This window comes from Rhea americana, unplaced genomic scaffold (genome assembly GCF_003343005.1).
Source record: "Rhea americana isolate MKP2758 unplaced genomic scaffold, rheAme1 scaffold_23, whole genome shotgun sequence".
NCBI classification, from domain to species: Eukaryota; Metazoa; Chordata; class Aves; order Rheiformes; family Rheidae; genus Rhea; species Rhea americana.
The window spans coordinates 5,319,243-5,391,331 of NW_028186346.1; the positions used below are offsets into that span (position 1 = coordinate 5,319,243).

Sequence of the window (72,089 nt, forward strand, 5' to 3'; positions counted from 1 at the left end):
AYAGGGAGAAATTAAATACATTATCATTCTTCAGGTTAGAAAAGAGACTTTTCATGAGGGGAATTGAGTTCTGTAGCGTCATGAGTAGCCTGAAATTGGACTAGGGAACAACTGTGCACTTTTTCTCATGACCAGAGCCATCAGTCAGAAGTTTTAAGATAGAGAAAAGCAAGTAACAATACAAATACAGTGGAATTCACTGTCAAAAGTGGAAAGGAGGCCAAAAATAAAAATAGTTTCATAAGAAATTAAACAAATTTTCAGTTAGACAAAAAAGAATTGTTCCTACAACAACAACATTAGCAATAACTTGCTTCTGGCTTCTCCATATCAGTCCCTATTTCTTACTAAAACAAATTAAATAAAGTATTAACTTTGCCTACTAAATAAATTTGCCTAATAGTAGAGAAAAATAAACAGGAAAACTCTAGAAAGCCCACTATGGAGTACAGAAAAGAAAAAGAGAAAGAAGCTGTATGCTTATCTTACAGTATCTGAACAGCCAAATTGTTAAAGAAACTACCATACAGCCAGATGGGCCCCTTCCCTTCTCATGTAAGTTTAATAACAACATCAGCAGCAGAATTTCTCTGAATAAAAAGAAAATAAGCTCCCAGAATCTGATCTTTTGACTTGGTTGCGAACAGGATCAGACCCTTATGTTATTGAAATGATAGAATAGTTATAGCTGAATTGGCACATTACCATTTAGGGGGTACTCTTTAAATAAAAAGTACTTATTTGGAAGCTAAAGTTTTGTTTTTCTGCAAGTCAGAGACAAAACTGTTCAGCCATTTCTGAGTTAGAACATCAGTATAGATGTTGTGTGTCAGACATTGAAGATTTTTATTCAGATTCTTACTTGCACTTGGTTAAATAGGACATGATTTGGTGATAAAGTATTGGTAGGGACCACCTCACAGCAAGGCTGGATATAAGGTCTGCTAGTGAGCTACACAGAAGTGGAAACTGTGGTTGGTTTGTGTTTCATCCTTGTCTTTAGTTCTTGCTGTAGAGTGCGTTTTCTTTGGCCTAGAAGGATAGTTAATCATAACTGAAAGATGCTCCAWTACAGTGTATACAGTTATAATAAAGGTCAAATTAAGACTTAAATAATTTGTATTCATTTGTATTCCAAGTTCTCGTCTTCTCACCTCCAAAATGTTTATCAAAATAGAAAGAGAAATTACTAATCCTTCCCCATAAATAAAGATAAGAGAGCCTTGGAGAATATTACAAATGACCAAAAAATGCAAAAACTCTAAAACACTGAAATCCTCTGTACTGAGCACCAACATGGTTGCAGACTATCCTTTAGTAACTCCCCACCCTCAGTAGTTACTAGCAGGACTGTATTGGATCTCTTTTCCTTTTGATTTTTTTGGTTGTTAAGATAACACAGATGATGTAGAAACACAACAGTCAGCCAGCTAGAAACGTTTTTGGCAGGGGTAGCTCCATGGGGTGAACATACCAGCTCTGTGCTGAGACGTCTGCAGACTTCCCACTGCCTCGAGCCTGGACTGCCTGGGCTCGAGGCCAGCTTGGCCACAGCCACCAGGCCAGGGTGGGCTGAGAAGGACTGCGAGGAGGCACGTGGGGACCACCCTGCCTTGGCTCAGGAGCTGCTGTTTGGGCGTCACCCATGGTCCTGGCCGGAGCTGCCTGCTGTCATACTAGAGCCTGGTGACAGAAAGACACCTGGAAGACACATGGTCCTGGGGAACCACTTTGTGCACCAACTGCATCCGGAGGCTGGATAGYGCCAGGCAGCCTCGAGCCTCTTGGGAGACAGGCTACATAACGGAGTCTCCRTATCAGGCTCCTCCTCATCCTCTGCCATGGCTCAGCAACATGTAGAGCAGAGGCTTAAGTCCCAGAGTCTGCCCCCAGTGTCGTCTTCTTTTACTTCATATATGGAACACTGGCTATCCAGCTGTCCCCATTAAGCCATCTCCATTAAAATCCAGATTTAAAACTTTACAGCTTGAGACTGCTTATGAGATCCTGAACTAAAATTGCCTGTGAGAGACAGGAATTTGTCCCCTCAAGCAATATTCTGGGAAAGCCTTTTAGCACTAAATATATTTACAAAAAAATGAATGACGTGCTATCCTTGTCCAGTTCCTTGGCATGCCCCTGGAAGAATAAGTCCCTGTTTGTGCAGACCTCTCAGAAAGGAGAGCAGAAGGGGCTGGGCATCGTTCTGAACTGAGAACTCAGTCAGGATGACTCAGTGCACAGAAACGACCCAATTTTATCCACTGATTATGCTTTTTTATTCTTAATAAAGTGTGCCCAGAAAGCCTCATTTTGTAAACACTTCTTGAGGATATTTACAACATCTCTTTTCTGACATTTTTCTACTGTTTGAAAGCAAATTGCATGTTTCCCAGTTAACAATAAAAAACATCCCTGTGTTGTCCAGGGCTGACACAGTCTCTGCTTTTAGTTGTGTTAGTCCTACGAGATCAATTTCTAGGGAGTTTTCACTGAGATCATTCCCCTACAAAATATTGGGTGAGTTTTTCTGCATTTCAATTCTCCATTTTCGGTGAAAAGAGGATCCCTTCCATGAAGCTCGCATTGGAACCTTTCCTCCTCTCTGACTAGATGCCACTGGTAACTAYGTAGCCATATTTTTATGCAAAGGTGTCCATAACAGGGGAAGCTTACACAGCTTCAAAAACACACAGATTGCCTTGTACAGCTATATCTTCAGTTTAGGTTTTGATATAATAATCTTTCTTCTCAGAAAAAGACTTTGTCTATTACAGAAGCACAGTTTGCAGTTAAAAGAATGGCATTCTTCTTTAAGTCTCATGAGTGCTGACTGAAAAAAATTGGTTATTTCATTTTTCTCATAAAAGTGCAAATATTTTGATTTGTTTGTATAGAACATGCTATTCTACATCTATTTCACTCCCTACAGTGGTGTACTTGCATACAAAATTGCAGATTTTTGAGATTCTTATTAATGGGCAAAAACTCACTTTCTCATAGTTTTAGAATCATAATAAGCAGGGATGAAACAGTAAATGGAAGGAACAACTTGTTTTTTGTATACCCTTCATTAATAATGAGCAGAATGTAAGTGCCTGAAAGTATTTTCGTATTCCAGGCAGATAACTGAAATTAGATGGGGACCTAGAGCTCATTAAGAAATATGAGATTGATTATACTGTATGGTGCCTCTTCTCCCAAAGAGCGTTATTTCATTAAAACTTGTTTCCTGCAAACCCTTTTTGTGCCCTCTTGTCACACAAACAACACATAYACAAGCAGAAGAAAATATACCTTCTGTATCTTCTCACATTTCACATTTTATAATGAAGACATCAGTTCTTATCTCAGATTARTATCTATGTACACAACAGACTACCAAAATCTTGAGACTAAATGGATCCATTAAAAGTGACCTTGTAATCATGATGAGATGCTCTAACCTGTAACTATGTCCCTAGACAACACATTTCATTGCAGATCTAAAATGTTTGCTTGCAGGCTACCCTTATCCCTGAAGAACAAGTTGCACTATCTCTCATTGGTAACTGGAAGCTAATTTTAACTGCACTATTTTCATTCAAGAATTGTCACATTTAGCCCTTTCTTATTATTGTGATACACAAGAAGTTATATGTAAAATGTTGTATCAACAGATGTTTATTAAGTTCATCCATTGCACATGGAAATGCATGGATGCCTACAAGTTGCAATTATTAGTTTAGAGTGTTGGTAATAAATGAAAGTCATWACAATGTGCTGGTCTTTTTAGGGTATAGGTTCATGTTATGCTTACCTCCAATTYAACTGCCAATGTGCTGACCCTGCTCTCCCTTTTTCCCTACCCCAGTTCCATTAGAACTCACCTGCCAGTCTGGTGATTTGGACCAGTTCACGGATCCTCCAGGAAATGCATCCACCCTTAGGACTGGCCTCCTGTACCAACACCAAGGTGGCATAAGGTTCTGGGCCATCAAGTAGCCTCTAAACTGCAACAACAGGACCAGGGGCAACTGGCACAGCCCATCGCCACAACCCACAGTTAACTGGTGACCCCAGAGATGGGGTGTAAAGCATAGCTCCATTCGTATGTGCTGAGTGAAGAAAGCTGGTGACTCCATCTCTTTGATGCCGCAAAATCCATCTGCTCAGCTCCCATCAATGAATGATCTTATTGGTGGTTTAAACCAAGAGGTATGTATCCAAAGCCATCGGTCTTTGCAAAAGTGTGGTACAAAAGCAGACAGYGAAGGGATCTGTCAGAGCCAATACTAAACTTCCTTATTAGATGACCTGAGACCCTTGGTGTTTAGGAACAGCAGCCTTCCCAGCCCCAGGAGTTTAAAACCCAGGCATGAAAACTCAGAAATCACCCCCAAACTGAGAGCTTGTTGTTTCAAGAGAGTTTCTTTTGAGGAAAAAAAAATGCAGTTTTTAAGCTGTTTCCCAATATCAGAACTTACCACTCTCCTTGCAGAATACATGCGTGGGACAGCTACCAGCTGTAATAACTGTCCTCACACAAAAATGCAGGTACTGTGCATGTGCCCCGAGCCCCCACTGTTGTTCCTGTTCCACTGCCTTCTAAAAGTGCTCTGTCATGCTTCAGCAATCTTCTACCTCTTCTTGCTGACCTCTTTTTGGTCACAAACATCTGCTACAACCTCCCACTTGCCCTGGACCTTTGGCAAGGTCCCAAAACCATGTTTTGCTCCTTTACCTTCTGCAGTTTCCAACTTTGCTCCCCCCAGCGTCTTTCAGGATAGCCAGCTTCSCAGGGACTTTGGACTTGACTCTTTTTCCTGCACCCATAATGGATACCTAACTGAATAACTTGAAGTGGGTTCTTAATGTGTGAAGAAGTGAAAATTTTGCTGTATCATGTGAGCACTAGTGTTTTTCCCAGCTCAAAAGTAAATTTTCAGGGGAGAGGCAAGGGCTGCTTGCCCATATTAATGCTGCCTGGTCATGCAATGGAGGTGCAAATCYGCGCAGACTTCCCATCCCCCTGGTACCAGTGGGATTTGCCTCAACACTGTAACTCTTGTAGGAGTGGCCAGAGGGAGGGCCCAAACAAAAATCTAAGCAGGCTTACATTTATTTTCTGATGAGACTTACATGAGAAATACAGAGATTAGGTTCATAATCTGCCACCAAGAATTATCTATCCTGACTCTATGTCTTCTGAAGACATCAAGAAATAYAGAGATGACCCTGCTAAATGATTCATATACAGACTGACTAGGGCTAAATGCAAATTTCTACTGCACGAGTATGCAGTACTCACCTAGATGGTCTGTTCTTCCTGGATCAGGTTCCAGTTTCTTATCTTAATACTGTGATTGTGTTACTCATCTCCTTTCAGTCCTGTACATTCCTCTTCTTGCATCTAGCATGTGTTTTAACCCCAATGATACCCTCCTCCTGAACTCCCTTGGTCCAAATCACGGCTTTCCCTTCACTTCTCTTGAGAAGTCATCTAGTACTTGAAGTTCCACCTGCCTGGACTGGTCATTGAAAAGCTGTTGGCATTATGTGCACTCAGGGGCTCAGGCAAAGTACACTGATATCAGCAGAAAGATTCTCATCAACTTTACTAAATTTCTGATCTGAACTTTGTGTCTAATTTCTGCTGCTTCTAGATAGCAGGTAGTTGTCTTTTCTCACTTACTTCGAGGCAGACAGTATAGCTAATAACTGTTAAGTATAGTAATTATAGTATATAAATACTATCACAGAATCACAGAATGGGTAAGGCTGGAAGGGACCTCTGGAGATCATCTAGTCCAACCCCCTATTATTTTTCCCTRGGTGCAGGACCCTGCACTTGCCCTTGTTGAACCTCAGGAGGTTCCTCTCCACCCAGCTCTCCAGCCTGTCCAGGGCTCTCTCAATGGCAGCACAGCCCTCTGGTGTGTCAGCCACTCCTCCCAGCTTGCTATCATCTGCAGACTTGCTGAGGAGGCACTCTGTCCCCTCATCCAGGTCATTGATGAAGACGCTGAACAAGATGGGACCCAGTACTGACCCTGGGGGACTCCTCTAGACACAGGCCTCCAACTAGACTCTGTGCCACTGATGACGACCCTCTGAGCTCTGCCTTTCAGCCACTTCTCAATCCACCTCACTGTCCACTCGTCTAACMCACACTTCMTGAGCTTCTCTAGGAGGATGTGATGGGAGACAGGTCAAAAGCCTTGCTGAAGTCAAGGTACACRACATCCACTGCTCTCCCCTCATCTACCCWGYCACTSATKCCATCASAGAAGGCTATCATGTTGGTTAAGCAGGATTTCCCCTTGGTGAATCCATGCTGGCTACTCCYGATCACCTTCTTTTCCTCCTTATGTCTGCAGATGACATCCAGAATGAGCTGTCCCATCACTTTTCCAGGGATGGAGGTGAGGCTGACCGGCCTACAGCTGCATGGGTCCTCCTTCTTGCCCTTTTTTGAAGGCTGGAGTGACACTGGTTTTCTTCCAGTCCTCAGGCACCTCTCCAGTTCTCCAGGACCTTTCAAAGATGATGGAGAGCAGCTTGGCAACATCTGCCAGCTCCCTCAGTACCCATGGGTGCATCCCATCTGGGCCCATGGATCTGTGGACGTCAAGCATGCCCAGAAGGTCTCTAATCCTATCCTCCTCAGCCAAAAGAAAGTCTTCCCTTCTCTGGACTTTCTCCCTTAGGTCCACGCTTTGGGATTCATGAGGGCTGCCGTTAGCAGTGAAGACTGAAGCAAAGAAGGCATTCAGTAATTCTGCCTTCTCTGTATCCCTCTGTCACCAGGGCCCCCAGCCCATTAAGTAGTGGGCCCACATTTTCTCTAGTCCTCCTCTTGCTACTGATGTATTTGAACAAGAATCCCTTCTTGATGTCCTTAACATCCTTAACATTATCAACATAATCTTGAATTCCAACTAGATCTTAGCCTGCCTCACTGCATCTCTACGTACTCTGACTGCATTCCTCTAATCCTCCCAAGTAGYCTGTCCCTTCTTCCACATTCTGTGTACTTTCTTCTTCTGTTGGAGTTTTGCCAGGAAAATACATATAGTAACTATATATATATAGTTATATGTTACTATATATAGTAACAGTTAGTAACTGTTGGTATAGTTAGTTCCATGAGCAATCTTCTCAAAGAGCAAGCTTAGCGTGCAGTGTAATGCAGCTTGAGTTTGTTTATATTTATGAAGGTAAAACAAAAATTTCTAATCTGTTCCTTACTAGAGCTCAAGGTTTTACCATTTTTTTATATCATTCTTTCAGAAGAAACACAGAACCATATATTCATGTTCTGGCTGTTAAATAAAGCATGAGGTGCTTTCGAAATATGCGTAGCTGTGATTTTTATACAYGTGTTTGCATTTAATAATTTTGGGTATTTAAGCAACTTCTGCTTTAAAGCATTTCAATTCACCTTTAAAATTAAATTCCAAGCTTGCAAGAGGTCCACACAAGGATGCGGGCACAGGGTCGTTATGGACTTTGAGCCTGCAAAGACAGCCCTCTTAGTGGCCATCTCCCTTTCTTCATCAGTGCTRTCATTTTACATAAACTTATTCTGAGCTGGAAACAACACTTTCAGCCTACAGAAAGCCTTACCTGAAGTTTCCTCTACTTTCCGTATGGTAGACACAATGGTGGAGAGAGCAAGGAAGAGCAGCTTTGGGAAGATGGATTGGCCGCAGCAGCCCTTGCCTCCTTGGTCTCAGGCAAAAGATCTGGTTGGAAGTGCCTCAGGAGTTGCTCTCCAATGACTCCCCAACTCTCCCCACCCCACAGCTTTWGCACTCTTAAGCCTTGGCACTCTGGCATCCCAAAGTCCCCCACATCAGCCCTTCCCAAATATTTAGCCCCTTGTGCTACAGGTATCAAAATCTCTCCTCCTGGTGGTCCTGCCTTCCWAAGCTCTAATATCCAGGTCACTAGCTCCTTGCAAATCTCCTCTGCTTGGAGGACCTCCAGAAATGGCCAGTTGCCTCAAGACCCATACAGATCCTGCTGTCAATCCTCCTGGCCCTGGCAGCACCATCAGAGCCCTATGAAGCTACCAGCTACCTCCCAAAGGCTGTCAGCCAAACTTTCCCTGCTACTGCTTCTGTGAGGGATTTAAATGTCTGGGCAGCTGGCAGTTTGCAAACCCAGCTTTGGTTTTGCAAACCAAAGGTTTGCTTGGCTGACAGTTGACAGTGGAAAAGATGGTCACGGYAAGTGGCCCTCAAAGTCTTTTCCTGAGCAGCCCCAGGTTTGACCCTGAAGTTTGCTAGCTAGCTTAGGATCTGCTTCTGTACAGGCTTGAGGTGAGCTCAGTGTGAAAAGATCAGTGTTTAGGAGAGGACTAAAACTAGTGTCACTCAGGAACAAGGTGCTCTTCCAGCAAACTCCCTTCATGGGTTGTATGTAGCCAGCATGGTCAGCCAGACCATGGCCAGCCACCATCTAACAGTGTTGAGTCCCTACAAAACAAAATGTAGCAATGGTGGCTTTCTTAAAAAAAAAGGAAGAAAGAAAAAAACAGATGGGGCTGGGTTGGATGCCAGTGGTTGTACAAGAGATTAACAGTTTCAGAAGTCATCCAGGAAGAAGGAATCAGAAATCAGTGCATCCTTAGTCTGTCAGGACTATGTGTGGACTGAAACTGAACATCATTTTTATAYCCATTTAAAACAATATTTTGTTGGAGAATCTACACACATCTGTATTTGTCACATTTTTTCTACAGGTGATTCTACTGCGTCCACAAGAGCAAACTGTTCAATGTYTGACTGATATTTTGTTCAGCTGGAAAAACACCCCACTGCACACCCCCCAAGCCTTGCTTGTGGCTTTGCTTCTTAGGGGAGGGTTTCATGTCCAACGGTTTATCATCTTTCTAAATAGGGGTGTTGGGTGTTGCAGCATGGTCAGCTTTATGCTTTGTTCCTTACCATCCTTCAGCATCAAAGTCTCTTTACATAATACCACATAGGATTTTGGCTGTTTTAAAAATCGAAAGAAGTTTTAACGAACTGAAGAGATGGCTTCCAACAGTGCTGTCAGAGACCATCCATTGACTGAATCAGTCAGCATATTTTTATTTTCCTAGACATAGAGCTACCCTATAGTCTTCAAAAGCAATAGTGATTTATGCATTAGCTAGTTTTCAAGAATAACCTAGAGCTTGTGATAATTATGAGCAAAAAATCATTATGAAACGATCTAAGTGGGTTTTCTTTGCAGAATCAGACCCAGCGATACCTCATCCTTTTCATCATCTCTTGAGTATTTTTCTGCCATCTGGTGGTTAAAAAAGATACTGAACTGCATGTCAGAAGAGATCTGATCTGGAACGTAAGACATCTTGCAGGCTGATGTACAGTGCTAGTGCTTGGTTTCACGGGCAAAAAAAAACTTAGGAAAGCTTTTCTTGGGCAAAGATGCTGAAGTTTGGGAAAATGTTACATAAAGTTCAGTAAATGTCATATATTTTATTCCTGTTGGTATCGCCTAGACTCTGTAGTGACGAACTGGAGCTGCATTGTACAAGCACAGAGCAACAAGCCCAGCCTGGACAAACCAAATCTCTAYTCCAAGAGCTGCACCTAGGCAGGTGAGAGATGGCTCCGGGCTCATCTAACTTCTGCTAGTTGGGTTTTCTAGTTCCTTTGAGCTAGAAATAGTCAGCCCAGAGACAACCTTGGGGCTGTCTCCCACATATGAGTTAGGATATAGAGCAAATTCATCAGCCTTGTACTGTGCATAGAGTCATGCGGTGGTGGGACAGCCATCTGCTCTGAATCTGTTTAGTGAAGAAATGGTGAATCACACTTACAATGAACTCATGCAAAAAAAAAAAAAAAAAAAAAAAAAAAAAAAAAAAAAAAAAAAAAAAAAGGAAAGAAAAAGGCAGCCTGGGCTCCTGTAGCTCAAGTAATAATGTCATCGCAAGCACCTGCAGTTGGTCCCAAATAGGGGGAGGAGGTGGTCTGCCTCAGTAACTTCTGGCCTGCTGCAGGGTAGAAGAGTGTAATCATTAATCTCGTATTCCTACTCCCTCTATCACAGCAGATGTGCAAGATGCCAATGTACGATGCGTTATTCTCTCTCTCCCCCCCTCATTTCCATGCTCTGTCTCTCAAGTGTCCCTCCCTTCTCCAGCCAGCGCTCATCCGGACCTTGCCAACATGGGATGTTGACAGCTCTAATCTTGGAAGACACGTGCAGCAGTGCCRTCCCCTGCCTTTCCATGTTTGGGAACAAACACATTTCAGACCAAATATACTCAATATCATCAGTTCAGTTCTGCGGATCTAAGGCACCCTGTTGAAGTAAAGTACCAGCCTGAAGGAGCTGAACCAATTTAATTAACCTTTATTTGAAACATCTTTGTAAGATAAGACCTTTAGGAAATAGGACTCCCATCAAAGTAGAAGACTTTGCCAATTTTTACTACCAAGGAAACATAACAGGGCTCCTGGAGCACTGATTTAAAAACTGTAAGTTTATCAGAACTGAATTCATTCCTGTAAGGAATGAATATTCAATTCAGWGTTAAAAAGCCCTGTATGGGCTATGATGGAAAGAAATGCTGGCAGGAACATAAATTGCAGTCAGTTGAATCCAGCAGGATGAGGACAAACACAGATTTTACATGAGCAGACGGCTGAGATTTTATTTTAATCCTATGAGGGTTTTATTTGTCACTAAGAGCAGAAGCAGATCAAACGAGCGGTTGCAACAGCGTACAGACAGTGAGTGCTGTAAATGTACTGCCCTGCTCTATTTCTCTCCTACTTCCTGTATCAATTTCATTCTTTTTTTTATTTATCTATGCAGCTTCCTCAGCTTCAAAAATACAGTAAGGTTGCTACCCAAAACAGAGCCATTTTCACCACAGAAGTCTCCTTACGACTGCTCTAGAAGCTCTTAGGGCCATTTCAGCATTTCACTACATGCCAGCTTTTTCTTTCCAGTGTTTCTTCTGTAAACAGCAAGCTTGTTTGGTTAGGTTCTGCACTAATCAGAATTCTTTGGAGAGGTATCCAGTGGCAGCTGCAGCACTGCGTAAGGAAGTCAAATTGACGTTTGWTATGTCAGTACAAAGAGAATAGTAACAGCTAGTTTCTACAGGCTGTGCAAGATGCCGAAAAGCTTTTGCTTCTGCAGCTCATTGAAAAATGACCCTTTACCGAGGGTCACCAGTGGCTTGGCCATGCCTAGTTGAGCTGCTACCCAAGACAGCAGGTGTGAAGGTCACCAAAGCAAGAGCAGCACCAGCTTGTGCAGTAGCTTTGCCCAGCAGCAGTGCTCTGCCCATGACCCACCTCTCCTCCCAGMACGCTGAGGCCCTCCCACCCATCCTCCCAGCCCTTCCCTGAGCTCCCTAAACTCGTGAAGCTCATCCCCMTCCCTGGCAGGAAGCCAAGGCATTTCCCATACCTTGTCCATTTTCTTCCCCCAAAACCTTCCCTCCAAGGAGTCACAATATAACGGCAATAATCGTGAGTCCCTTTAGCTGTGGGCTTTTGCATTGCCTTTCTGCTGTGCCGGGCTTGACCAAACCCAGTCCTGCAGTGGTGTCTCCTGGGAGCAACCGCAGAGCAGCTGAGCAACGGCGATGACTGAATTAGACTGGAAACGGGGCATCCCTGACTGTCCCGAACCACCTTGTTGAGGAGGATGGTTTCAGAAGTTGTTGCCTTTGACAGTTTGTCTCTTTTTTTACCCTTTAAAGCTGAGATTCAGTTTTTTATTTTATTATCGGTATTCTAACCTCTGCAGGATGGTCAGTGATATTATACCAAAGTAGTGAATCAAGGTATGAATGAAAAATATCAAATAGATTTGTAGAGTTGCAGTATTTAGCAGTGACCTGCAATTACTTCCAGGACATTAATAACAAAAATTAAAATTTTTTAAAAAAGCTTTGTGTAGAGATTAGGCCTACTTTTTCCAAAACTGTAAGGAAGGCTACAGTTGAATTCTTTGAAAGCATTACACTGCTTTTAGACACATTTTCAAGAATACCAAGTAGCACRGACTTGATTCGTGTAGATCATAGAATCTGACAGTGAACAGTTTTAAGTGCCCTGGTCATGTGTCATTAGACTGAGCTCCCAAATATTAGGAAAATTCATGGAAACTGTACAGTATATTTGTAATACTAGCAAGCATACAGATATATGCATTCATCTATCTACCCGGTCAGTCATGACTGCAAATTTGACATGATGTACATGTGCCTTCATGGAGGTCTAAGTGACAGCCACTGGAGTGGGATCCAAAAGTTAGAGRACCCCATAAGCACTCACAGCTGGAGAGGCTGGAACACCCCAGAGTGGTCCACAGCACTAAAGAACTGTAAACATCAAAACTTAGTCTTCCCTATTGAAAAATTTGATGGGCACAGCAGGTACATTAGCATACTGAAAAGTGACATTGGTTATTTAATTCCGAATTTTGTGGCCACTCATCTGCCATGTATGGAGAATGTAGACAAGAGATATCAGAAGTCCCCCCGAAGGCCAGAAGTTAACAACAAGCTTATTGTTAACACACAACAGTATGTCATGCTCTTTCTTCTCGTAAAGAAAACCCTCTGCTTCCTGTATTTTGTTACAGTGAATTTTATTGCTGTTGCTATTGCACTTATTCATATTAATGGGCACATAAAATATTACATTATACTCTGCATGTCTTGATTACTGCCATGTGGAACACAGACAACATTTTAGTCTGAGAAATCCAGGAGCTTTGCTCCCATTATTCAGAAGGAAGTACAAATTTTCRAAGCCTGTGACCTGCGCCTTTCAAGTAACAGTGGGATTACAGGGGTCATGTAGACAGCTTGGCTGTAATAGCAATTACTATTTCCTGGCAATATCTGCTTCTTTCATGATAAAAAAAATGAAATACAGTATAAAAATAGATCTTTTCACAGGGTCTCTAACAGTGCTGAGTGCAATTTCAGTATTTTAATGCTTTGGTATTTGAGCTTGAGGTCCATTTTAAGAGTGCAAATTCTGCTGAAGTTTCTTCAGGGTACCAAGTTCTGTACGAGACAGACTAATCTTTCCCTTTTGCTTCCCAAGAGAGGCTGCATTTTAAGTTAGAAAGTCAGAACAGTTTCTCTTAATCTCTCCCATGAGAGAGATTATCCAGAGATCATTGCCGATACCCCGCTTCCTCTTACTGCAAAGCCAGTTTCTGGGATACTGTAGTTTACAATGCTCCTTCAGTACACCTTTTACATCTGAGAGACAGCTTCAGCTTCCTTTTCAAGAAGGTCTTTATCCCTTTTGGCTTGTTTCTTCTCATCCTCATCAAGCTGGGCTTCAATCTCATTTGGATCAACATAGGTATAAAAATAAGCCATGACAGCAAAAATAATGCAAACCACCAACAGCAAGGCAGCAAATAGCAGATATTCTGCCCACTAAAGAGAAAATAAAAAAAAGAAAAAAGAGCATAGTTTAGCGATCAATAGCATTTCCTCTAAGGAGTTGCATCATTTCACTGTTCACAAGAAGTTGAGTTAATTAAAATGTGGAACTGCGAGCACATACAAATACTGTACAGTTTAAAAGGGGACTAAGTATGAGGCTGAAAAGCAAGAAAAGTCCTGTGAATGCTGAAGAGTTCTACAGTTCTCTTCCTGGAAGTGTAGGAGTGGTACTGAAAGACTGAAGAGGAAACTCAACTCCTCCTAGAGCAAGATAATCTCATTTTAAAAGAAGCAAGCAGTGATCTCACTTCCASTAATGTAGTGGTAAAGGCTTTTACTGATAGCAAATCTGGGCAGAGAGTAAGACTAGAAACTGTAGTTTCAAACTGCTCTGTCCATCTGAAAAGTTTTAACTGCTATTTTTTATGCTCTTGTTGATTAATCTAGCAGATATCAGGAGTATCAGACCTATTTCAAAGATGGGTTCTCTTGTCTCTCAAGTATCATCCCTTTTGATTCATTGGTGAGTGTAACAAATAGTCTGAGGAAATCTTGTCCAAGTCATCTTGACTGTCTTCATACACTGAGGTGTGAGGTTTGAAATCAGTGGAGACAGCAGAAAGAAGGGACTGGCAAGGCTGAGGAACAGAGATGAAGGTTCATTGGTGGGAAACGCTTTAGCAAATTTTAATCCCACTTGTCCAGGCTCAAGTTCTGAACTCTGCACCTTTCCGCACCACAGGAAGCAATTTATTGTAGAGACACCAGAAACTACTACTTGCAAGAGAAGGCACCAGACCAAGCAAGAGTTAGGAATGACAAGCAATAGATAAACTCTTCAACTCTTGTTGAAGAAGTATTTGTTAATGTTGTTTAAAGGGTTTTTTTGGAGGGCAGAGGGAGAAACACAGGGAAGAAGTCCAGCAGACTCTTTAGAAGAGGCTCCAAATGGCAAGTTCCCACTCTGTCACAACCTTCGGCACTGATTTTCATCCAAATAGATTATTCAGTTTCATGACCAAGTTATTTTCATGCTCCAATGGACTTGTTCAGTAAAACACTAATTCTACATCTGACCGGTACCCTGTTCTAGYCAACACTTTAATCTCATGATGCCAACTATAAGCACAAATCCCACTTCAGTAGCAGATGGACAAAAGTTATGATTTTTGAGGTCTATCCGTGACGACTCTCCTCTGTACCAGAGCTGCTTTCTCATTATGCAAAACAGCAGCGTGCTGGTGGCCTGGGCACTTACCTGCTCACTGAGTTTGGACGCTCCGGCCACGATTAGGACAATAATGTTACCGACAGCCACCGTGAGCAGCCATCCTGCCTGCAGCACTGCCTTCATATTAGACGGGGCCTATGGAAATAAGGGACTTAGCGTTAGTCAAACACTGTATTCAAAAGAAATAACTAACTCAGGCTTTATCATTTATTCTGAGGTTTACAACATTTTTAATAGTGTAACAAACATTATGAGGCAGGGCAGATTTTTAAAAAATTGTTAGAGACCTATACAGGCCAAGGCTTTGAAGAGCAAGAGATTTCCGGCGCGGGCTATAACACTGTTTACATTGTGCATGCTGACTTGCACAAGGAACTAACATGCACGTTTTACACCTGACTCTGGCTCATGGTRCACACTAAATGAAGAAACCTGAGTGCACCATAGTTGTGCAAGCTACATCTTACAATGTTCSAACCTCTCTAGTATATAGACTCAGGAGTTAAAGGAAGAGACATGCACCGCTAATACGACAAACTGAAAAATCAGAAGAAAAAGGTATTAAAAGTGTACGATTAAACTTCTGCGAAAGGCAATATGGGAAGAAAACTGAGTTAAACTGATGCGATCTTGATGTGGAGATAAAATGAACAAGTACTAGCACATTACATATGTTGGCGCTCCAATTTGATCATACAGCAGAAGTACAGTTCCACYTATTTCCAGTGGAAAATCATTTGTGTGAGCAGGTGACTTGAGGGCTAGAGGCCATGTCTTCAAATGATTCGGTGTAATTTAGCATTGCTCCATGGAAGACACAATAAATGCCAGTGAAACTAGCCAATTCGTACCAGCCTATGTTCCTGCCAAGGGGCTATAAGAGCACCACGGTTCAAAGCAGCAACATGGAATTACCATGTAAGGAATAACAAATCACAGAGGATAGTTTCCTTTGTACAGGATTAACTCAGGACTCTTAACGCAATGAGACCTTTGAAGAGCAAAACCTACCTGTGAGTATGAAAACTCCAGTCCAGTGACAGAGAAAACTACTTCACCACATGTAATAAGGAAATACTGAGGGATTTGCCAAGCCATGTGGATTGTATTCGGTGGGATATCTTCAACATATATTGCCGTTAATGAGCTTCCAGAACACTGTAACAGTGGTCATTAAAATGGCACATTAGAAAGTGAAAAAAAATCTGTACTCTAAGAGTATTCTAAACAGTTTTATATCATTTATATAATCATATGTACACATACAACATTTCTAGAAAAGTAAAAAATGATCAATATTGCATACGAACATGACAAACTGAGTTTAAAAGTACCGATGACTTGGTAGCAGAATTCATGTAAATCCTTAGTGTCAAGAAAGGCTAAAGATTTAAAGCAATTAGTCATGAAGTCTTACATTATATCACTATCACATCTATCATTATTTGTATAGTTAATGAAGTTTTCATCTTCAGACAGTTTGTACATGTGACAGAATTTTCATGTATCTTATTAAGGACAAGAGCGATAGTTGTGCAATATTCTTTTTTTAAAACTCAAAGAAAACGTTAACATGAAAGTAGTTCTGTACTGACCAATAGCACTGGCACTCACCTCATTAATTATAATTGTATAGGCACTGCCAAATCCAAATGTCTTTGAGGCGATTTCACAAGAAGATGAACCCGTATGCCCAGTAATAACTTTACTGAAGAGAAGAAAGTTCAGTCCACAAATATAGAACATGTGTGTATATTATATAAAACTAAAAGTGCAGTGTCCTTTTCCCAAGGACAAATATGTCTATTTCTTTAAGGGTGTAGGTTAAAGTAAGGAAGTGCTCACCTTCCTCTGGTGAAGGCTTCATAATTACTGGCAGAAAGAGGTTCCAGGGGTCCAAAGTGAGTGCTATCCATAGTGATGTTGACTGTCTGAGTCATATTGTTTATAAATCTTCAAAATGTAACAACAGTCATACATATTTTATTTAGTATTTCATAAAACATTAGAAGTAAAAGCTATATTCTTTATCTTACATACTGGCAGCCCAACAGGTATTAAATCTTTCCCATTCATTTTTATCAACTGATATTTTTGAAAGATCTCTAATTCCATTAAAGCATATGCATGGAGTTTTGATTTTTGCATTAGCCACATCATCCCACTACTTGCTCAGGATCATGTCAGAAATAAGCCATTATTTCAGCAGTAACAAACATCTGCAAGTGGAAGATGCACAACTTCCCCCAAGAAAAGAAGTAGAAAACCTCTTACCTCATGTTTCATTTTGGGTATAGATATATATATCTGTGTTTGTTGTCTACAAATAAAGAGTGTAGACAAYGCAACAAAATATGCATTTTTCAAGGTTTAGCTAATTTATACCAAGGGTAGATACACTAGATAGGCCAGATGAATCATGGCCTGGAAGTTCCTACTTCCCTACATATCTGAATGATGTGTCCAGCAACTGGACATTCCCTGCTGAAGAAAATGAGGTTAAACAAGAAGAGTCCATCAAAGAGGGAGACTGAAGAGACAGTCATACCACTGTAAGATTTAGGAGGGGGCAAAGGGAAAAAAACCCAGAAAACAAAAACCAAAAGTTTCTACCTGATGAGATTATTTCCTTCTTCTGGTTTTGATGTGATATTGTCAAGCAGCTGATGGAAGAGACAAGTATACAGATATTTTGTTGGCGCCAGTGAACAGCCTAAGCGTACAATATTATATATACAATGAGAAAAACAGAGAACAAGACTCCAGACCTCATTTTAGATTCTCACTAAGACACGTTTGCCAAAAAAAATGCTGTAATAAGACCACAGTGACTCTTTCTCCAAGGTTTAAGTTAAATACTAAGTTGAACAGTTTTTCCACCCCATCCTGTCTTGTTCTCTAAAGTCTCCAGTTTCACCAGCGTGGTTTTCCTCAGGTAGTGGGAAAAAAACAGAAAACAAAGCAAAAGAAAATCTACCCAGAGCTACTCCTCAGCTTCACACAGTCTATGTTTGGGCAAGATGGTTGATAAGAGATTGACATGTTCCTAGGATTTAAACAGACTTACCAGTTTAGCTTCAATGGTCATTCCAACATTTTTAACTGCAAGAGTATGACGGTTTCTCTCTAGTGAGCTGACCACATGATTTACAGTTTGATTTCCAAAGGTTACAGTATATAAATTTAGCTTAGAAGACTCAAATGTCATGTAGCCTGTCTACAAAGAAAAAAAAAAAACAGAATTGCTGTGAATTTCCATCCAGCTATAGGCTTGCCTATACCTTTGAGGGAACTTTACAGACTCAGTGGCTCAGAAGTTTCCTAGAATCTTATTTCTGAGGTGCCAGAGATCACATGCATCTCAGTTTCCGTTTTTGCTATTTTTTATATCAATATTCAATTATTTTCTTCCTTTACACAAACTTCAAAATAGCATGAGCTTCCTACAAGCGTTATGGGAAGAGCTGTTACTTTTTCCTGTGTGCATGTGAATTGGCCAGACAAGTGAGACTTATCACCACTGCAGAGTAAAATTCTGTTTAACTACAGAGACAGTACAAGCCCAGATTAGGAGGCAGCATTTCACAAACAGCAACACCTCCCAAGAGAGCTGCAAATCCAAACTGCAGCTTTGTGGCTTCAGCAGAATAGAAGTGACTGTTACTGGGATGTCTTAAATATTGTAAATACATTTTATTAGTAAAAAGTACTTAAAACATTAATAAGTATGTTAATGTAGTATTTAAGAATATTTTTATGATGTATAGATGGACAGAAAATTCAAAATATCTGGATCGTAAGATGTCTGTAACAGGCAGCAGAGCATTTTACATGCTTCATTTTTGGATGTGCACCATGGTTATATTCACATCAGGATATACGTTGGGCACTCTTATCTTTTCCCCACACCTTAGTTTCTATGTGAGGAAAATCTTGGAAATGGGCTAGAAGAGGGTCTCTCTCCACATACGGAGCGACAAGGTTAGGACTGACGGCTGCCAGACAACACACCTCCGTTGCTGGGCTCCCTTGYGCTCATTTTTAATACTGAGCATCAGCTCCACTGCATTTTGCTGCCATTAGGGCTAGCAATCAAGACTGTGGCGTAATAGAGCCTGCGCCRCTTCTTCGATGGCAAAACCTGAAACTTGATACACTACATAACCACAGAAAAACCTTCCTGTTCAAATATGTGATTACTTACAATAACAACAGTAACTGACTAGAACTCAATARCAACAGTGATTTACTAGAGCTGAAGGTGATGTTCTTTGCATTAAAGGGTGTTCTTGCTGTTAAAAAATAGCATCTTTCTTGCAAAAGTGAAGGGTTTTTATTTAGTTGAAAATCATTTAAGTTTTTTAAAAAGCTTCTTTGAAAAGACACACTTCTGCCCTAAGACATATTAGTATTATTTAGAATTTTGAAATAGTTTCTATTTCTTCAGCCACTGTGTATTTTTTGTAATAACTCAGGGAGGGGAGGGGAACTAGGAAGGGATCAATTCTGAACTATTAGTCAAGAACGGCTTTGACGTGCTCCACCGAAATTTTTTGTCTGACTTTTCTCCCGCTCCGTCACTTACCGCCATCTGAGGTGCTACAGGCACACTCTGAAGCCCAGGTTCAAACTTTACTGTTGCATCAACAGAACCCAGATTTACTACTTTGATTTGGGTTTGCCCAGCTGCAGGGAAAACAGGAAGAGTTTTCTGTTGGATAGAAAAGGTGAAATCAGTGCTCTATTCCAGGTCACGTGGAAAAGGAAGATCACCGCTTGCCTGATGATCTGCGATGATCAGCCACAGGGGTGCGAAGGGTTTAGTCACTAGTACCACAAGGTGCCTTACTGCTTTCTGCATGGAAGGAAACCCCTTATCTCCAACACCACATCCATGGCCAGGTTTGATTCCTATCTGCTCACCTCTTGTGGCACGCTGTGAAGATCATGGCCCCTCTGGAACTCAGTCCATGGGCTTTCCCCACARCCTACAGCAGTCTGGGCTTCTAAATTTTTTTTTACCGTGTTTTGACTCCCATTTTCCTAGTACTGGTGTTGCTGAATGGGACACAAGCACATAGGGGCACCACCCAGTGCAAAAAGGAACTCTGTATCAGTCAAGGCAAAACTGAATTTAACCTGGAGACTCCACTTTCTACCTAATCTAGCAATAAATAGCGCCTGCTCTTGCTGCAAGAGTSATATGTATTTTAATTCTGCCTCAGCTTTCTTACATCCGGTGCTTTTGTCCTTTTCAATCACTTAAGGTATATCACATCAGAAACACAGATCCATTTTTCTCTTTCTGCAGAAGATACCTGCACAACTATCTAGGGATTCACCAGGTTGAGAGAGGCTTGTGCCCGGTGCCAGTATGTCTACGCACAGCTTTCACCTGATTTCACCTGATTCCTAACCCAAGCTATTTAAGGGTTGAGCATCTTGAGACAGGCACCTCTGGATGACAATTCAGATCTTGGGATGTGACGGAGGTGCCTCTGACTCCCCAACTATCTGAGAAACCTAGATCTAGTTCAGGCATTATACTTCCCTTTGAGGCAAGAAGAGTTAYGTGTAATGAATCCTGCCTTAAACAGGTATGTTTCTTTGCTTGTCATGTGTGACAACTTCCTGAYCGTGGCCTGACACACTCCATCTTCAGTCTAAACATTAGGAAAGATCAGAGATGCAAAGCTGGCAGATCAACCAGGTCTCTGATTTTCAGCTTTAAACCTCAGTTAAAAACCCAAGGTTGCTTTTAGACATGTAAGTTATACTAATGACACATAAGATGTTTAGCAGGATTGTGTTCATAGCTGATAATTTTCATATGCTGATCACACTGTATTGCAATATGCTTTAATATTCTCCCTCCCTCTACCTCTCTGCATTCACATGCTTGGTTTATGATTCACAAGTCTTTTATAAACGTTATTTGGCTCATTTCCACATTAAACAATCTGCTATTTATTAACAACTAAACTTTAATGCCCCTATTTAGTTGCATGTGGCTGAACTTACATCTATTTGCACTTGCACAAGGGTAGCAGCGACAAAAGCCAAAGATGCAAGGAACATGCCAACAGTGATCTTCCTCAGTGGCCTAGGAGAGCAACAAAACACAAATGAGTTTTAGGAGAAATATCAATTCAGAGCTTCAGCTGTTAGTTTCTCCTTCCATTGTAAGGAACATTAACATGACCACAGCTAATGCTTTATCACCATCTGAAAGTCTGATGTTGTTACAGAAAGTATTCTGCAAGGCAAGGTTGCTCTCAGTGTTAATTCATAGTTACACTCTTGGAAAATCTAAAGTGCCTGCAACATTTTAACCTGWTACTAGCATTTGCAGGGCTCTTTCCTAAGGTTAACCACTGTATAAATAAAATTGTTATTGGGTGTGTATATTTGCAAACAATCCAGTATGGTTTTTAGCTTCAAAACAATAAAGAGACAAAAACTTATGCACTGTACAAAAGGATAACAAATTTTTATGTCTATACAGGTATGTTTAAATCAAAATAATGCTGAACTGAAAAAAGAGTCAGGGAAATAGATTGAGTTGAGACACTACCTCACTCATGTAAAGAGAGGTAAACTTAAGGCAAGTATTTTATTTATGGCATCAACTGACAGATGCAGAAAGTCTGCAAACAAAGAACAGTATTTGTTTGCAGTACAGTACACACCACGCCAAGTTTTTCATAACTAGATGGAAAAAGGATATTGCATCTMACCTTTATAAAAATTGTTCCAAGAAATGTGTCTGCACGTTTCTCTTTATATTGGTTTACTTGATGATAGAGCCAACTTTGTTACAGGAGCAAAGAAAGTCGGGAATAACCCAACCATAAGCTAATGAAAAAGCTTATATTTTAGGGATACTGAGGAAAAATGTGTACAAGTACCTGAAGGGAGGGTGTCAGGGGGATGGGGACAAACTCTTTTCAGTTGCCCCATGTGACAGGACAAGAGGCAATGGGCAGAAACTGAACCACAGGAAATTCCGCCTGAGCATGAGGGGGAATTTCTTCCCTGTGAGAGTGACGGAGCACTGGCACAGGTTGCCCAGAGAAGTTGTGGAGTCTCCTTCTCTGGAGATCTTCAAGGCCYRCCTGGATGCARCYCTGTCTAACATGCTCTAGGTGACCCTGCTTGAGCAGGGAGGTTGGACTAGATGATCTCCAGAGRTCCCTTCCAACCTTACTGATTCTATGATTCTGTGAAAAAGCTAGGGAGCAGCAGCTGGGGGCCTCAGCCAGCCTTGTAACAGGTCTACCCCAAACCCAGAGCTCACRCAAGATAAGCCAAGTCCAAAAAAATCCTTTGCTTGTGTTAATGCAAGTCTAGACAAAGCAAACAGCTTCTGCTTTCCCTCATTGAACCTGGTGAGCCTCTTCTGCCCCTTCAGCTTGCATATGCTAGCCACTTCATTCCAACGTTAAGAGTTGGAGCGATGTCCTCTAAAACTCCACACGGAAGTGTTTAGTGGGCCAAACTTCTTGCAGGATTGAAGAGGCAATTTATCTGCTCTCAGGTATTTATAAGCCGAAGATATTACATGTTAAAGCGTATTAAAGATGTGTATTTCTATTTTTTGTAAGACTTTGGTGGTGATAGGGTATGGAAGAGGCAGACTWACAGTATATAGCATCCTGTAGAAAAAAAAAATTGCCCTTAACTTGAAAGAAGGTGACACTGATCCTTCGTAATCAGATTCTCCTCCTCTAGCCTGTGGTGCCTGTATGTTTAACTTCAAGGGCTCTAACTTATTAAAATAACAACAACAACAATAATAAAATCAATCCCACATGTAATATAGCTACACCTCTATTTTCTGCTTTGCTGAATTCTTGCTCTTGTTGCATTAGGGCCAGAAGAGGAGTTTAGAGAAACTACTAGTGTGAGCCTCTTTTGAAATTGGTAAGTACATCAACTTACGTAAAATTGATCCTGCATTTTTTAATTAAAGGATAAATCACAGCGTCTACAACTGGGACCATGACAATAATCAAGATTGGATTCACAGTCTGTGAACAGAACATAAAAAGGAAAAATTAAACAATTTTCAAAGTCCCTTTTTAAGAAGGGCAATTAAGAAAAAAGAATATATATATATATTCATGTCTGCATACACACACACGTATGTTTATGCACATACGTATGTTATATGTTGAAGCATGTTTTATATATGCATACGCACACACACATACGTACATATATGTGTTTATATATGTACTATCCATAGGGAGTACTTAGTGTCAGACAGATGATTACATACCTGCATTTGGTCTGGCTGAATCTGAATAGCTCCCTGGTGAAAAATAAAGATGAACAGGTTTTAATATTATGAAAACAATTACAATTTAAATGAAAAGCAAATGTTAATTAAGAAAAACAATAAAAAGTAGCTTACAAAATTCCCATCCATTGTTGTTGCTTGCAGTGTCCATCTTGATCCCTTTATGAAAGAAAGAATGTTAAATGYCACAGTAAAACAGTCTTATGAAAACAATTCAGGAGGAACTTCAGAAGGAAAGGGTTGGGAAAGACATGCAATATAATAAAAAAAAAAAAGTACTGAAGGAGTATTCTCTTACTCTGCCAAGTACACATTTAAACAAAACAATTTTTATGGCACATTTTATTTACTAACTTTATGAAGTAGGAGCGAAAGATAAAACTTGGAAAAGGAAATAGCAAAGAAACGCTGTGCTCAGAGCCTAACTGTGATTCCCAGGATTTAGCTGTCGCTATATGAAACTAGCTACAGAGCACGCACAGAGACCTGCTGCACCGAGCACAGGGGCCACCCCAGCGTCTTGGTGCTCACTGCCCAAGCCTGAGCAGCTCATGGCCATGGTGCACCCATCCTTACGGCAGACAGCTGCAGAGCCAGGATGGGACCCTCATGGGCCCCTCTGATTTGTCCAATCAGAAAACCTGCCTGCGGTGGAGTCAAGTGTAGGTGACTTTCCCCTTGAGCCCAGGCTAAAATAGGAGCTCACACCCCTGCATCTGTGGAAGGAGCCTTTAACCACCGTGCTCCTGTACCACTTCACATAAGCACCTGTGATACATCATGTCATGGGATGTGATGGTTTGCGCAGACCTTTTAATTCAGATTTTCACAGCAGGAACACTCACGTTTAACAGGTCACRCTCATAACCGCTGCGAAAGAGAAGCACGGCCCAGGGAATGTGCGTGTTAACACGGACTCAYCATACCCTCTGTCACAGCTAAAGCTTCCCAACTCTGGTTCTGTCGGATACCCACCGTTGGTCGCACTCCAGTACTTCAGCACAAAAGCTGGCCTGCACGAGTGCCAAGCACTCTGCCATCCAAACAAGGTCCGCGGGAATTAGAGACTTGTGTGTGAAGGTCTGGGGTGTTCCTAACAGATCTGAGTGATTAAGTGGACTGGCGCCGAGCTCATTTCATCCCTGATTCTCCAAAACTTTTGTACTTTGCACYACATCTCACTTTTGCCAGCAAGGGAGGAGCTGGACCGAAGAAAGCTTTAAAATACTGTTTCATCCTCTCACTCCTGGTTGATACGGAATTTGGAGAGACTTCAGAGTCACTGAATCAGTCCTGGAGGTGGTGAGGTAAAATGAACTTYCTCAGGCTATTCTGGGGCCACAGAACCACCTGGCCCCCCTGAAGCACTGCGTAGTGCCCTTGCGTGCTGGAGGGCAGATTTAGAGCCATATGCCCTAACCTCTACCCAAATCCTAGTTAGAACCAGGCTTTTACAGCCTCCTAAGGCTACCTCTTTCTGCCCACAAAAAAAGAGGAGATACAGGGCAGGGTTTCCCCTTAATCTTTTTTGTGCACTGTACAACCTATTTGATGAAAGGGTGGGGGTTTTTTTAAGTGTGCYAAAGAAAAATCTACATTTTAACCTTCAAAAGTTGTGTTCAGCACCCAGGAGGAAAGAAAAATTTGTTCAGTAGCTACATTCTGTATTAACACTGACTCAGGGTAAGAACSAGTTTGCATTATAAATAGTTTAAAGAATTTACCTGTTGGTCAAAGAGTGCCCAGAACATGGGGAGAGGAATGTAAAGGAAAAGCACCTTCAATACCATCTTAGTCTGAGTGATAAGTCGTTTCTGTAATGAGTAAGAATTATAAAAGGGAATCAGTCAACCAGACACCTTGTTACACGCTGCTTTTCATAGCACAGCAACAGGTGAAGACCCAAGATCTGATCACAAATTACTTATCCCTGTCCTGAACTTTGTATGTTGTAGGTACTTCTGCTGATTTCTGTTAAGAAGCCCAAGGTCTGCTTATGGGTGTGGGAAAGATTGYTGGTGAAAGATGACCTTTATAACAGAGACCCATGTTTCTTGGTGTATATACTCTGCAAGCAACACGAGCTTTTGTTCTGCAGTTAGCGTTGCTTTGGATGTGTTTGGGCAAAACTAAATTTTGGAGGCATCTGAACACCGAGAAGCTGGAGATGCATCTCATACATGAAGAATGTGTATAGACCGAAAAGAAAGATAGACCAAGATTTGTGCTGCTGCTGACAGTAGGGCAGAGTGTGTAGGAGGCAAGGAAGCACAGGACCTGGCTGGGAGCTAAGGGACATGAGGCTTTCAGAGCCATGATAAGGAGCTTGAACTCAGCACTGAGGCCTGGGGGCGTGCAGTGTTTTTCCACTTAAGCTAAGCTTCTTGAGCACAATTCTGCAGTTTGATCTCAAGACAAACGTTATGGCTGTAGGCGGTAGCCATGACCTTCAGCACCATGCCTGTTGTTCACTTCTGTAGTCATATTAAATCAGCACATTTCTGTTTGAAGTTTGTTCTGAGACTGGTTTATTGAGAAGAAGACCATAAGAATCCAGAGATGATACCTGCTTTTTTACCAACCCTAAGATTAACAGGTGCCTGAACTTGTTCCACAAGTTGTTGTTCCCAGTTGTTCCCAGACAGGGACAAATTCTTTTCAGTTGTCCCATGTCACAGGACAAGAGGCAATGGGCAGAAACTGAACCACAGGGAGCTCTGCCTGAACATGAGGGRGAATTTCTTCCCTGTGAGAGTGACGGAGCACTGGACCAGGTTGCCCAGAGAGGTTGTGGAGTCTCCTTCTCTGGAGATCTTCAAGGYCTGCCTGGATGCAGCCCTGTCTAACATGCTCTAGGTGACCCTGCTGAGCAGGGAGGGTTGGACTAGATGATCTCCAGAGGTCCCTTCCAACCTTACTGATTCTATGATTCTGTGATTCTTTTATTCAGCTCCCCAGAATTTCCCCCTGCAGCCTCTGATCAGAGTATTGACTTCTACACAGCTTTGCCCTCCCACTGGAGTTATGATAGTAACCTGCAACCCAGGGAAGCAGTTACGTTTGGCCAGACCATTAACTGCTATATGATTGAGAGAGGCACAGAATTATTTATCTAGAGCTTGAGGGAATGGACCAGAGCAGACCAAACTGAAACTGGGGGTTAAGAAACATCAGGGTGCAGGAGTGCTCACAGGTAATACTCACATCATACTTCTCACTTGCCCAGTCCAGCCAGTGCTCTCTTTTGGGGAACTCCTTGCTGCGATGCCGAAACCGGTTTTTGATGGCAAACTGAAGAAATACCATCAGAGCTTAGTTTAACAGTGTTACAAATATTTGTAATGCTCTAAGCCACTCTGCCATTATGAAGATGATGCCCCTGCTTCCAGTCCTTGAAGAGTGCTCAGGGTGACTTGCTCTAAGCACCTAAAGGAATATTGCGTGCTAGGCCTCCTACTGCAGATCCGGTGAAGTATGTGCCTGGGTAAAACAAACAGCTCAGAAAAAGTTAAGTCTCTCTCAATATGAAGTGCTCTTAGGAACTTGCTGAAGACTTGTCCACTTAAGACCAACTTCTACAGATAACAATAAATGGAAGAATGTCGCRCACACAACTTCTCAGAGCTGAATGGGCGTAAGAATGCATTTCATTATATGGGAAGCTGCATTTTATAGCAGTTCCTCATTTCTTCAGATTGAATATACACAAATAGCCTCCTGAAGGCTTCACAGACTCTCTGCATGGGATAGCATGCAAATCTTATGTTCCAGGCTGAGCTGAGYAGAACTGGGCTCTAAGGGTCACGCTCTAAGTGATGGTCAAAAATCACATTTAGAGATGTGTTTTTGACAGTGCTTAGAGGATAAGTAATGGTCTGGGCTACAACGTGCTGGCAGATCTGCTTGGAGAATGGAGAAGTGCCTTAATGAAAAAATCGCCTGAGCTTAGAATTGAGAGACACCGCTGGGGAAGTGCAGCACTTCTCACGCTCGGTTCCTTGCCAGATTGCCAGCCGTGTAACCCCACTAGCTTCCCTAATACAGTGGGTGTCAATGCACCTCTGCATTGTAAATAACCTATTCTTTGTTAAGCAATGAATTCTTGCTGATAAGAGATACTAGTAGCTACCTTCTTCAGACTCTGATGACCTAAACACAAGTCAATGCACGATTCTCTCCCTATAGAGCTGCATTAAGGTAAACAAATGAGGAGGGGGTGGTTCCCAGAAGTTTTTTTTAATTATTATTTTTTAAACACATCATTGTGACATCTTGCTTTTTCTTTGTGCAGAGGTTCAGATTTATACAAACATATAGTTAAATACAAGGGCAATCTATAAATCTGGAGATGTCAGTTAGAGGCCTTCTGTATGAAGGAAAGTCAAAAAGTTTCAACAGAAATTCTGGTAGTATGAAAGACTTCTGTTCCAAGTAAGTATACTAAACAGTTTTGAAAATTCTGGYCAGACTTTTCAGGAAAACAAATATTACTTACTCCAATGCATTTGGAAACTTGAACCATTATATTGCCTTGAGGTTGAACTTTCTTGTACATTCTGCTTCCAATTACGAACACAACTACAATGAGTAAAACAAAACAATTCAGGATTAATTGAAAGTAACAGCAAAAGTTTTTGTATACAAATCGTAACAATAAAGGGGTTACATCCAGATAGAAATAAACTTTCTAAGCAGGAATGAGTGTGCTTATTGGTATGTTATTACACAATAAAAGAAATCAAATTAATATTACCAAATTGCCACTATTTTTTCAAGACAAAGGACTAAACCTGGAGCCATGTAGGCAAATGGCCACTGTCCTTGGAGAGCAAGATGGTTTAGTTGACCTATGGTCAAAACAAGGCCCACTTTGGACCTTAGGTTTGGCCTTGCTACACTGTATTARAGCAACTTTAAAGATTCCTTTTCAAGAGCACAGGACAACACAGCTCTCATCATGCAGGGGCGTGCAAGGCTTTGAATGAACCGTAGGGCTTGGGAAGGTTTCTGTAACTCCTACGTCCGAACATGTTCCTGGCCTCACTCTTCCACACGTGGAGCGTGACACAAGCAAACACCCATGGCAGCCGGCCGCCTTGTTGGGTGCACAGACAAGRTGGGGCTTGGGTGGCCTCCCAGGTAGGACCAGGAGGGATGCTGTGGTGCACACCAGCCACATTGTTTGGAAAAAGCCCCAAAGGCTGCTTCTAACAGCGACACAKTTTTTTCATCTTTGTGCTGCAGCTGAAAAGCTCAGTGAGGAATCGGTAGTGCAACTACTAAAAACACAGGAGTTTAACAGATAAATATTGATATACTGTTATGGCATATACTTTTCACCAGCTCAAGGGCAATTACTCTATCCTAGACTAAGGTATAATTTTGAAAACCACTCTTTCCCTGTGCTCTTATACTACCTTCAAAGGATCTTTAATTTATATAGCCAAGTGGTCCAAGCAACAGGAATTTGTACAACAATACTGACATTAAAGCAAATTACAGAACCATAGTTCATGGTTTATATGTCTCCCCTGCCCCTCAAAAAAAGTCAGSGGTGAGTTGCCAAGGGGCTAAATGGGTTCAATGTGCTGTCCTCCAACTCCTTTTTGCAGATCACATTGCTTTCAARTTCTGGGGAAGACTAAATCCGCAAACACAGGTTAGGCATGCAATTATAGAGATATGGATGGATTTGACCAGGGCTCATAGGCAGGGGATGAACTAGATGCCTCTGAGGTCCTTCCAAAATTATTGAAAGAAAGAAAAGCTATGTCAAGACCAGGACATCCTAAACAGAGTAAATAAGTACAGGTTAACTTTCTCCAGCACAACAGCAAATCCAAGCAAAAATCATGCATGGATATTTCTCAGTAGGTATTTATTCCACAGCACATCCAAACACTACCTGAGAAGACTTCACTGTCCGGTTCCATGTTTCTAAGTGAGTGTTGTATTTTGCTATTATAGGCTGGAAGAAATGGGTCTGAGTGGTTTTCTTGCCCCTGGTTTACACTTCCCCTCCACTCCAATTCTGTAATCTTGTACAAAAGTCATTAAGAGAATTGCCACCAACTAAGAAAATTACAGAATGGAAAATGCTATATGCAGTTTTTTTTTTTTTTTTCCCCAGGGATACAGCTATGACCTGTGACACTAAGTAATTTAGATATCAGTGAAGAAAAGGAAGTCTCTTCTTGTAAAATCGTGATAATTTTAGATTAATCCTTAAAGAAAATAAAAATTTCCCAAGTCAAAAACTGCAGAATAAAAGCCAGGTATTGGTAGAGTTGAATACCTGAGAGATTTCCACTATTTTCTCATTCTTGAATCATTATCTTCTAATCACTTCTGTATCCATGAAGCAGTAAGATGGAAACAGTTCAACTTACTCAGTGAAATAGCCATGAGGGCAGCAGGAACTCCAAAGGCTAGTGGGTAACATCGCTGTCTGCTATGGATGCCACATTCTTGACCTGAAGCAAATAAAGAAACCTTAGAGAAAAGTCCCAGTGAGCGCTGCCAGTATTTTACAAATTTTACATACATTATACTCATTGTTGACACAAGAAAAAGAAAAATCTCTGCAGACATTATAAATAGAATGAAACAAAACTATCAATAGTTATCAAACACATTTACATTATTAAGAAGGCAAATTATGTGAATTTGTACATTTACACTGAGGAGAAAGAAGAATTCTGCTAGAAAGGTCAAATGCATCTTCATGGAGAAAAAGGATCTAGATGACAAAGGTTTCTAGGATGAGTTACGTGATTTTTATCCCTATTTATGAACAAGGGTAACTTGTTTAAAAACTCTCATATGCCCCCCAGTGGCTAGTGATGTCTTTTTATAAACTTTACAAACATCCTGAAATGATGCTTAAAGTATGGATGTGGCAACTAGAAGGGAGAAGCAACAAAGGACTAAGTAAAAYGTATTATCTCTTTTCTCAATATTTCTTCTAAAAGAAGAGTTATAGAACTTRATTAGAATAAAATATTAGCTTGCAGCTAATTGATTTGTCTGGATTCCAGTTATATCAGCCTTTTAGTCAACCCGTTACAGAAAGTAATGTTATCGTTTTGCTCAGATAAATTTGTCGGTTCAAACTACTTTTCCAAGTTAGTTTCCACCCTGTATCAGCATAGAAGCAAACTGCATGTTGCTCCATAAGCTCATCTCTATCTTTGGCAAAAGATAGAATGTGCATGAAGCAAGTATCTAAAATACATCTGTATAGCCTGTTCCATCCAGCTGCTTTCAAAAAACCCAAAGACCAGAATTCTAGTCTGGTGCTTTAGGATGTTTCAGAACAATCTCATACAGTTTTCTTACTTTTGAGAAGAATAGCTTTCCCCAAACTCATGCCAACCACATCCCTATGACACCATCTATATAAGCTTGCAAATGAACATATTTATGCATGTGTACCAGTGAGCTGGTTTGCTTTTTGCTCGATAGGCTGCTGCTTTCCTTTGAGCAAAGTCACACTATTCATTATAAGCAGAACAAATTAACGCTGTGATAGTAAAAAAAGATATAGTTACTCTGTCACATGTGTTGCATGTACGTAGGTGTTCCTGTACTTTGTACAGGCACACTTTAAAACRGCCTTCGCTTCCACAGCAAAGCACAATTTCATCTTTCCTTCCTCACCAAGCAAGACAACTCTAACGATACTTTTTTCTCTTTCTCGTGTAACAATTTTAAAGTTGTGGGAACAAGTGCCATATTTATGCCTAAAGCAGGTTTAATTCCACAGAGGTAGGAGAGATGTCACAGCTTCAACACACCTCGAGAGTGGAAGTACTAGATCTCTACGGCAGTTCAGATCTCAAACTGGCATTTTTGATAGTATCTCACTCCTGAGAAGCCGGATGAGACACAAGAAACTTCACGATTAACTTGCCACATAACTGCACGAGCTGTCGAAGAACAACAGCTAGCAGAGGGAGCCAAACTTCGTTTATACCTAAAGGACTGCAAACCAACACTCACCATTTTGTAGASCAGTGTGTAGACTTACCTCTGAGAATTGGAGTGACTATAGTGGATATGAGACTTCCAGCATTAATGGACAAGTAAAAGATAGAGAAGAATCTAGATCTTTGTTTTTCCTGCAGTGAAAACAGAAAGGCTGTTTAGAAAGGCTTAACTTGAGCCATGTCGATCACCTGGATCAAGCTATCAGCAGCTTGGTTTGTACCGTTCAATGCACAAATAGTTATCCAGCTCCTTTTTTCGGTTACACAGGAAGTACTACATTGATGTACATGTCTAAATATGTATATACATATTTATTGTTACTGTTACAGTATAACAACAKTCAAACATTACTAAAAATATACGCACAATTAAAAAAAAATCTGAAAAATATTGTTACCTGATCATCGTTAAACTGATCTCCACCAAATGCTGACACACAAGGTTTGATACCACCCGTACCGAGTGCAATGAGGATCAAACCAATAATGGACAGAGCACTGGGACAAAGGGAAAAAAAAAATCATTCCATTTCTTTAGATGAATACCAGGCCCAGAGAACTGCCCAAGCCAACAGCAGAAGCATTGAACAACAGACATGCCTTAACATCAGATTGAGCGTCATTGGTCTGGCTTCGCATAAGAAAAAGCCAAGAAAAGATCTGCCACTTTAAGAACCGTATTTAGTTAATCAGCCTTAATTAATCACAGCTCACGGCCAYCAGGATGGGAGAACGGAGGCCAGAGATGCGTGGAAGTGTCTGTGGCCTGGCAGACTGTATGATCACAACACAGCGACTCATAGGGAGTAAATGAAGGAAATCGGTGCTTGTTAACGTCTGCCGCACACGAGTGAAGTGGCTTAGGTTCTTCACGCACTACCTGAGATGTCTCAGGTTGATACGAGGAAAGAAAGAAGCTGTTTAGAAATAAGTAGTCAGGAACATGTATGACCAGGACTACGCATCTTGAACTGCCATGCAGGAACAATGATCATATAAATTAAAGTTGGCCGAAGGCAGATTTTCTAGGAGCGCATAAGCATCAGGAGTGACAGTTTTCTTAAAGACAGCCATAATTCAAGCAGCATAAATTTAAGGTTCAAGTTGTCCCACTCTTCGTTAACTTGGAAAACTCATGTACAAAACAACTCACACGTGCACTGGAATATGATCAGGAGTGCCATCCCGGTTGTGATCAGTCAGGTCATTTATGGAGCTTATAGACATGATCACCTGGCCGATTGTATAGACTATGGACAGGGAAACGATGGTCCTGTTACAAAGAAAGGAGATACAAAACATTTACATGCATTTATGTTTAATAAAGGAGGGTAKAGAGCACAAACATTAGATCTGGACTCATAACATCGCAAACTACTGTAAAAATCTGTCCATACACCTCTGTCACAATACTATTTCTGTTTATTTTGTTTAAGAAAAATTTTGAGAGAGTCTGATTTAATTAAGCAAGGCAAATATGAAAAAAAGGTTCATCTCTAGACACGAGTGTGCTGTGAGAGATATTTAAATCTCTGGTGTAAAAGTGTACTTTGGCTTTTACTTGATTTTTTTAAAGCCTGCCATCCAAACAAGTGAACAATCGTGCATCCAGGCATGTTCATACATAAAAGGACAATCTGCAAGATATTAAGCTATTTGCAATGAGCTTACACGGATYGGACCAGCTGCACAGAGCATACTTGACAGTGATTGCGTATCTGGTCTCCCGGAGGCTGTCAACACAGCGGGAGATGATCGTGCAGCCTGCAGCCAACCTCGACTCCAGAGCCAGCTTCATCTCTGATCTCTGAGACACCTTTGACAAGCCAGCTAACGCTCCTGACTCATATCCTTCAATAAAAATCTTTTTATAGTGCTTTTTATGGCAAAGTAAATACTATTAGAAGCAAAACATCAGTAAAGGAGAATGAGATCAGGCTATTAGAAATAATTTGTTACATTTTAAAGCACTTCATCCAGCATTACTTTTCCGAGCAGCTAGCACACACAAAAGCAATTCAGAATTCATCATTTAAAACAAACAGCTGCAATTCAGTAAAACTTTCCACTGAGCTGTCAAATCAATACTGAAATTAATTACAGAACATTTTAGAATATATTCTAAAAGTCTCTCTTCATACTACATAAAACAGTATTTCACCAATTAATTTACCACCTGCACTGGGTAAAGATGCTATCAAATGTAATTATAACCTCCAGTTTCTATTCATTTTCACAGCTCATCCGTTCCTTACAGTTCAGCCTCCATTTTACCTAGATGAGAGGAAAACACGTCGCATGTCTGGAAAGCAGACTCATGCAGTTAGCTGATTAACAGAACTGTAATACTTGTTAACTTGTGAAGTTTCAGTTCTGGGCTGAATCAATTAAAACCTCAAACTTTGCAGGGGGTAAAAAACCCCCAGATGATTCTGAAGTAGCCAGCACCGGCTCTGAGGTGGTKGTTCTAAATCCTTTCCTATGGCAGCAGTTCAAGTACCACTGAGTTCAACTGAACTTTCATGTTTTGGGGGTTGTTTTTGGAGTAAGCACTCACTTAAACTTTCCCAGCCAAGAGTCTGCCACGAGTGCTCCAAGGATTGGCGTCAAGTAGCACAGAGCAACGAACGTGTGGTAGATGGCCGTAGACAGGTTGTCATCCCAATGCAGGAAGTATTTGAAATACAAGACGAGCACAGCTGTAGGGTGGAGGACAAAACCACGGGTTAGCAAGCAGAACTGGAGCTGGGTAAGCAACGGTAGGTGAGAGGAGAGGCAAGACGTGGGACATACCTCGCATGCCATAGTAGGAGAACCGCTCGCAGAACTCATTGACGACGATGAAGAAGATACTGATGGGGTAGCCAAAGAGGCTTGGCTGGAGGCAAGCGTGACAGCGGGAGTTCAGACAGGGCCATGCAACAAACACACAGGTAAAATAACACCGCTACATGTGACCCACCGCTTGAGCAAGCTCAGTACAAACRTTGCGAGGGGGTAACTCAGCGGCTAGGAAACTGCACAGAGAGCTGTGGAACCAGGCTGATCCACCTCAGTCCAGAACCAGTTTGCGTTTTCCCCTTGTGGTCTACAGAACTTCTCAACCGCCTTTTGCAAGAGATCTTTAGCAACACTATGCTTGACCTTCARGTCATTTGAACATTGGCCCTAACAGTAGAGTAATCTTTACTGGTATCCAAAAATATGCAAAAAGCCAATGTTACCGAATAACAACAACAAACAAAGAAACAAAAATCCCCGCACCCAAACCCCCACCATGTACCATGGTTAGATGTCCAGGGCTATTGTTAGATACCTCTGACCAGGGTAGGCAAGCATTTTATTAAAACAGGTCCCTCAGGAAGGTTCCCCATCCTGACAAATACTCTTAGATGGAGAATCCTCCGTTTCTTCAGACTCTCTGATAAAACTGACTTCTTACTCCTAACACAAACTTTCCAGGCTTTAACTGCTGGATGTACTGTGCCTTCTCCTGTTGTGACAGGCATTCAAATAGTCTCCATAATACAGGTTATGGCAAGGCTCTTGCCATCGTAAAAAAGCCAGGAAAGGAGTTATGAGTTACAATTTTTCCATAATTAGTGAAATAGGAAGTTCAATTTCTCACCACCCATTTTTCTAAATGATTGAAAATATAACATTTCTATCAAAGTTATTAGGAATGAAAGTTGAATATAATCTTCCATGGTTTACCTTTATGGGTTTAATTTTCAAGTTGCAAACCCAAAATTTTAAGTAAGCCTCTGAAGCTATGCCAGTTCACATCCACTTCAGTGACTCACCTAAACTGTTAAGATTAGTCATCCCTACAACACCTTTTTTTAAATATAGGCAGCACAAAATATTTCATTATGTAAAAGAAGCAAACTTACAGATACAAATTGCTTTAAGTTCTAAGAAAAATCTAGACAAGCATAGTTTTATCAGGATATCAGAGTGCAAACTATTTCAACTAGGAGTTACACAGTCTTACAAGAACTTGAGAAATCAGAAGTCATCATGATATAGTGTCAGAACGTCAAGCAGACTTTTAAATGTTAATTGCTTTTGTGTTTTAGGTTAAATAGAAGTGTGTATATCAGCTATATGAAAATGAAAGGTAACAAAAAAGCAACGTATATTTATGGATTGGTCTGGAGGGGGGTTAAAACATATCAGAAGTAAAACAATTATGAAAGTTAAAAGAAATGTGAACAAGAAAAAATATGGCCTTGTTTTCCTTCATGTTGTGAGGGTTCAGGAACCAGATCAACCCATACCTCAGAAAGTTTCACCAGTCCAAAGTAAAGAGACCTTCTATGGGAAACCCTGCCTGACATGAATAAATCAGAAAGCTCACATCACCAGCAGAGACTCTGGACAGAGTCTTAATGAACGACATCACCACTAGCTCACCTGTGGATTTAAAGGGCTTCTAGAAGGGCTTGCCTATCATTAAAATGACAAGATTTAAAGGGCTTCTAGGAGGGCTTGCCTATCATTAAAATGACAAGATTTAATCCAGGGTATTCGCAAAACCAGGGTCTTTGGCACAGGTCTGTCTCTGAAGTGTATCTACTACAGCAAGTGTGCAAGTGCACACCGGCTGAGGGATATCTTGATTTCTTTGCTGGATGTATGAGTAAGACATACTACCACAGGACACTAAGGAAAGATGACCCAGAAGTCTAGGTGTATGACAGCCTGTGTGCTACAGTAAGSTTTTTGTGAATACTGCARGAGAAATGAAAATAAGACAGTGGTGCTGACAGAGYGCTGCTGACTTAGTCTGACTCAGGCATGAGGAGGACGAAGCAGCCTGAAGAGCACTAATCGTGGTTATTAGCTGCATCAAACATACACTACGCGTCTCATTTGTGCTTTGGTAGGTGAGCTGCACTGAAAGAATCTCACTTTGGCCAAGGAGGAGCTCCAAGTGGGACTCATCTAGCTTTAGAGCAATAAAAGTTAGAGGCCTAAATAGGAYTTTGTTGCCCTTGATTTCTCATACCCTCTACCGGGAAGAAAGAGACATCTCCAAAGAAAGCTCAAATGCATGCATCCCAAATTAGATAAGCACTTGCTGAAAGTGCCTGTTCCTTCAGCTGAAGGTGCCAGGAACTCTAGATGACTAGCCTAGACCTGGACTTGTCTTTTGGTGGACTGAAGCTTGTACAGATGAATGCCAGACAGCCCTGTTCATACACCTTCRTTATGCCATGCAAACGTTTGTGCCACCATGCTGCAAATTAGASAAGGAAAGAGGTCCTGTTTGGGAACAGTGGGAAGAAACAGGATAGCAGGAAAAGGTCAAAAGAGGGATCTGGGCACCACTCCTCAGGAGATAGACTGTGGTGCACCATGAAGGGTTTAGCTCAGCACCCATTAGAAATAACTAAAAGGTTTTGATTTCAGCTGCTCATGGGCCAGGCCTCGAAACAGTAACCCACACGGCACAGCTGGTTTCTGCCACTGGAATTGGGTGTAACTCAGCTGGGAAGGAGAGGCTGTCCCCATCCGAAGCAGGAGAAAGCCTGCTCCTTGTCCTGTGCAGCAACAGGGACAGAGCAGTCCTGGCCTAGGGATGGTGGGACCCATCTCCACTAGAATTTAACAAAGCCTCACTAAAACTTTTTTGTCCTCCTTGGCGTTCTCGAACCTCCCTAGTTTTACGCTGTCACAACACAACAGCTTGTTGTGTAACTGGGTGCCAGGTGTCGTAACCAGTGACATAACAAGTTTCCATAGAGGCTGGGCTTCTGCTTGAAGCCACTAGTGCTTTCGGGCGTTCCAGAGATGTCCTGCACTCACGCAGCAGCACGGCGGCCCTCGGCGGATTTTCACTTGCTGCCCCAAGCTTGCAGAGATGCGTGCGTCACAGCCGGGGCTGAGCACTGTGCCGTGCAAAGGCTTGTGCTGCCATACACAAACAGGCGCGCGTAGGAGAAAGCCAGAAGGACTTCCACAAGGTAWGGGACATTTTTTTAAATTATTTTTCCAACATAATACTAACAAGAAGGAAATACATGGCTATGTCTTGACAATGTATAACCTATACTGTTCTTGTTTTGTACTATATTATTCTCCTAATCCTCAGTTGCATTATACATGTGCATGCATCAACTACAACATTTCTGTTGAGATCCATACTGGTGAAAAAGCACTAGAGCCACCACTGAAGAGGTAACCTGAAAGCAATATTTGTAATCCTCTCTGTGAAGTTCCCCCACACTGAGGATCCCAGGCCCAGGTCTGATACAACGCAGCTGCGCAACCTTGACTCAGGCTGCCAAGGAAGCCACTAAGCTGCGAGAAAGCGGTGGGAAAGTCCATGGAGTAAAACCTCGCAAGATAAGAAAGGCAAAACTGCAAACAGAGATAGTATTGCTGAGACAGCAACCATCACTAGTTCAAAGATTGAAGAGGAACAACACTAACTGGAAAGGTTAAAAAAAAATCCTGAAGGAGAGTCAGTGGATGACAGCAACCCAGCAGCAGAAGGGCCTGCTCCAGGGATTTTCTCCTCACGTCTGATATCTGCCTGTCCAGCAAAGGCTCTTTAGGCATCTTGTCAGGGTGTCTGGTGTACTAATGCTTAGCTGGGATTTAGATCTTTTGTGAGCTCACTTACYTGTATATATATATATAKAKAGAGAGAGAGAAATAAAAGCAGTGGATTCTTTTGTACACAGTTAAGGATCCCCAAAGAGAATGACAATAGCATGGTAAAACAGGAAAAAAAGAATATAATAACAACAAAACAAAACTTACCGCTGATCTGCCATTATTCTTGCTTTTTGTTACTGAGAGAGAAAAAAAAAGACAAGTTAATGGAAACTACTAAGTAACATTTCTTTATAACCACTAGAAAACATTAAAAAAGCTCAACTCAAAATGCAAATCATGAAATGCAAATGAGGTATTGTTCAATTAACCAAATGTATATTCAGGATAAGTAAGTTTTCAGTCTTAAGGGTGCAAGAGAACTAGCAGAAAAACATCGCTTGACCTCATTTTGTTTCTCAGGCTATATGTAGACTCGCATACACTCCCACGGAAGAGCGAAAAGGAATATTGCAAGACAAAGCACGACATCCCTCTAAGATCGCTCAAAACTCATCACTAAGGGCGTCCTGCGCCCGCGAGAGACGCGTCCCGTCTCGGCTCCGTCCCTGGGACGCTGCCTCGGAGACGAGCCAAGAGCAGGCAGCGCCGTGGAGGCGCCCTGCGAGGGCAGGGCTGGGTGCCAGGTCTCAGCGGTCCYCCGCTCAGGTCCAACCAGGACACGGCCCGGCTGCGCGACCCGCGCTAGTGCGCGCTCACGTCGCACCGAGGAAGCCCTGGAAGCGCGTGAGGGCTCCTCCAGCACGGAGCGGGCAGGGAGCTGCGTGCGGCTCTAAACCCAGGGGCCGCGTGAGAGTTTGCACCCGTTCGGACYGAGGCTGGGTGCCCCTAGGACAGATGTCAGCAGTTCTTATAAAACCACAAGAGCAAGTTCATTATCTTTAAGATAAGACCAAGTACAAGACATGAACTTTGAAATCCTTGCTTGCCGATGAAGTGTGTCCGTAACAGATCATTATAAAAAAAACAGATTTGCCAGTATCAGTATTATTTAGTCCATAGTTCACGAYAGATACAAACAGCTGACTGCAACACTGTATTTTAGTTCAACAATATACTGAATAAAGTCACTTTCAATAATTTAAAGTGAATTAATCTCATTTTTTCTTTACAGAGGTGGACAACTCTATCTTTACAATAAATACAGGGAAGTAATTCAAAAATATGTTTTCTTAAAAAAAAAAAGAAAAAGAAAATGCTGAGACTCCAACTTCAGGCCACATACTCATAACTGAATTGTTAATGTTTTTGGAAATGTCCCTTATACAAGTCATGCCAGCAACAGTATCAGAGGRTATCTGATATAGTACCTGAAATACCTGAAGGGAGGGTGTCAAGGGGACAGGAACAAATTCTTTTCAGTTGTCCCATGTCACAGGACAAGCGGCAATGGGCAGAAATTGAAGCACAGGAAGTTCTGCCTGACCATGAGGGGGAATTTCTTCCCTGTGAGAGTGACGGAGCACTGGCACAGGCTGCCCAGAGAGGTTGTGGAGTCTCCTTCTCTGGAGATCTTCAAGGCCTACCTGGATGCAACCCTGTCTGACATGCTCTAGGTGACCCYGCTGAGCGGGGAGGTTGGACTAGATGATCTCCAGAGGTCCCTTCCAACCTTACTGATTCTATCATATCAAGGCACTAGTGGTAGGGACTATCTTCATAACAGCTCCTTGATTATTTSCAATCTTTGGCATTTCCTGAACACATGCATTGCACTGCCATTTTTTTCATAGCATCAGCCATAAGAACTACTTTAGATAGCTGTTYATATTTGTCCATACATCAGAAATCGAAGAGCAGTAAATCTGCTTTGAAGCTGTGAATTCAGTCACCATAAGGACCCCTATCTTCCATCTTTCAAAAAAATGTAACAGTGCAGTTTTTATCCATCCAGGTGGGTGTGCAGGAGGGAAAAGCACAGTACATTCAGTCACTTGCTGCAGCTACCTCTTCCCTCAGCCTTTCAGGCACCAGCCATGGGACCATAGTGGAGCTCCTTCTTGGAGGGGGGATCTGGGGCACACATCTGGGGCACCACACCTCTGACCTCACAAGCAACATGCAGCATGTTCCYATTTGAGAAGAAGACTTGAGAAAATAACCTGCTGTCCCAGACCACCTTCATCCAACATGGAGATGAAATTCTGTATTCTGGACCAGGGTCCTGCTGGCTATTACCACTTGGTGCTGTACATCAACCAGCACATACAGAGAACATCACACTGAGCATCTCACTCCTGACTGTCAGCTAAGCCTTGGAAAACTGAAGAACCCAGAGCTGGCTGGTTTTTTTCTTGCTAGAGAGTGAAAGCACCACCTCCGCAAGAAATCTTGTGGAGAGGATGTTGGAGTCATTTTTTTTTTTTTCAAATGGAGGATGTTGAGTGTTGACTTCAGCATTTTTAAAGGACAAATATTTATTTCTAGACTCTTTTGAGTTCATACCACTATTCTTTTTCAGCATGGGTTAGGAAATGCCTCCTAATATTGAAGCCAACATTTCAACATGGGAACCTAACCTGTCCAATCAGCTGCACTGTCAGGTAGCTTCAGGGTCAGCTGAAGCTAGGAGACTTCCAAAAGCACAAAGGACCCAGCATTTTGCATCAATTTCCATGAGGAATAAAAAGCAGCTCTTGAAATGATGGGTTTTGTTTGTGGCATGTCAAAATAATTCCTTCTTCTGGGCWATCCTCAGTACCTTTCCTTCCCCTCCACTCCCTCCCCCGCCCTGAAACGAACTGCGAAACTGATTCATTTTCACTGCAAAATACTAAACAGCTTTAAATTTTTCAAAATAAAACCCTAAGCACCCTGATGCACTCTGTATTTCCTCAAGAAATTTCAATACTTTTAAACTGTGCAAAACCAGAAGCCACTTAGTGTTCTAGCTGAGCCCTAAATCAAAACGAGTTATTGATGGACGAGYCCACCCGCTGTCCGCGCACCTGCTCGGCCTGTCAGCGCCAAGGTGAAGGTGCCAAGGTGGGCATGGCTCCCGCCCTTCTCAGGTGGCTCCCACCAGCACGGCTTGCTACAGCGCGGGGCTGCCCAGCGAGACTGCCACTACTGCAGCTTGCGGTCGCTGCACGAGGCAGAGGAGCACYGACCTGGCTCCGCACAGCCGCTGCGGTAACTTTACCCGTTCGAAATATTTCGTGCCTGTGGCCAGGCTGAATGTGTACACAAGGAAACGTTCACCTAGGGACGCTCCTGCTCCAGCGCGAGCCTGCTCTCTATTCGYGGGACCTGCGGCTCAGCAAAGCCTGCTGCCTCCTCTCCCCAGAGCAGCCTCACGTTGCCCACACAGGGATGCTGTAGGAGTCAGGACAGGCGACTCCAGGAGCCCCCGCTTCAGGTCTCGCTCTTGCAGAAAGACACCGGCACGGCAAGCCTCAAAGTAAATCTATAGCGCAGCAAAACCGAGGCTCTGCGAGCAGACGCAGCCGAGTGAGGTTTTCCTCGCTCCCCAGAGCTGTCACGGACTGGAGCCCACTGCCAGCTCGGGGCGGCAGCGCTGCTGGCCTCCGCGGGCTCTTTGCCACCGCTGCCCGGTGCAGGCAGTTTCCCGAGATGGGGTTGAGGGAAGGGGCAGCAACGCACTGGGACTCTGTGGGACTAAGGGGCCGGCTAAGCCCGATGGAGAAAGAGAAACAGCAGAAAAAAAGTCACTCGCGCTCTTTCCGACCGAGAGAGGAACCAAGTCTTGAGGATTAACCAGCTGTATGAGCTCTGCCCTTACCGGAGCCTTTCGCTGCCTCTAAAAACCCTGTGGCTGGTTCAACCTTGGGCAACCTCCCGTGTTAGCAGAAGGAAAAAAAGGCTTATTAAGAGCCCCGTTTAACGCGCGCCAGGATTTCAAGCTGCAGGTCCTGCCAGGTTTAAGGTCTAAACCTTCCCGTTTCGGGGCTCGGCTCGCAGGGCGGGTCAAGGCGCTGCCCCGTCCCGGGGGAAGGCTCCCGGGGACGGCAGCGGCGCCAGGACGGCGCGGACACCGGCCCCGGCCCCGGCCCCGGCCCCGCCGCCCCCCGCACCTACCCATGGGGCCGGCGCGGTCCGGGCCGGGCGCTGGGGCCGCAGGGAGAGAGGCGAGAGCGGGAAGGAGGGAGGGCGACGGCCCGCGGCGGCCGGGCTTTAAGGGCGGCTCGGCGGGGCCGGGGCCGCCCCCGGGGCCGGGCCGCGCCGGGCGGGAGCGGAGCGGAGCGGAGGGGAGCGCGCAGGGAGGCGGCAGCGCCCGCGGCGGGGACGAGCCCGCCCGGGGGCGCGGGGGGCAGAGGAGGGGACGTGGGGGCACCTGCACCGCGGGCTGTGGCAGCGGTGGTGGCGATGGCGGCGGTAGTGGTGGCAGTGGTGGTGGTGACTTTGATGGTGGGAGTGGTGGTGGTGGTGGCAGTGGCAATGGTGGTGGCAACGGCAGTGGTGATGGCAGTGGTGATGGCAATAGTGATGGTGGTGGTGATGGCGGTGGCAATGGCAGTAGTGGTGGCACTGGTGGTAGCAGTTGTGGCTGCAGTAGTGGTAGTGGTGGCAGTGGCAACTGCAGTGGCAATAGTGGTGGTGGTGGCAGTGGCTTTGGTGCCAATGGTGATGGTGACGGTGGTGGCAGTGGTGGCGGGGGTGGTAGTGGTGGTGGTATCAGTGGTGGTGGCAGTGGTGATAATGCTGGTGGTGGCAGTGGTGATGGTGGTGGTGTTGGCAGTGGCAATGGCAATGGTAGTAGTGGCAGCAGTGGTGATGGTAGCGGTTGTAGCAGTGGTGGTGATGGTGGCAGCAGTGGTGGTGGGGATGGTAGCAGTGGTGGTAGCAGTGGTGGTGGGGATGGCAGTAATGGTGGTGGGGTAGTGCCAGTGGTGGTGGCGATGGCGATGCTGGTAGTGGCAGCAGTGGTGGTGGTAGCAGCTGTGGCCATGGTGGTGGTGATGGTGGTGGCTTTGGTGGTGGCTTTGGTGGTGATGGCAGTGGTGGTGGTGGGGGTGGCAGCAGTAGTGACAGTGGCAGTGGCAATGGTGATGGTCGTGGTGGCAGCAGCAGTGGTGGCGGYGGTGGTGGTTGCCCCGCTGGCGATGTGGCAAAAGGGCTGTGCAGGGGCAGCARGGAAAGGGAAATGTTAGAAATGAAGTAAATCAAGAAATTTTTCCCCCTTCCCCTCGTAAGTATGAGTAGACACAGACATAACAGTGGGAACTGAATTGAACACTGCAACACTAACTCTGCAAACGGTCCCTTCGACGCCACTCATATTCCTTCACGATGGAGAACATTATTCAAAATAGGTGAGTGGACCATGTATTAGAGAGGTGGCAACTTTCTACCTCTTTTCCTCCTTTGCAGCTAGGAAGACGGAGAGGGTTTCTTCTGGCTGCTGCTGCCAACCGATACAGAAAACACTAGTTTGGCTGCTGACACCCAGTTTCTGGTGACGACTGACCTGCAGCTCCCATTAAACAGCACATCTGTAACCCAGTTCACTAATCACAGTGATTAGTTGGCAGCAGGRAGATTTCCGGCATCCTCTGCACGCTGCCAAAGGATAGGAAAGTTGTGGAGATGTTGATGAATACAAAACCACGTGCTGATGTGCCTGAATTTTAAGAATGCATACATCTTGCTTTATTTATTAGTGTATGAAATCTGCAGATGAGTTCAGCATGAGGAGAGCTGCTAATGAGTGAGACCAACATGAGCTTTGGGAAGCTGCACAACTTTTTGAATGCTACRGTTCGAATCTACCCAAAATGCAGAAACAGAGAATTATTAATAGTAGTGTGGAAAAAAAAAAAAGTTCTGGAGGAAACATAAAATCCTTCTTCCAGCCCTGCTGATGGTATGTTATACTGGTCTGTGGTTTATGCAATCCACCTGATGGCCTCTCCTACAGTGTGCACTTAATAATTACCTGGCTGCCGAACAGGCTGAATTCTTAGTAGGAASAAAAGAAACAAGCACTGCAATTTATTGCTCTCTGCAGTATCTACAGTCAGCACTTCAACTATTAAAGAAGGCTGCTCCGACCTATGATGTAGACCTGCAGCTGAATCGGGATTTCTCCTAACTGTTTTTATGTGGGGTCACTCGGCTCAAAGGACCTCGGCCCTCACGTTCATGACTCTTACTCTTGATTCTTGAAGTTAATGAACAAATTCTTAAGATAAAGTGTGTGGTTATAGCTCTGTTTATAGTGCGCACTCCTGTAAGAAACACAAGTCTTTCTTAATAACTCGTCTTCAGAGCGTGAGTACTTCCACTGCCACGTTTGATRCAAGTGAAAATCCGTGACGGCTGTAGTACGCATCCACCCATCACGGTGGGCATTTGCAGTTCTCTGCTATGATTAGTGCCACAGAGCGAGCAGCTGGTAGTGCAGAAAATGATGCGGAAGTCACTGACGGCTTATTCACATGCAGAAATAAGTGAAACTCTACTATCATTTTTAAGCTGTTGAAGCATGAAATTGGAGATGTTATTTTTTTTTCTAAGAGCATTAGATTTGGTCTCTTCTCCTTGCATGTAAACAGTGGTGATGAACAGTACTTTTGGTTTGTTACTAAGCTCATAGCACATCTTATATATGCACATGCAATTTGTGGAAAAACAAGAACAAACAATAGGTCTTTGTTGTTTCTTCCTGCAAAAAGAGACGTACAAGTATGAAGTGGAAATTAGAGAGCACCTGTTTTTTCTAGTGGTTTCAGTTAAATGGACTGGTTAGATCACATTGGTTCTTGCTCATGTTAACTTTCAATATCTTTCAAGGTCTCACTTAAACTAAAAAAGAAAAAAAAAGCATTACACACACAAAAAAAAAGGAAAAAAAAGCTTTACACAAATCTCCTAATAACAGCAAAGAATTCACCCCACCGAGAACAAACATTTTAACTTGACTCATAGAGGGAAGGAGATAGATAAATGTCCTCRCGATTGCTTCACAGGTGCTTATGGAGTGGATTGGGTTCTGTTCTCATTTAGGCTGGTGCAATTATGTTGACCTCTGCACWACTATTTTGTAGTGTTACCTGTTAGAGGGGTATAATTTGGTCTTTAATCAGCTCTTCATGAGTTTTTTAACTAGGCTCACTTAGTAAGAGATCTAAGAATACAGTAGTACTGTTATAAACAGCTTTCAGGGACGAAGATGGATGTAATTTTACTTTCTTCTACAAAGCTCTGAACTCAGAGAAAGCACAGTGCATTGTCAAGATGTAATAAAAGAACTCGAGCAACATAATTTAAATAATTAAGGATGAACTACATTTGGTGATTAAAAAGTACAGGATGTGTCTTCAGTAGACTGTGTCAGTTAAAATTACAAATTATTCTCTTCAAGATCATATGCTAGCACAAATTCTTTAGTTCTATGGGTGGAAATTTTAATTGATGGGCATCTTACTCTGTCATTAATTAAATGCCATGAAATATTACTTGGTAAAAATTTTTAGAGAAGTTGATAAGATTGTTTTCACATGTCTCACCAGCAGGAATAACACATTTCAGAGAAGCTGCTTAGGTGAATTCCATAAAATGCTGTTAACCAACCATTAAATATTTTAGGTTTGGACAACCTGAATTAACACTTAAGTACATTAAAGGAAATGAAGACATATTAATATTTCTGTTTAGAATATTTACATTTTAAAAATCTTGGTAGATATTTATGACTCAATGTTTTAAATTGAAAACATAATAAAAAGCACAAAGAAGTTGCAAGTGTGCAGCCCATTATGGGGTACTATAAGACTGAAAATTGATGTAGATAGTACATTAATTCTCTTATAAAGAAAGATGAATGGATTTCGTTCTCTGTCCATGGTTTCTACGGCTTTTGTGATGGTGGTAGCCAAACACCGGTCACTTGTGAATACACAGAAGAAGAGTTTATGCCCACCTTTCAGATGGGGAATCTGAGGAGCAAAGTGATTAGTGGATTACGTGGTGCATACAAGAGTTCGGTCGCAGAGGACGTGCCCTTTCTAATGTATCTGAAGCACCCGACTAAAGCAATGGACGTTCAAATAGCAAAGAAAAGATAATTTCTCTGCTGGGACCCTCCTTACAGCGCTGCATCTCATTCTGTTTCTTGAAGACATGCTTCTCGAGGATGTGCTCTGCCAGTAGAGCAACTAATTGGTTGGACCGTACTGCAAGTGGTTGGGTCAATACTGCAGCAAATGAGGGTGTGATGGAGCCTCCCCAAATCATTCTGCAGCCGTTTAGTCGGATTTAACTAAATAGAATACCAGCTAGCCACAGCTRTCATACTTTGTGCATTTCCATAAATGACACTAGGTTCAGCTCAGTTAGTTTACATGCAGTGATAAACTTTGGCCCCAAAATGTGTGGACTCAGTACTTCAGAAATCTGGAAGACCAGACGAGGTGCACATGCATGGCAACAGACATCTTCTACCAGAGCATCTTGCCAGTTCAACTCAGCAATATTTGACAGGTGTTTCCYCTTGGAAAGTGGGAAGCACTTCATCTTCTATAGCCCAGAAGGGATTTGGCTTTTCTGGCAGGCCTGCCTATATGCCACGATGAATGTGTGGGTTTGGGGTGGAGAGGCAAGCAGGAACTAGAGCTGACAACTTTATAAAGTAACTAAAGTAAGTTTTATTTACCTGGAGTTGCCCCTGACTGACGCCAAGAACTTTTAACTCCTTAGCAGTGCCCTGTGGCAACACGCAAAGTCAACATAGCGAATGTTGACTTAATAAGTTAATGGTATATGAGCCATTTTAAAACCACTTCTGCCAAAAACTGTTTTCTTATTTCTGCTGAAAACATAACTTGAGGTTAATAACCCAGAGTTATAGAGTTTTATTTCTAGTTCATTTACACCGTTCCGTAACTATCTTTATTGTCTCCTCTGCACAGCCAGTTATGTTCACTCGTGTTTTTATTGATGAAGAGAATACAGGATGGATTGCCACTAAGTGGGAGAAGCTGCACACAGGCATATGTCAAAAATAGATGCAATCTGCCTGGAACGAGGTGTCCTCGCTGAACTGGCATTTACACTTTCGCGGTTCCTCTTTGTATCCGTCTTTTATGCAGGGAGAACTCCCTCTCTGTCCTGGCGACACCTTTGCTGTTTTCTTTCCTGCGTAGTGAGGCGCACCTTTTCCCTCCGGGCATCGGATGGAGAGGTGTTTTGCGCCCAGCCTGAGTTTACTAGGGAACTTCAGTTCCGGAAGCGCGGATGTCTACGGAAAGCCAGTCGTGTTGGAAAATCTCCACTTTGGACGTGGCGGTGTGGCCGTCCCTTCGAGCCTTTCGATTCCGGCCTTCGGCATTAACCTTTGTACTGCACACCGTGATCGGCGCGGGGAGCAAACGCGGGGTTAAGCCTGCATAATGCATCAGGGGTGAGGCTGGCAGAGTAGAAACATGCGTAGTAATCCCAGTTTTGGTGCTGACTTGCTGTTAAACCTTATGTAATCAATCTCAGAGGCTAGGAGTTTCTCTTATGCAAAGCCAGGGCGCTCCTGACAGCTATGTGGGGTAGACAAACGTGAGTGTTAGCCTAAGTATTAAGGGCAGGTGGAGAGRGAAGTAGGTGGAACAGAGGAGTTCCTGGCTCAAAGCCTTTACATATTCCTTTCCTCTATGGAGAAACAAGTACCTTCGCAACATATTACCGTATTTCAGAAAAAYGAAACAACAAATGAATGAACACCTTGGAGCCAGCTAGCATTCAAGCCTTTTCTTGTGTGTTGAAAACTGCTTTTTTATTCTGAATTATATACCTCTTTCTCATTTTTAGCTATGGATTTGCCTAATGGACAGTATCATCCTCTCCCACCTAATACAATGCAAGTTTGTTGAATGTTTTTTGAAAAATACTAAAACCACTAAACCATCTTGTCAATGCTTAGTTTTTTTTCTTGTACTTCCGCATTGATATTTTTATTTTGAAACTTGGGACTCATGTTGTGTGACCTGACATTTTCAAGTGAACTTATAAGCATCTCATTACATTCTGCCTTCTAAAGTTTCATCTTCAGTATGTTTTTTAAACAAACTCTACTTAGCTTTTTCCTTTAGGACAGCACACTAGAATCGCAGCAGTGCAGTAGCTGTTAGAGCTGGCTGAATTATCTTTTAAACTTGTGCAACCAGTCTTGCAAAATGAATCATGTTGTTGACTGGAAACACAAGTTTGAGAGTCATCTCTTGACCAATCTGTGTTTTGACTTGGGCATATGTAAAATACTTGTGTTAAACTGACCTAGTATTTAGGAAATGAGTGTGATTTGTTTTAGATTTGTGGAGATATTTAAATTCTTGTTTAGAACTGATGCATGCATTGCAAAAGATTTTTTTTTAATAAATCATCCTTTCCTGTCAGATTGGATGTTCACATTTTACAGGGAAAATGTGTCATGACATATTGGATGTGATTTTTGAGGCAGGAGGAGACAGTGCTGCCATACAAAATATATGTGATTTAAAATGACATCAACTGCCAAAGTAGAAATAATATATTTTGAGTTCAGCTAATATGACAATATCATGTCATTTTCTAGAGATGCATTTTCTGGTTTTGAAAATCTGTGACTAAAGATTAAGAACCGATACCATCCAGTTTTTGCAGCCCTGTTGGAAGATTGCAGATGGGTTCTTCACCCAAAATGGATTTTGACCTACCATTTATTCATACATTCATATTTTCACTGCAGGATAACAAGCTTGCTTCTTTCTATAACCTACAGCTCTACTATATTTCCCTCAGATTTATACGAAAACTTTAGCAATAGTACAACAGAAATTAATAGCTGATTCAATTTTAATGGATTCATTTGTCTGACTGCTCTCTTGTTAAGTTGCTCTGAAGTCAATTTTTGTATTTCATTTTAGAAATCTTGGTCAGTTTTGTTGCTACACAAAGATCCAAGAATCCAGGGCTCAACTGGATTAATTCCCTCCATTTCCAGTCCACTTTTTTTGGAGGGGTCTGGGGAGCAGAGGCTGAGGCTAGGGGGAAGGGACAGTGCAGCAGAGGAAAGGGGACTACCAGTGCTAGAAGACATAAGTTTCACAGCGGGAGTCCTGTACAGAAGGGAATTCAGGCCTGAGGAGAGGGGCAGGAGCTCTGCTCTGCTAACAGTCACCGGGATGGTGGTTAATGAGGAGAAAAAGAGAGAAACCCTTGGTGCTACTCATGGCCTCAATTAAATTTATTTGAATTTGAGGGTTCCCATCGACCCTCCCAGTTGTCCTCCCTCTGCAGATCCCTTGGGAAGGTTCTCCAAGCCTCCGTTGACCCATCTGCTCCCCCCTATTGCACTCTCAGGCTCTCACTTGGACCCATACTGAACCCACTTAGTGCTGCAAAGCTGAGTTTTGTCTACAGCAGTAAGAAATAACTGAGATGGTGCTGGACAATATGGCTTTAGCTATAAAGCAACAAGGGCATTATCTGCACACTGTGGTATCTCTGAGGGCTTAATCTCTTTACTTCTCTTTGGTCTCTTCCAGTAGCACCTCTAACCTTCTCTAGCTGATGTTCTTATTTTCTTATTTTTAAAATAGATGCCCAATTTTTTAAAAAATACATTAATATTGGCCTACATATTTCTATTCTTATTTTCTTTTATTTGATTTTCTCTTGAGCAACTGATTTTCAGTAGACTTTACAATATGATTTAGTTACTTTGTTCTTTCAGCTTCTAAAAAAGGGATGTCTCCTTACTTTCTTCTTTGGAAAGCAAGGGATTTGCTATTGTTTTGATTTGTTTACTGTTTTTGCCAACAGCTTAATCCATTTTCTCCTTAAGGAAGGAGGAAATTTTGAAGAAAAACCACCAGCAATAGTTCTTCATATCTGCTAAAGACTTCTGATTAACATACAGTTAACACAAAGATAAGATTACAATATAACAGTATATAAGCCACCTAAAGTTATGTAATATATTTACATATAATATTTCATAAAGTTGGACTCCAGCACATAAATAAGCTAATCCTGCATATCAGCATAATGTGTTGCTAGGTTACTCACTGCTTCACTTAGCTTAACTGAGTCTTCCAAGAAATAGGTGGTAGCCATTTGAGAGGAACTACAGAGATAAATTTAAAACAAGGAGCATATTTCCATTGAAAAAACGGCATTATACGGAGTTACATCAGGCCTACATGACAACAAGGAAATAGCTTAGTAGGAAATCAGTAAGAACTTTATCAGAAAGCTTAACGCTTCTTCTAAAGACAAAGCAAATTGCATTTATTTCAGCAGTATTTTCCGCAGCTACTTTTTCTTCTCTTGGAGTCACAGTTGTCAGGGTGCAGCGTACAGCTCTGCAGCCCCTTCCCAGCCCTCAGCCCGGGCCCGGCTGCTCGGGTTCGCTGCTTTGCAGCCGGGGCTGTGAGGAGGCAYGTGGAAGCCGTCCTGCCTCGGCTCTGGGGCTGCCGCTCAGGCCCTGCAGTTGCAGCTGCGCATGGTCCCTGCCGGAGCGCTGCTGCAGGACGGGCCGTTGCCTAGACTTCTGCGATTTTGTGATTTAGGTTACAAGAATACCGACCGACAAGCATGTTGCATCCCAAGAGGAAGGAAATGCAGATGTCAGCACTCAACTGGGGCTCAAGTCCACGTTTAATTCCTGGCTATGCCACAGATTTCTTGCATGCTCCTTGGGTACACTCTCACTGTTGCGCTCCTTTACGCTTCTATAAAATGGGGATAACGCATCTTCTTGGAATACTGCAAACAAACTTTCATTTACACTTGGAAAATACATAGAAGTCTGTCAATGGTGAGGGGGTCACAGCAAACAGCCCACTGGTGTGTGTCATTTGCACAAATAAGATGTACAAAATACAGGAAATTTTCTAGTTACAAGTAACTTTATAACTGTAGTCACATTCAATTTTTTCTTAACAACAGGTTGCAGGAAACTCTGAAGCATGCATCTGGGAAGAAAAACTCAGATTCTCAAATCTATCACATAGGAATGTAGGTCTTCTCAGAATATTTTCAGGTCAGGCCAAAGATAAAGCCTAAAGGGGTTTAACAAATGTTGCTGAAAATGGTAAGACTGTTTTTTCTGCTATGGACAMATTCTTTTTGCTATGGATACATCCCTTCTTCAGGATACATCYTTCCTTTTTTTTCAGTAGGCATTACTCCTATGTGTTAAGACATATTCCATGTGTCGGAAGTAGTTCCTGGAGATCCTCAAAACTGATTGAAATAAAATTGATAAGCTACTTAAAAAGAAGRTTGTATATGGACCTTTAGTGCTGTTCTATCCAAAGAACTAGCATTAGTCATATGGAGACTTTAATTCTGCCTCATGGTGGAAGACAGCCAGCTGCCTGCAATTTTGGTACTGAAAGCTGTCCTGCGAGGAGGGAATGACAGACCCAGTTTCTAGCAGTTCCACTGGGAAGCAGCTTTGATATCTACATCTGAATTTCTTTGGAAAACAGTCCTAGGTCCTTTTCTTCCAAAAGGACTTTTCACCATTTGCTTGGTTGTTCTGAGCTTTGCTCCCTCCTATCATAAGACTGGGAATCAAACTGCCACCTAGCAACATGCTGCCTGAAATCCTGTTGTTAAGGGAAGTACATAGTTGGAAGCAAAATTAAGAGAATAATCTATCATTCAGTTCTTGCAGTCTTCAATTCTTCTGGTATGCWTGACTCTCAGATATAGAAAAGATAATGACACAAACCCTAAGGGTTATGTTTATAATTATTTTTGTTTTTTAAAAAATGGTAAATATAACACTGAAAAGTACAAGCAAGACAGCTTGGCTATATAGCTATCTTCTCTCACTAATATTTCACTTAGTGTTCTTTGGTGGAAGAAGTTAGAACAAAAGGTAGCAAAACCAGGCCATAGCGTCCAATTAAAACAAATGTAAACATCAAATATAACCATGGAAGCAGTATATAATATTTAAGCTTATTCCAGATGCCACATTTTGAAAATTCTGATTATCCATTGGAAAAAAAAATCCATTTAAGGATATAACTGAAGTCCTAAGAGACTTTGAATGTTATTTGAACTTCTGCAGTTACCCATGGTAAAAATGGACTAAGTTAAAAATAATGTGCTGTCTCCCTAAAAGTTATTCTTGCCCAATATACTCATTGATTAAAAATAATTTTCAGTGCTGTTTAACTATCATTGTTTATGAAGTTTGTCATTATTTTTCCACTCCAATTTGCTTTTATCAATTCGGTTTTACAGAAGGAACTACTACATGTTGCTACATGTTACTACAGGGTAACACGACCTAATGTGTTGAAAACAGCAATCGAAAGTTCACAGCTCTAATTCTCCCTCTGCTATTGACCCACTGACACCTTCAATGAATAATCTATATCTCCTGCATGTTTTTCCATCTATAAAATGCAACAGTTACAAACCTTCACAGATATTAATGAGATTTTCACATGGAAGATTTTCTACTTCTTTACACCTAAAATACTATATAATACGTTGACACTTTGCATTTAAAATTGTCTAAGCTTATAGTGAGATCTTGTAGTTAGCATAAATCACATGATCTCTCACATATGCTGTATAAAAATCTTCCTCTTAAAGGATTTCAAATGCAGTAAATATACCACACATAAAGTATATACAGAAGAATTATTTTTTATAGTGGAAACAGTCAATCATGACCAAAGCAGGGAAATGTTTCCCAAGAATTTATGTTGGAAAGCAAAGAAAAACTGAGGAGAAGGCATGCAAGTGATATAAATTGCTCTGTTTTTTGTTTATCTGGAAACAAAAGGATGTGACATGATTAGAATATAATACAGTATTTTATAATACAGATATTAAATTATTTTATTCACTTTTTAAAACAATTCTAGGTAGTTATTGATAAAAGCTCTAAAAATAACTAGCCTAAATGGAAATAGCTTAAAATATCTGAACCTTTTARAAATAGACTAATAAAATCATCTTCCAAAGAACAAATGTAGCATAAGTTACACAAACCACTTGAACAGAAATGCCTGAGCATCAATCTGTGTAATCACAAGTTAACTGAGGCTTATCTCTCCAAAATTATAGAAGCTTTAATACAACAAGAACTAATACATGGTCCACTTTCATCTGATTCAGTARTGGAGTTAAATTTATACACTTCTGCTAAAAAGCAGTTCTTTATTACTATAGGTGGCTTTGTACATCATTACCTTCCTTTTTACAGATACARTATCAATCAGAACTGCTTTCTTTACCAAAGTTTTGCTACTTCTCCAGTAATACCTACATTCTTTTGCTTAAGGTAAAAAATCAACTTTGTCAAAGCAGGAAATATCTAGACGTATCCTTTCCTTGAGAAACAGGAATACCAACTTCAGTATGGTATGTATATAGAATAGCATTACACTTTGCGACCTCCTTTCTTATAAAAGCAGGTTGTCTATTTATTCTTGTTTTCCTCAAGTACCAACTCTGTCTAATTTTACTGAAGTCTCCCAATGAGCAGCACACAGTTTAGTTCCTCTTCCTATTGAAAAAGATTGATCTTTTTCTTTTTGACAACATTTTCTAAAAATGGATCAGAAAATACGGTCAAAAGACAAGGTTTCTTCTTACTCCCACATCCATTCACACACAGTTGCTGGAGACAATTAGCAACTCCTGTTTGCTTTGGATCCTACTAATACCACTTCATTTTCTTTCTGTTTTATCTGATAACACTTACTCCTAATCAGGCTTCTTGGTTATGCTGGTTTTGCTAGCATTTGCACTGCCTTTTCATTTACATTTCACTTGGAAACAGCTGACACTGRATATATGTTTGAGACTTGAAATGCTCAGACTGGTAACCCTTACCTATCTTCTCTGGAGCCTTGCAAAATCTTCAAGAAAAAGAGATCTAACTGCATTGAACAGAGACCAAAGATTTTTCATTAGGCAAATATTGCCTGTTACAGGAAAAACAAATCTAGTATCTTCTGAAAGCTTTTATAGAGACATACGCTGCTGCATCAAAGATCTCAAATGACACCGCACCTTGTTGTTGGATTATTAACAGAGAGGAAGGCAGATCTCTGGGGCAGGTTCTAGCAAACCTCAGCTGTAGGATGACCTAGAAAGGGGAGGTCTGAGAACATGCCTAGGAAGCCACAAAGCTTGTAGTACATAYGTGCAGATATGTATACTCATGTCTGGCTCACCTAAAACATTCCTTACATTACAGGAACAACGGTCAGGAAGATGCTGCATCTGATGCTATTTTCCAAGCTCAAATGCCAACACATGCTAGGGAAGAGAAGCTGAAGCACGGTGAAGACCTTGAGCTTAYGCACGGAAGAAGACTATTTTTTGGTCAGAACAAGGCCACCAGAACTGAAAAGAATGGAGAACTGTGAAGGAGGAATACTCAGGCACCGGGTCTTGTGGATGGACCAGTGAGGAGAAAGACTAGTAAATAAATATTCTATCTAAAGGAAAACTTTATCTGAAAGAAGCTAGGGAAAAGATGGGAGAGGGACTGAACCAAGCATCAATTAGTATCTCAAAAGATAAAAAACTTTAATCAGCACAAAAGGAAGGCAAGGTTGAAAGGTAAGTCCTTGTGGAAGAGATATAGTCCACCTGAAGTATCATTTCATTTCTCGCCATCCCATAGGCACTCTTCACTTCTAGAGTTGTGCAATGCAGTTGTACATTAAGAAACTTTTGCCACATTCTCCTTAAAGGCATTTCTGCATTTTGTATCAGGGTGAAGTCAGAGTCACATGAATTGCTTTTAAAATGATTTGGGATAAAGAGGTGTTATTTGTATCAAAGTTTACTAGTTCTGCTTTTATTTTAGTAACTGGATTAGTTTTTTTTTTAAAAAAAACAGTCAGATATTCTTTAAGTAGGACAGACAGAAGAAATAGAAATGATAACATGCAGTCGATTTTTTTTTTAAGTGGGGCCCAGTTAGAGGTGGGTCTTGCTAATTAAGGGGTTCTCAAGAATCAACATTTCAATAAGGGAGAAGATAAGCCTGGGGCAACAATAGTCTGGCTAACACTGACTAAACCCAAGCTTTTTACCCCTCCACTTACATCACCAGTGAATAATATTTTAAATGAAAAATATAAATAAACACTCAAATATTTTAMCATGATGATGTTGCAAGGTACATCAGGTACTGCTAAATACAAGAAATTAAAAATGGTTCTGGTGAAAACTGTACCTAYAAACTGCAAACATCGCATACACAAATGGGAAGGAAAGCTTAGTATCATTTTTGGGCAAGACTTTTTAAGCTTCAATGGCAGAACAACACATCCTGATATGAAAACAGGGCAACCTGGTCATGTCTTAGTTTACATGCAGTGATATAGTTAGCTAGGAAAACATATAGTCCAGCAGACATGTAATGATGTCTTAATTAAAAGGAATTAAAATAATTAGAATACATATGCCAAATAGAAAACTGGATTAAGAAAAGGGGGGGGGGTGAAACAAAAGTTGAAGGAAAATACATTATTTCACATTTAACTTTTTGATCAATAACTCCATTTAACCACAGACAGCTGAATCACAATTTCATAAAAAAAAAAAAAATAATAAGCTCCAGCAGGACCATAGCTAAAGAAACAATTCCTGTATTTAAAGAGCACAACTAAGCATATGGAGAATTAATAACTACGTTTTTTCATTTAAATGTGACATTTCAGTTTTTAGTAGAGCTCCATGTCAGATGTCTGCAACTTGAACAAGGACAGATGAGAGCCAAGAAACAGGAAAATTAGTGGAAGAAAGTACCTGGACTGTCTGTAGCTTTTCTCAGTATGATAAAATGACTATATGAAGTTATACCACTTTAAAAATGACAAATTAGGCCACAGCACAAGATACCTGATGTGTGAAACTGGATTTGAGAATTCCAGTTCTCAGACTTTTAAACTCAGGGTCTCRTTTTCTTATAACAAGATTAGACAGAATCCACTTCTCTTGCCGCGTGGGGCTCACCTCCTTGAAGAGGCTGGTAAGTACCAGTCGAAACTGCGGTGAAGCACCTTTCTCACTGCCACCTGAACGCCGAAGACAGGCCGAAGTTCCAGGTCATTCACGCACAACACTACTCCCATAAACGAGCATCCCAGCCATTTCTTCACTTACAAGCATTTAGGGTAATCTCTTCAAACACTACAAATGTTAGTGCATAGCTGCTTGTTAATTGCTTCACTACTTGCAATGCAAGCTTCTGCCACAACCAATAACTGTCTGAAATCTGACAGCTAAAGACAGGTTTTTTAATAAGTAACAACATTCTGTCCTGAATGAAGACCCAACTGACAGTAAGACTACTTCCTGAAATTACTGTGTTAACGCTGCTACTGAGCGCATCTGTTATTTCCAGAATATTTTATAAAATGGCTACAAAACTGCTCGAGGTACTATTAACTAACACTGGCTAAAACATCTAATGAGTTCACACTATTTTTCAAGTTTTAGTTTCAGAATTTTGACTTAAAATAAACCACTAGCTCTGAGTTAATGCACACAGCCTGCCTTAATACAACAGTTTACTGTATCTGAAATACAGCAGTAAGTAAATAACATCTCCTTTCTGTAAAGAATATCTGACAGAAGATGTCAAGACTTTCAGAATTCACCGCCGTCAGGGGTAGTTCAGGGTAGTGGTTAAAGGGGACTAAGAATCCGAACCAGAAGCTTCCTGGCTTCAGCTTGCAATTATTGTTACATTTTCTTTGGCCAGACTGAAAGTGCCTTGTAGCATCCCGTATGCTCTTTTGTATTTTAGTTCCCTTCCAATTTTCTTAGTAAGTCAAAACATTCTCTTCTAGATCTCCCTGACTGATGCAATGGTTGAGATTGGACGACACTGCTGGAGATCATCTAGTTTCCCCAGATGATCTGGTCACCAACTCTCCTGTTAAAGCTGGGTCACCTTTTCAGTATTTCCAAGGCCAGAGATTTCACAACCTCTCTGGACAACCTGTTCCAGTGCTCTGTCACTCTCACAGCAAAGACTTTTTTCCTTATGTTCACATGGAACGTCCTGTGTTTCCATTTGTGCCCATTGCCTCTTGTTCTTTCACTGGGCACCACTGAAAACAGTTTGGCCCCATCTTCTTTACACCTCCCTTCAGATACTTRTACACATTGAGAAGACTCCCCTCAAGTCTTCTCCCAGCTGAACAGACCCAGCTTGCTCAGAGACGCTTCAGTCTATTAACCATCTTAGTGACGCTTTGCTGGACTCACTCCAGTAGCTCTATGTCTCTCTTGTCTTCCCTGTCGAGGGGCCTCTGAMCGGCAGCATAGCCCTCAGGTGTACCAGCCACTCCTCCCACTTTTTTATCATCAGTAAACTTGCTCAGGGCGCACTCTGTCCCTTCATCCAGGTCATTGCTGAATATGTTGACTACAACTGGATCCAGGATTGGCCCCTGCAGCACACCCCTAGCTACAGGCATCCAATTAGACTCAATCACAACCCTCTGAGCTCTGCCCCTCAGCCAGTTTTCATTCCATCTTGCTGCTTATCTCCCACCATAAAAGATTTTCTCTATCCCTCAAAACCATTTATGTGACTCTTCTGTGAATTCTGCTGTTCTTTTAAAAACCTTAGCTCTAGAACTGCATAGCATGTTCACAGCACTTCACAAGTGCTGTATGGCAGAAGGTAAATTCAGTATAATAYATTCAATTTACATCCACTTGTTGCATTACTCTACCTCAAAACTATTTTAGGAGCTTGCTTAAGGCAAGCTGTATATTCAGAACAAGCCTTAAATTCTTTTCAGCATTACTGTTTTCCGAGAGGCAACTTGTGTTTACATTTAGTCCTCATGTCTTGTTCCTAGAAGTGTGACTTCATATGCTAGTACGGTAATCTACAATGTTTAGAGGTCCTAATCTGGAGCAAGTCAAATCTCAGAGACTGGTGTTTGTTTTCATACGTTTTGAATTGGCAGTGCTTTTTTTTTTTATTTGCTTCTATACTACCAAAGAAATTGTTTTATAGCATCAGTATTATATCAATACCTTTTGGAATTCTAACTCATCAAGAAAGTATCTCCATTTGATTTTCCATTAATGGTCTCCAAAAGCAGTTGCTAGACTGTACTTTAACAGCTGGATACATGCTCTACTATAATAGTCCACTAAAACTGTCATGTGGTASTGTTGGAAGCTGTTACAGAAATAGTAGGATGGGTCTGAATGAATTATGAATGGAAATAATTGTGTGAAAGCATGAGATAAATTAAGGGTTAAAAGAACAGCAGGTATTGATAATCATGGACACGATTAACGGCAATGAAACTAGTAAACACTGAGGAACGCGTTGTTCACATCAAGACCAGAAGGCCTGAGCTCCAATAAGGCCACAGAATGATGACTTGTCAGCAGAAGACCTGCGCCCTGATAATGGAAGGATGACAGCAAGGTTACAGCACACTGCATGTGCCATTCCTCTCCCTTTATGCCAACAGGAAGACTGAATGCAGCCATAAAGATACCCACATGAGGAAACACAGACAATCTAAGGTTTATGGGGGATGAAGTAAGCAAGATTAAGGGAAAAGGTCACCTTGTAATAACTGAAAGATATATATATACACCTGTTTGAAAAAGTTTGTCATTGCCAATGAAGTAGAATCCAAATGACATGACAATTACTTGTCTTTCATGTGAAACCCAAGTCAAACCCAAGCCAACCCAGCCAGACCATCTGGACACACGTCTTGGTTCTTGTGAGCATGTGGGTATTGAGTAAAGTCCATGAGAACTTGGCAGTGATTGAGATCATTTTTATTTAAAATAAATATGATCTTCCCTTTCKTTGTGATCTTGCATTGAGCTTAGTCAGATTAATTTCCTACTGTGCACAATCAATTAACTACAAACATCCTCCAAATTTGTAGTCTTTGCAACGAGTAAGGAACCCACAAGCCAGCAATGTGCCAACATGTCAATGTGCCAGCAATGTGTAGCCAAGGAGACCAATGGTCTCCTGGGGTGCATTAGGAAGAGTGTTGCCAGCAGGTCGAGGGAGGTGATCCTGCCCCTCTCCTCAGCCCTCGTGAGGCCTCATCTCGAGTACTGTGTCCAGTTCTGCGCTCCCCAGTACAAGAGAGACATGGAGCTACTGGAGAGAGTCCTTCGTAGGGCTGCAAAGATGATCAGAGGGCTGGAACATCTGCCCTGTGGGGAATGGCTGTGAGAGCTGGGCCTCTTCAGCCTGGGGAAGAGAAGACTGAGGGGGGATCTTATCAATGCCTACAAATGCCTCAAGAGAGAGGGTCAAGAGGAAGGGGCCAGACTCTTTTCAGTGGTGCCAAGCAACAGGACAAGAGGCAACAGGCACAAATGGAAACATAGGAAGTTCCACCTGAGTATGAAGAAAAACTTCTTCACTGTAAGAGTGACAGAGCACCAGCACAGGTTGCCCAGAGAGGTTGTGGAGTCTCCTTCTCTGGAGATACTCAAAATCTGCCTGGACATGATCTTATGCCATGTGCTGTAGCTGACTCTGCTTGAGTAGGTGGTTTGGACTAGATCTCCAGAGGTCCCTTCCAATTTCAACCATTCTGTGACTCTCTTTGATCACATCTATTTTCTATATAAGCCTATCTTTAGTTCTTTGTTATCCGAATCCTGTATTTAATCATCCAGCACGTGGTTTCACACCAGTTTCACTGAAAAAAAACAGCAGCATGTTTTTTTCAGAAAATTGCCACAACATGAACATTCTTCTGAAACTTCTGTGCTTTGAGATCTACTTTAGAGGACAAATTAACAGACTAGAATCGTTCTTACTACACTTGTTTCCAAATTTTAGGCTTGCAGATACTGAATATCTACTAGAAATAAACTTCCTTTTGGATTACAAAGGAGTTCTGAAATATTTCACTGTCTTCACATGCAAAGCATACTTTCCTGACAGTTTCTAAAGATAGAACAAAAACATTTTGAACATATCTCCTCAGTTAATAATTTGACCTCTGACCATCTGCCTAGTAATGTGCTTACATAGCACCTAGTATTTCAGTTAAATGCCTTAATATCATCAGCTGCTACAAAATACAGATTTTTCTGCTCAACATTTTAGAAATTAAAGTACAGAAAATTGCTAGGGAACTTCTTCTTCTTTCCACCTAAATATACTTTTAAAATCAGCCAGTATTTTACCACTACCCTCAGTTTGTTAGTGAACTGCAAAAGTGTTTCCTGTCTTGGTATCATAGCATTGTGTGCATTCAGTCAACTTTTTTCTTTTTTTAAAAAAAGCTCTTAGTTATTACCACTTTATTTTAATTAACAAGCTATATATACTTTCAAAAAAGGAGTAAACCTAAACTTCACTTCAAGGTTATCTCTGTTGGTCTGTAACAAATATAGTCAAGTTCTGATGACTGTTTTTTGGACATGTACCAAAATCAAGTACAGTAATTATTTAATTATAATAACCTCTAATTCAAAACAAATGTGTATTGTCAGATACCACAGTTTTCTAAAAGCCATTGAAAAATCATGYTTCACTATTGGCTGTGTGATACTTTAAGTATATGTCTCAAAATGAGATACCTTCTCCCCCCTTCTGCCCCATGGGTATCCTATTCTGAGCTTTAATGGGTTGTTGCCAATGCACTGCTACCTCATGCTTTATCAGTTAGCACATTGCTTCATTTCTATTTGAGATCTCATGGTTCTGAGTTACCAATATCTCTAAAACAGATAACAATATCTTTTAGTGCAGGGTGCCACCTCCCCTGCTTTACCCTTCTCAAGCAAGTTATTATTTTTTCAGTCATGTGGTTTTTCTAAATGCCAGTCACGATCATTCTAGGCATACTAAATAGCCTTGAGCCTGTATTATTTTACAGTCTACTAGTATACTGTGATGAAAATATATTTAACTATTTCAAATTATCTAGGCAGACAAATGCCTACCACCAATGATGGTGAGAGAACAAAGTTTTAAGGAATCTAAAAAAAAACTCAGCAGGGTGCTAGTGGATGAACATGTTTTCTTATATTGTCACAGGCCTTTTGAAAGTCTAGGTATTGCCAAGATTCTGCTTTTTCAGATCGATTATAAAACATTTTTGGCCCCTTATGTGCCAGTTAAATTGCCTACTAAAACTTCATTAAATATATTATAGCTTTGTATTTGTCTCCCATTAAACAACATTTAAAGAATTCTGAGAAAGGTGATATGAGCAATAAATTCAGTTTTGCTTAACTAAGGTTCTTTTCTTACAGTTATCTGCATGTCCTTGAGAACTTCTTATCTGTTTCATTTGCAATTCAAGCAACTGAAAAAACATCACTTGTTCCTTAACTGCTCTCTCAGTAGTTTCTACTCTCTCTTGGTATGACGCAGCCAATTTCCATTCATATTCTTTCTAGGCTTTAAATTTCCATTTTTTGAAAACCCTAAATGCCAGCTCAAATTTATTTATTCAGTTGTGCTCCAAAGTGGACATCTGTTTTTCTTACACTTTTGAAAAAAATCTGATCTCTCACTTCTGTTAATTCAAAATTTATATGTCTGTGAAAAGCTAGTTAAAACTTAAACCAATTCTTAAAATATTAAATGGRCACTAAACTAATTTAAAATAATATTTATTCACATATGAGCTTGCAATAAATATCTCAACTCTAGTTCTCTCAATTTTGTTCATAATTTTCATGACCCCCATCTTAATTTGCCAAATAAACATTCAAATTTTTGGCAATCTTTTACCACAGTAGCAAACACAAGACAGATTATAAAGCAATAGTTATGAAGATCACCACCCTAAGAAGCTACACTTGCTGTCCAGTTATCCAGCACCAATGAATCTTAAGAGAGAGAGTGGGAGGAAGGACAAAGAGGAGAGGGAGAAGCTTTAGAAGAAGCAAATAAAAAACATATCATACATTAGCTGAACTCACTATTCCATTAAATAGGATGTAGCAATTGTGTAGTCCATGGCTGCATCATCCAGGATTTGGGGAAATAAATAAAAAAGTCATATGCCAACGCAAGATAGAAGGGAACATGCTGGTTTCTGCACACAACCGCATGGCATTTAGTATCATCCAATCCCCTAAACTGCAACACAGCAGCAGCTCAATCAGTCCGCATGTACAAAAGGATGTCGCCCTAAGGATCTGCAGTGACAGATCACTCATCTAAACCCTTTCAGCCTCCTCTCCTTTGTCTTCCAGCTAGTTAGTCCTTCCTAGTACAATTCAACCAGCAAAACAGTTGTACAGCTAGCAGGACTCTTGGTGGTTTATCATTAGTCACAAGACATAGCGACTAAACACGGTGTAGCATTTCCAACACACTTACCAATTTCAATTGAATTTTGTTCTTACAGAAAAAAATTCAAATTTTACAGTGAGAGAGAGGAATAAAATATAAAAATCTATCCTATGCAGAAAATGCTCTTAGTGCAAAATAAATATCTACTACTCTTAACTTGAAAGAGAAACTCTGCTTAATAACTATAGCTATAATTTAAACAAATTCATCAACTGTGTCAAGACTATAAGGTATTTATAGAATTTATATGGCTTTACATAACTCATTCAACATAATTCTCTGAATAGAAATAGCCACTATCAAAATCTTTAAAAGGCGTTAAAATGGTCACCTTTACAGATATCATGAAAAGACATATAAATAAGAAGTTAAGAGTCATTATCAATGTTTGTTTTTCCTGTTTTTTGCCCAACCTAGGAGCCCTTGGTTGCAAAAAGACAGTTTTCTGATCAAGCTTTGATCTTTCAGATTTTCCCCAATCTCAATCAAAATAAATTAAAAATAAAAACCAGAACACACAGCAGGAAAAGTAACTACTTTTTTTCCTTTTAATATAGATGTAGTACAGAATGTTTAATTACAGCAGGACAGTGCTTCCAGTTAAATAAAATTAAAAACCTTTATTTCCTCCCAAATATAAAATTACTAAATTAATGTTTTAAAAGAATATGAGAAAAGCTTTAAATTATACCACCATTTACCACAGTAACTATGATCACCAATTACATACTCCATTGCTTTGGCAAAAAAAGTTTTTTCTTCTTCTTTTTTTTTAATAACTGCATATAAACCTAACATAGCAAAGACTGTATACATCCTTATATTGCACTTATATACAGGAATAAATGGACTGTAGGACTGTAAAATCTGCATATACTTGGAATGAGCAAATTTTCACTGAAAGCTGAAGACTGAGAGCTGGTATGAATATTAAAAAATGCTTAGAAATGTAATGCCTTTATGTACAGAAAGTATGGACTGTATTAACAAACAGTATGTACACAGCAATTTAGTACTATTGATATTTTAGTATAACTTGGTGTTCATTAATACAGACCTTTGGTTGTATTTAGTTGTTTAGTAAGATTTAAGCTCACATACTTCCAGAAAGCAGTAAGGTATAAAATAAAGCACAACAATTTGCAAATGGTACAAAAACTACAATTGTCAGTTCCATTAAACCCAAAAAACTAGTGTCTCTGTCTAATCCCAAAATAGCTCTTGTCCTTGAAATCAATCTCTGTGCCATACACAAAAAAAAAAAATCTGAACGTTACATATCTGCAAAATTACATCCCACAACACTTCGTAATGTGCAATTCATTTAAATAATACTTTCTAATGAAAAAGAGAAATTAACTTCAACTTTTTAATTTCCCAGCACGCACCTCTGCAATGACATTGTGAATGCTTTTAAATGTTACTAGCAGAGTTAAAAAAATACATGTGCATCCCGCTTACTTACTCTAAAAGACTATTACAGTAACTGCTATTAGCTTATCACCGCCTGCCCCGAGTTTTAAGAGTGTTCGGACTTCTATATGCATTATGCAGCTTGCACGTGCCCCACATTTAGCTTCATATTCATCCTGAGTTTGCACACAATGAAGCAAATCCACAGACTTTTTTTWAAAAAAAACAAAAAAACAAAACCCAACTTTCCTTTACAAAACAATCATGCAACTGATGAAGAACTGGGCATCCCATGAACTGTTGTGCTTGTTGGTGTTCCACTTATGGCGTTGAAAATGTGTAGTGAATTAGGCATTACACTGGTCTTTTCTTCAACAGGAGTAATCTTAAAATAGAAAACAAATTTACCAAAACTTCACAAAATAACACAAATATTTATAAAAATGATATAAGCTGAGCACCAAAAARCCTTTTATTCTCAACAGCTATAAATTTACTGATGTTAAAATTAGAAATATTTGATTCATCTATCATGTGAGCCCTACATAAGGTTTTGTTGCTAGTAATGTTTTTCTACCACTGAGTGGAACTAGAATCCTTCCTTTCAAAAGGCTAAAAGTTTCACACTCACTGYATGTCTGACAGCATTTTCTCAGATGATGGCTATAGACATCTGCAATAGGTGACTGGAAGAACTACTACTCTCAGCTATATTAGGAGAAAAGAATGAAAGAATAAACTTGTTCTGAACTAGGTATAATTTTTATAATGAAAATAAAAATTAATTCTTAGCTAAAAGGAATTATATAATGATTAGTTAGACAAGCTAACAGCACAAATAAAGAAAATTAATTACCATCCCATCTGATCATGTTTGCAAGCAGCACAGGAAAAAAAAAGAAAATTCCATTAAGATTCTTTTCTATAAAATATTCTTCATAACAAAGCTTTTTATAACCATTTAAACACCACACTATCATAAGGCAGCTAAGTTTTTGCAAAGACTTTAGAACAAACATTGTAAGAAGCTCTATTTCCAAATATGCCAATAAGTAGCCACATGTGGGTAACACTTTTAGATTTCAGTGAAGGGTCTCATGATCCTAAGCCTTCTGAGAAGTGATCAATCCAATTTTTACATATTATGTTTTAATTAACTTATTTACATCTAATTACATCTGTAGAAAAAAACATAGTGGTAAGGATAACAGTACACATTACTGCAGCTGGTGCTATACTTCGATATCCTATTCATTCTATCCTAAGAGATTCAGTTGTCTGCCGCTTCTTCTCTTTGTTTACTTGTAGGCAACTTGATTTACTCCTGAAGTTTCAGGCATTACATGCTTTTCCAGATCTGCAATCCTTGTAAACAGACTCATCTGAGTATTTTTTGAACATACAGATCTTGGACTGAGTTTAAAACATTTCTGCTTCTTGTGTTCAAACTGTAATTATATACTTCAACTTTTTCCTATATCACGGAAAGATTAATTTTTCATTTATTATCCTATTAAATCACTTGTCCAAAGTTGTTCTTTCTTTTCTGAAGCACTCTTGTCTGCAGCTAATTCTCCCATATACCTTGTTTGCCTTGATCAGCCATCCAGTCATCCTCCTTTCAAAAACCCTCCACTGTTTTCTGTTTTTCAATAAATCACAGTAAAGTATAGTCAAACTGTCCCCTTTTTGTCAGCTAAGAAATTTCTTTTCCTGTTCCAAAGATCTTTCAAAACTTTTTTTGTACAGGCATATCTGAACAGTTACTTGTTCTTATTAAAAACAACAGTGGTTCTGATAAAATTGTATCACTCCCTGCAAACTTTGTCTCATAGTATTCTCTACTGTATCAGTGATTTAGAAAAGTTTCTCTTTAATAGTGTAACGAAAGAATAAGATAACGAAAATAAAGCCTATGCAGTTGCTGTGTTCTTGTGCTTCACCATAATAATATCACAGCATGGAACTACTCAAATGCAGTATCTGAGAAAACTGCATCAGGAAATAACGGAGAGCAAGGAAGCATGTAAACTGAATTTCAACTACTGGACAAATTTTCCTAAGGGAAAAAAAATCTGTCACAGAAGTTTTGGAAATGTTCTATTTTAGAATAAAATAAAAGCAAATCCTTCTTYGATAAATATATGGATATGTTGTTATTTAGATACTCACTAGCTTTTTTCAGCAAGTATTTCTTGGATAATGATAATGAATAAAATTTGGAGATGTCAAAAAATAGTTAATGGGTAAAGTCATTCTATATATCTGAAGGATACAATCATAGAATCATAGAATGGTAAGATTGGAAGGGACCTCTGGAGATCATCTAGTCCAACCCTCAGCATAGCCCGTACAGGGATTGAAACCATGACCTTGGCATTAGCAGCACCACCCTCTAACCAACTGAGCTAAACCTGCCCCCAATCCTGAGAAGCTGCATCAACTTTTGGAGACTTTTGTGATAACTCATAATCCTAACTGGGGAGATGTGCAGGCACTGCTGAAYACTTTCTTGATGGGGGAAGAAAGGAGGCTGGTAACTGATAACGCAAAAGAAGAGGGTGAGAAAAGGGATAGAAAGGGGGATCCTGAGGTCTACTTACTCACCAGAAGGGATCCAGAGTGGGATCAAAATAGGAGTGAGGGTAGGGAGCTATTAAAGCAGTATCAACAGTTAATTCTACATGGGGCTCGATATGGGCTTCCGCAACCAAAGACTGTATCAAAGTTGTATGAAGTAAAGCAAGGGCCCGAAGAAAATCTCTTGGCCTTTTATGAAAGATTATGTGAAGCAGCCAGAAGGTGGACAGCCTTGGATCCAACTGAGGAAGCGAATCAAAGAAAGTTTAATAYGCTCTTCATTGGCCAGTCAGCTCAGGATATTAGAAAGAAGCTAGAGAAGGCAGATGGAGCTGGGGAATGTCTGCTTCACAGCTGACAGAAATAGCGTGTAAGGTATAGAATAATCGAGATGAAAAGGGAAAAAGAGAAACATAAAACTTACTGAAACTACAGGCCTCTCTCCTGGCAGCAGCCTGGAGAGGAATTCCAAGGTAGGGGCAGGGGAAGCGGAAGAGGTAACAGAGGAGGCAGAGGTAGAAGGGGAGGGAGGCCAGGAGGAGGCCTCCCTTGGCCCTCTTTGGGTACAAATGAATGCGCATTTGTGGACAGGAAGGGCATTGGAAAAATGAATGTCCAAACCGAAGAAGGATAACAAAGCCACAGAGCCCAGACAGCACCGACCTAATTATGTTAGAGGGCTCAAATATGGAATGAAGGGGATCGGAGGAGAAAACCAGAATCTCCCCAGCTAATGCCCTGGTTCCAGTAAAGCTGGGGAATGAAACTACAGATTTGTTATTAGACAGTGGAGCCAGTCATTCAGTGATAACTGGTTGTAAAGGACCCTTAAGTAAGACTACTACCACCATTGTTGGGGCTAGGAGAAGGAAACTTTGAGGCCATTATTGCAACCAATGGRGTGTACAATTGGGGGTACTAAATTGACTCATGAGTTTCTCTATATGCCAGAGTGTCCCCTCCCTTTATTAGGATGGGATTTACTGTGCATAACCTCTGTCCAAGCATTCTGTACAGCTTCACATCCCTCCACGATCAGCGTGGAGAGTGCAAATCTGCCTTTTGATGAGATCAGCTCTGGAGGATAACAGTGCAAGTATCCTTTCAAGTGTATTGGATGCGRTGATTCCCCTGGTCTGGGCCTCGACAAAGCCAGGTAAAGCAGAAAGTGCGACCCCAAACAAAACAGTGCTACAACCAGGAGCGAAGCCAGTTAGGGTGCATCAGTACCCTGTCAAGCTGGAAGCGCGTAGAGGATTGGAACCCCTAATGCCTTCTTGCAATACGGCTTGCTTAGAGAATGTCGATCTGAACTCAGCACACCAATCCTGCCGGTAAGGAAACCGCGCTCCCGAGAGTATCGACTGGTCCAGGACCTAAGGGCAGTGAACCAGATAACAAAAGATATACATGCCGCAGTGCCAAACCCATTTACTCTTTTAGCCTCAGTGCCTGAGACTAACAATTGTTCAACAGTGCTAGATTTAAAAGATGCTTTTTTTTTGTATTTCCATAGAAGAACAAAGCCAGACAATTTTTGCCTTTGCATGGGAAAGTCCCACTACGAGGAGGAAGGAGCAGTTATACTGGATGGTTCTTCATCAAGGATTCAAGAACAGTCCTACCCTGTTTGGTGAGAGCTTGGCCAAAGAGCCAGCGCAATGTCAGGAAGGTAATAAAAATGCCACTCTTTAACAAAGGTGGATGACATCTTGATTGGAGCTGACTCAGAGCAAATATGGCTAGAAGCATCAGTGAGCCTGTTAAATTTTGGGGCACTTGCCCGGGTACCGTGCTTCAAAGAAAAAGGCTCAGATTGCGAAGAAGGAAGCAAYGTAAAGTAYGGACAAGAGATACTAAGATTATTACAGGCAATAATAAAACCCAAAGAAGTAGCTATAATGCATTGCAAAGCCCCCCTCCAAAAGGAAATAGTGCAGTGGCGCAAGGAAACAGGAGAGCAGATATGGCAGCCAAAAGAGCAGTATCAGCAGGACAGGTGATTGGGGCTTTAATACCCAGTAGAAAATTACATGAGACCTCCTGAATATTCAGACAAAGAAAATCAACTGGCAGAAAGGCTAAAGTGTACAGAAAATGTTGAAGGGTGGTGGGTCATTCCAAATGAACTAGTTTTAACTATGGCTAAAATGATGGAAGTGCTCCTTATGAGACTGCATGAAGGATCTCACATGGGAGCAGATGCTATGABAAGCAGTGTAAAAAGATACGCTGTGGGATCAAAGATGCAATCAAATGCTGACCTTAATGTAAAAGCTGCCCGACCTGTTGTGCAAATAACCCCAAAATTCAGAAGAAACCACCCATGGGAGAAGTAAGAAGAGGATTAACGCCAGGGGAACACTGGCAGATAGATTTCTCTGAATTATCTAAATGTGGTCAGTTTAAATATTTCGTTGTGTTGGTAGATACATTTTCTGGTTGGCCAGACACTTTCCCATGCTCTACCAACCACACAAAAGAAATAATTCTGACAAGTAAAAGTGGTATTTCTCAAATGAAGACAATTTAACAGATCATTTAAATGTCACCTGAACCGCATGCCTCAAGTAAGTCTCAAATATGCTTTTTCACATTCAATTTGATTCCAGAGTAAAGTCATTTGTAAGGACAAGGGAAACACAGAGCTCCTCTTTGTACCAGCYAGTCATCTAGAGTGGGATGCTTTGGTTTCTGCTCTAAAAAAAGAGGATCCTATGCTCAGGCATCTAAGAAAGTCTCATAGAAATATTTAGTTTTAATGTGAAATATTATCAGAAAATACAGGTATTCCTTGTGGATCAGAAATATGTATCTTGAAGGTTAAGAACTATAAACCATTTTGTGGCTTTGGGAAAGGAGAGACATGGAGCTACTAAAGAGAGTGCAGCGTAGGGCTACGAAGATGATCAGAGGGCTGGAGCATCTGCCCTATGAGGAATGGCTGTGAGAGCTGGGCCTCTTCAGCCTGGGGAAGAGAAGACTGAGGGGGGATCTGATCAATGTGTACAAGTACCTGAAGGCAGGGTTTCAAGGGGACGGGGACAAACTCTTTTCAGTTATCCCGTGTCACAGGACAAGAGGCAATGGGCAGAAATTGAAGCACAGGAAGTTCTGCCTGAGCGTGAGGGGAAATTTCTTCCCTGTGAGAGTGACGGAGCCCTGGACCAGGTTGCCCAGAGAGGTTGTGGAGTCTCCTTCTCTGGAGATCTTCAAGGCCTGCCTGGATGCAACCATGTCTACCATGCTMTAGGTGACCCTGCTTGAGCAGGGGGGTTGGACTAGATGATCTCCAGAGGTCCCTTCCAACCTTACCGATTCTATGATTTTACATTTCTATGAAGATTATAGCAATAACAGTAGAAAAAAGAAAAGGAACTTGAAGTTCCTTTTAAAAAAATCTTGAAGAAGGTAGGGATTAAGCAATAGTCTTCAGCCTTTTCTGTCTTCCTGGGGACAGTACCCTTGCTTCTGAAGTCAGAAGGCATTTCTGCTATAGCTCACAGACGCACAGTCCTACATCTTGTTCCATGAGACTTTCTGTTTTCCCTTATCTCCATTTCCGGTTAGGGATTCCTGTCAGGAAAATCTGTTAGAGTACCTCTTGAAAGATCTTTACCTCTTTGTTGAGAAGGTAAATGTTTACATCTCCCAAATCTAAATAAAAAGGGATAAGCTTGCAGATGAATTCCTCCTACAATTATTAGGAAGTATGGACAAGAATGAACTTCCTCGATCACTGAATAAAGATCTCTATAACTACACACACGCAGTATAAATGACATATATAATGTCATTCATTACATTCATACATTTTTTTCATCTTTACTACAGTCTTCCTCTCTTACAAAAGCATGCTGATGCCAAGACTTATTTTCTTGATGAACACTTAATTTTGAACGTCAAGAAAGCATCCAGAGGAAATTCAGACACAGAAAAAAAMCGAAAAATTTAGAATTCCATGATGTGATTAAAGTTCAATAGAAATAAAACCTAAAWCAAAACAATCCTTTAATGTAAAGCACAACACACATTTTTCTTTGTGGGATCACATTACGGCAACATTCTGAATGGTGATATTTATAATTTAATCTCAACACATACCTGTTCATGCATTATTTCAGAAAGCTCTTTTGCCATTTCTCTGTAGTTGGCCTTCATTTCTTCTTGGTATTCCAACTGATCTTCCTTTATAAGTCGTTCATTTACACCCAGAGCATGTCCACAAGCTTCAACAAATTGCCTGATTTACATAAAATAATAAAAAAGATTTCAAGGAGRAATGTAAAATCCAAAAGAGTAATTCAAAGTACTAGCTTTTAATGCACTCAGAGCATTACTAACATTAAAAGTATCAGAGAAAAAAAAATCCTACAATGTCAATTTAAAAAAAAAGTCAATTAAAAAAACATACCTAAAAACTTCCTTCAGTAGTTTCACTTTATTGTCTGGGTATCTTTTGGTGTTTGTGTCATCTAAGAAAGCTCTTGCATATGCTAATGGACCAGCATTAACCTAAAAAAGAATGATAATTACAAAATAAAGTAATTTCTCCGTTAAGCATATTGTCTCAGCAACAACAGATACTACAGATTTGTATCTGATTTGCTTTTCTYAGAATGTAATGATTTCAAAAAAGTTGGACTTCTGAAATAAGACAACTATTCGAGTTGTAACATAAGAGGACAGCACCTTGTATGAACATTTCTTAGCAGAAATATATCACTTAAAAGATGAGACAGGAAGACAAAGTTACAGCTCACACTGCCAATTTGTTATCATTATTTGTGAAATTAGAAGAGGAAACAAACAGAGCTAAGTCTACTACTGTTTGGCCTGTTTATCTATTGAAAACACTCTTCCATGCTGACAAYTGTGCAGTAATTAGCAGAAATTTAAGTGTGCTATTACAGCAGGTGTGTGGAATAGTGGATTTAGCTATTTTCAACTCATATGCTGCTTCCAATAAATTTACATATGTTCTCACAGAAGAAAGCTCCTGCTATTCTTTTATATTAACAGTAACAGCTTCTCCCTTCTAACTCTCCCAGAGGCTATCTTGAGCACTTCCTGATTCTGCAACCACTCTTTTTTCTGCAACATGACAACAGTTCCCTTCAGATAACCTTGTGTTTATTGTTCCTTTGATATGAATTAGTTAAAAATAGCAGAGTAGTGTTATTAGCATTGCAATCTTAAGGCCCTTTAAACAGTGATCTGTATATGCTATGATCACTGTATGTACCTTACACTGATGAATCTGTTTCTTTCTACTACATTTGGTTCTTTCCTTTCTTAGGCAAAACAAACTGTTGCACAGTGGAATTTTCTTCTATTTTCCTCCTCCTATATTTTGGCACTCTCCCTTCAGCTCCCTAAGGATCTTACTACAACACAAAAGCAATAATGACTGTGTTGAATCCAATCTGAGTAGACCTATCTCTAAGCAAAATACATTAATTCTTCCTCATTTGAGAAGTCACAATTTTGTTCTAGTTTCAGCCTTACAYCAGAATCTGAAGTGGCATGGACCACCACAGAGTCAAGACATGTAATCTTAATCTTCTCATAACTGTCAAACAATCAGTGTAAAGACTGAATACTTTTACTGTTTTTGCTACTCTGAAAATAATCGTGTATGTTGAGTATATTTTTAAGCTAGAATGTTCTTGAATACACAGAATGGAAACTAATGATAAACCTGCTGCTTATGTAATTTTCCAAAGACAGAAACAAGTGAAATGGCAAACTATATATTCTTACCTGAACACTGACGCTTCCTTGTAGCTTCAGCTGCAATTTGATCATATCTACTTCAGCWGAAGAACAAAGTTGCTTGAGTTCTGCAACCTTTTTACTCATTTCATCAATGGCTACTTCAATTGGGTTTAAATCAGTATGGTGCTGGTACATTACAGGAATGCGCTTTTTCACATATGGGAAGCAATGTATAGCTATGGACAGAAATCAGAGTAACATAGTTAGAAAAAGAGTCTTTTAAAGTAAGTATATTTTCATGCAATTTTACATAAAAAGTTCTGTATAATTTGTCACCCAATTTAATAACACATGGTTATATAATGGGAACAAAATATAGAAAAAGTATTATAACGTTATAATAACGATGAAAGATTATTATCTTACCTATTCAAATATGAGATTTTTACTCTCTTCCCAAAACATCAGGATTAAGAAATACCTGATGACATGTACTCTCAGAAGGCTGTACATAAGTGGGTTTGCAAGTCACTGAGTGCTATTCTCAAGTATGT

The 72,089-nt window shown here is 41.0% G+C and overlaps 2 protein-coding genes across 9 annotated transcripts in view; both read right to left on the reverse strand.

Annotated features, from left to right (window-relative positions):
• Positions 1-13,231: 13,231 nt before the first annotated feature.
• SLC15A1 (solute carrier family 15 member 1) lies at positions 13,232-39,642 on the reverse strand. The gene is made up of 23 exons (XM_085306029.1): positions 39,615-39,642; positions 37,722-37,753; positions 33,744-33,828; positions 33,508-33,649; positions 32,104-32,223; positions 31,349-31,448; positions 30,992-31,082; positions 29,352-29,435; positions 27,458-27,540; positions 26,167-26,253; positions 24,687-24,776; positions 23,077-23,121; positions 22,942-22,974; positions 22,602-22,690; positions 20,682-20,763; positions 19,246-19,371; positions 17,728-17,877; positions 17,274-17,323; positions 16,506-16,613; positions 16,275-16,368; positions 15,672-15,818; positions 14,688-14,795; positions 13,232-13,420 (listed from the first exon to the last, which is right to left on the reverse strand). Exons 1-23 carry the CDS (start codon positions 39,640-39,642, stop codon positions 13,232-13,234), a joined length of 2,163 nt encoding a protein of 720 aa, XP_085162155.1.
• A 22,706-nt stretch (positions 39,643-62,348) lies between these two features.
• Positions 62,349-72,089, reverse strand: part of DOCK9 (dedicator of cytokinesis 9) — a 143,587-nt gene continuing 133,846 nt past the window's right edge. For all 8 annotated transcript variants that reach the window (XM_085305985.1, XM_085305987.1, XM_085305986.1 and 5 more), the window contains 4 exons: positions 71,581-71,771; positions 70,232-70,332; positions 69,922-70,060; positions 62,349-63,622 (listed from right to left, as the gene is read on the reverse strand). In XM_085305985.1, coding sequence (XP_085162111.1) covers positions 63,500-63,622; positions 69,922-70,060; positions 70,232-70,332; positions 71,581-71,771 — 554 coding nt within the window. In that variant the 3' untranslated portion in view covers positions 62,349-63,499. The remainder of the gene's footprint in view (positions 63,623-69,921; positions 70,061-70,231; positions 70,333-71,580; positions 71,772-72,089) is intronic.

Coding starts and splice junctions, on each gene's coding strand:
- SLC15A1 (XM_085306029.1), bottom strand. CDS start 39,642: ATGCTGCATGTTGCTTGTGAGGTCAGAG. Junction 32,224..33,507: donor TCTTGGCTGGGAAAGTTTAA/GTGAGTGCTTAC, acceptor TCTTTGTAACAG/GACCATCGTTTCCCTGTCCA. Junction 16,614..17,273: donor GAAGGAAATAATCTCATCAG/GTAGAAACTTTT, acceptor TACATTTTGAAG/ATTTATAAACAATATGACTC.